We start from the raw sequence: 72089 nt of genomic DNA on the forward strand, positions 1-72089 counted from the left end.
AAACCTGTTTGGATTCCTTCCTTCCCCTTTCTCATTAGCAAACAATGTTCTCCAGTTTCTCTGATTTTTCAGGGTAGTTGAGAACCTGCAGTAAAGGTTTTGATTTTCTGTTGTTTTTAATTGCAAAGGTTGCAATCCCCAAGTCAGTTCTGCCCTCAGAGCCAAGCGGTTCATTCCGCCAGCACCGGGAAACACATTTGGTACGGAAACCATCTCTGGAAGTGCAAGTTTCACGTCCTTAGCCTCACCGACAAAGTGAAGTGTCAGCCATGTCCCATCAGAGGGGGCATGCAGGAGGGCTGGGACGCCCGTCTTAACTTCCTAAGCTTTGGAGCAACTATACTGATTGGACTTGGCATGCAAGTTGATCCTCAAACTATACAAAACAGGATAGGACACAGATTCCTCTATTTATAAGGTAGAAACTGAACAAGACAACAAAAAAGATTTAGAAATAACTTTCAACACTGCTTATAACAATAGTTCTGTATGCGAGTCACTTGATATCTTTTATAGTAATGCTGGTTTGGGGGCATAAACCTTGCAAAATGTATAAGTACAGAGGAACCTCACTTAATGCTGATGCCAGGGGAAAAGTAATAAAGATCTCCACTTCTGGCTTACCAAGGGGGCCTCAGAGTAGAGAGCCCTAGGGCTCCCTGAGGTCTTTTAAAAAGATCCCTGAAACCAAAACCATTTTCATCGTAATATTAAGACCTTCTCTGTCTTTTTTACTCTCATTCCCTCACCAGTGGACAGTGGACTTTCTCAGAGGCTACATGACATGTAACATCATAAGAGACTGGATATGAGAATCCAACTGTCTTCTCTTAAATTAAACGTTAAATAAGAGATTTCCAAACACTAAGTATGGGTATGTAGAGGTGTGTAGAACAATACCACTTGTCTCAATAAGTCTGTTTGTTTTGAAAAGTAGAGTTATTTTTCATAAAATGTATGATATTTATATTAATTGTAGAGAGTTTATTGTTATTTTAAGTAAATAAGAAAATAAATGTTTAAAACACTTTCCAGTTTAATTTCTAACATAGTAAATATCGACAGATATAAACCACATAAACAAAACCACTTTGGAATCCTTAATAATTTTTAAGAGTGTAGAAATTTGCAAACCACTGGCTTCCAGCTTATCACAGAAAGCTTTGCTGTCATCTCCCCTTGCTGCTATGACTGCTTTTCTCACTGTTGGGAATCCCACAAGGACCGCCAGTAATAGCTTGGCCAGAAATCTGTTGAATGGAGATTACATTTTATATTTTTTTCTAAGTCTCAGTGTCCTCCGGGATGTCTCTGGGTGTCTCCTGATGGCCAGGGCAACAAGTCCCTGTTGATATTGTCAGAGATGGAAGTTTCAGACAGGAACAGTTTTCCTGCTCCGGGTATTTGAGGATCCCCGTGGGATGTCTGCTTTACAGAAGTTAACAGCACGACCCAGGCAGATAAATAATATTACTTAAAAGCCATCTGGGTCGGCGTCTACTCTGGGGGCATTCTATACAGGCCAATGCAGGGCATGTAATAACTGCTCGAATGGAGTTCGGAAAGGAAGGAATAGTTCATTTGGTGGGACAATTTGGAATAGATTTCAGCAGACAATTAATGGGGATGGAGGACTTCTTAGCTGCCAGAAAATCCGGCACAAAGCCTTCGAACCCACTTCCTAGTGCGATGGCACGCTCCTTCCTAAGCTAGCACTGGGAAGGTAGGGCTGCCCCGCCCATCGTAGTGAGGAACTAGCCTGGTACGGAAATGCCACGACAGGGCTCGGTCCCGGGCTGTCAGTCTCCACTTTCTACGAGTTCCTGCGCGCTCCGATCCAGTTCTGCAGGTACACACCCGGCTCGCGGAATCTGCAGCTAAGCAGGGCGCGGGCGGGACGAGGAGATGGTAAAAATGTGCGCGACTGGGCGGGGGGCGGCGATCGGGACTCCCGGGCGGCCCCTGACCGGCTGGGCGACCTTGGGGGAGCGGACTCCGTCTGTGGAAGAAGGTGTGGAGCCGGCGTCCACTGCCGGCCCGTCTTCCTCCCTCTTTTCCTGCCGGCCTTTGCCATATAGGCCTAAGCTGCCTTCTCCCGAGTGAGCAGGTTTCCGTTTAGACGGCCAGGCCCAGGAGGAACCTGAGGCTAAGGACGCCCAGGGAAGGCTCCGCGCGACGCATGGTGGGCACCCGGGCGCCACCACGGGGAGCGGGGGCCGCGGGCTGAGGCTGGCCGGGCGGCGAGCTGCGTGGCAGAAGGGGATGGCCCTGTGCCCCCAAAGGAGGCGACCGGGCAGCCTGGAAGAGGGGACCCGCCCGATGCCCACACTGCGCCTCCGGCCCCTCCCGACCCCTCCCACTGATGCCTCTCCCCCCGGATTCTGGAGGTGGGCGCTCGGAGCAAGGGTGGGGCAAGGGAAGGAGTAGTCTTTGGGGGCGCGTCCGGATACATCTGGGGCCAAAGTTGGAGGTCTCCTCGTGGAGCAGGAAAGGTCAAAAGCCTAGCTGGGATCTCTGAGATTCAGAGGTCGCAGAACCCTGGCCTCGTGCCGGGGGAGGGCGCGCTCCGCCCGCTGCGCCCCTTTCCACGCCTCCCTCTTTCTTCCTCGCAGCCTGTAGGGGAATGCTGTTGTTGCTGCTCTGCGTCGCGTCCACCGCTCTTCCACGATTTATCAGAGCAGGTACGTTCGGTTGGTTCGGGTCTCCGGGGCCCCCCTCCCTCCCTGCCACCCTGCCGCTCTGGGCGAGCCCCTGTGCAGACCTCCTGGGGGATCACGTGAGACCGGAGCCTGGCCGGTGACACTTGCCCCAGAGGTCCAGGCAGAATCCCGCGGGAGACGCTCAGCCCCAAGCATCCCCTTTGAGCTTTGAAGTGACTTGAAGAGGGGGAGGAGATGGGCAAATCTGCAAGTCAAGGCTCGAGTTAAAATGCTCAAATAGATCTATAATACCGTCTACTTTATATGACAAACGGACATGTTAGACCCAAGGTAATAGCAAAGAAACCAGCCACGGAACAAATTACTTCCAAGAAACACTAAGCAATTTGTTAGAAACGAACTTTAAAGCGAGCGGAATTGTTTAACAATCCTTTTGGGGAAGAGATACTTATACCTTTTTTGGGGGACGGACTGAATTAACCGGCTAGCAGAGCAGAAGGAAAACAGGTCAAGTGGGGCTCAGAATAGGAACGTTTACTCTGAAGGAGGAAGATGAAGGAATTGAGGGTCTTAGAATAGAAGGGAAAGAGGGGACTCATTCCAAATGGGGAGATCACTTGTTGAGGGGGAGGACCGAGTAGATTCCCTCTTATGGACAGATGTGAAGGACTTCGGGTTATGCTTTCACATCGGCAGATTGTTTTTAGGAAACTCCCATACTGAGAAAACTCTCACATAAAATTTCAAATCAGCAAGAAAATTGAGGTGTTTGTGGAAACTAATAATAACCAACACTAGTGCTCTCGGTTGTGATTATTTTTTTCCTTTCTTTCCCTAGATGCTTGCGAGGACGTGAGTATGCAGGATACTGTGTCAGTGGGCCAGCCTACGGCTTTTCACTGCATATACCCTCTGCCAACATCTGGGAAGGTAGACGCAACATGGTATAAATATCCTAGAAAAATCCCAGTATCCAAAAACATACAGTCTCGAATCCACCAGGACCAAAACTGGATTTTTTTTCTCCCTGTGAAAGGGGAGGACTCTGGGATCTACCACTGTGATACAAAGTAAGTTCCTCATTCATGAGAACTGTCTCTCTCCCATATATATATATATATAAAATGTATAATATTTATATAATATATAATTCTTTTAGAAAAACTCTTGATAAACTCTTAATCAATGTAGAAAACAATGAGAAGAATATAGTTTTGTAATTGTTAGGAGGTGGCTTCAATGAACAGACTTTTAAGCAGAACAGGTTTGTAAATCAGTTGTTGGACCGTGAAATGCATCTTTTCCTATCGAAATGATGTCCAAGGCCAGACCAGCTTACAAAGCCTGTTTAATCCCAATATGATTGCTGCCTTCTTTCTTGGAATGCCAAAAGTTTTTGTGACAGGTGGTACATCCAGATAGGTATAAGCCTCCTTCAAGCACTTTTTGTAAGGGTTCTGCTATAGGAATTTAACAGTGACCAAGCATCAGGTATGTTCTGGACCCCATGCTAAGCCTTATGCTAGTAATGTGAGTAAGTGACACAGGTCTGGGGGGAGATAGTTGAGCCTGGTTGGCACCGTGGTGAGCCAGAAAGCATATATCACACCAAAGGCGGCAGTCTATGCAGCGGTTCAAGTCCATCTTCCAAAATTTCAAGGTAACCTGGAAATCGGAATGTGTGTGTATGGGTGTGTGTGTGGTTAACTTTCCAATAAGCTTTGTGCTTGTGTCCTAATTAAGACACATCTGTGGACCAAATTTTGGCTGAGGGCCCCAATTTTGTTATCCTCCTTTGCTAATGTACATGACCTTCATGAGTTATTTGACCTCCACGAGCCTTGGCTTTCTTATCTGTAAAGTGGAAGTAATGCCAGCCAGATAGGGTAGAAGTTAAAATGACCCCAGATCATGTGTGAAGTAGGTACTCCAGGAATGTAGCTGCATCCTCCCTCTCTTGCAGTTCCTTGGTATATACAGCACATCTTCTTTATCTGTTCCTCTGTTGATGGACATTTAGGTTGCTTTCATGTCTTGGCTTTTGTAAATAGTGCTGCAATGAACACTGGGGTGCATGTACCTTTTTGAATTATGGTTTTCTCCGGATATATGCCCAGGAGTGGGATTGCTGGATCACAGGCTGGATTTAAAATATTTAAATATGGGAGCTGTGAAATGGGGCAAAATAATCTTTCCTAGAATGTAGACATCAATACTGTCTGTCATGGAAGAAAGTAAACGTGAATTCTCACAAATCTTTAATATATAGATATGATACATGTTTAGTAAACTATATATTTTTACTTTGAAATAATTCAAATTCATATCACATTTGCAAGAATTGTATAAAGAGCTCCTGCCTACCCTTTATCTAGATTTCTATTATTTAACATTTTGCCACATTTTCCCCATCATCCCCTGTGTATGTTACACACGGTATTTTTTCTAAACCATTTTATTCCAAATCATCTCAGTTGTATGCATCAGGTCCCTTTACCCCTTAATATTTCAATGTGTCTTTCCTCTCAGCAAGAATATTCTCTTACATCATCACAGAATAGTTATGACATTCAGGAAATTTAACCATCACACAATACTTTATCTAGTAACCAATTTGTATTCTAATTTTATCAATCTTCTCAAGGATGACTTTTATAAATGTTTTTCTTCCTTTTCCTGTGGAAGATTGAATCCAAGATCATTGCAGTGCATTTGGTTGTCATGTACTTTTAATCTCTTTTCATCTGGAACAGATCTTCAGCCTGTCTTGTGTGTGTGACATTGACATTTTTAAGAAGTGCAGACAATTATTTTATATTGTATCTCTTAATTTGGGTTTGCCAGATATTTCTTCGTGAGTCGGTTCAGGCTGAGCCTTCTTGGCTGGAATGCTATGGAAGTGGTTTGCAATCTCTTCAGACATCACACTCAGAGACACCTAGCATCCGCGTGTCCCTGCTTGGTGATGTTCATTTTGATCATTTGGTTAAGATGTCCTCCCGTGTTTCCACCATCCAAATACATCTTTTTTCCTTTCGTAATGAATGACTTGTGAGATGTATGCTGTCTTGTTTGAGGCAGAGGGTTTTCACAGTGCTTGGAAGAGGATTTGGAAATATTTGGAGATAAACAGAGTTATTTGGTTTTGTGACTGTTTGAGTTTATGAGGTTTCAATCTGTTGTTTTCTTACAGTGATACAAACACCTGTCCCAGAATGCAAGTCAACCTCACTGTATTTGAAAAACATTGGTGTGGTACTTCTGGAAACAGTCAACCGCATGTGCCAGATGAGTACAAACAGATTTTATATGTTGGAAGAGATGACGTTCTTGTATGTCCTCTGAACTTCCCAAACAGTTTTGATTTGGATTCAGTAAAGTGGTACAAGGTAAAAAAAAAAAAATTTCCTATTGATATTTTCCTTCCTCTTCTTTAAAACCTACTTGTTTTTTTTAGCTTAAGCTGTACCTTTTGAAGCAGAACTGGTAAATAGAGAGATTTGTGTACGTAAGATTTGTTAGCTAATTGCTATGGATAATTTAACGCTGCTAATTACTTATTTTTTTAATTTGTAGTTATTAGAGCTTGGTCGTAGCTTATTATTAGAATCCACCCCTCCCCCAATTATTCTTACTTTTCAGACTATCCTTCATTATTCTTTTTAATTAAGATTGATTAAGTAGTTTCTCTGAATGGGTAGTACACACATAGGGTTCAAGAATCACGAAGTATCAGAAGGCATGCCCCGGAAAGTCCCCTTCCTACTGCTGATTCATATTTGCCCAGGCCCATCTCACCTTCCATGACATGTGGCTGCTGTAATTGGTTCCTTGCAGGCCTTGCATTATTCTTGTGTAATGCCATGCAAGCAAATAAAACTATACCTCCTAGTCCTTTCTTTTTTTATGGAAACAGGGCATCCTATACTCACCTTCCTGCACCTTGTGTTTTCACCTTCAAACCTTCTCTTTTCTTGATTGCACTGGCAGATAGTAATGGAAAAGGCATAATCCTTGGCACAGAGGTGCACAGGCGAGGTATTTAATATCTGAATTAGTTCTCCCCCAGCTCTGCTTGTTAGCGTTTGCCAGTACAACCATCTGGGTCATGAGTACTCTTTGTGGGAAGGTTTTTTATCTACTGTTTCAATTTCTTTAATGGTGATAGGATTATACAAATTTCTTATTTATTCTTGAATGGGTTTTTGTAGGATGGTTTTCTAGGAAATTGTTCATTTCATTAAACGTTTCAAATACTCTGGCATGAAATGGTTTATCATTTCTCTGCTTTTAATGTCTGCTTCTGTAGTAAGGTTCATCTTTTATGCCCATTACAATATGTTTCTCTCTGTCTCTGTCTCTGTCTCTCTCTCTCTCTCACACACACACACTCTCTCTTTCTCCTTCTCACTTGATTAGTCTTATAAAAGGTTTGCAGTCAGTTCTATTACTCCTTTCAAAGCACCAGTTTTTGCCTTTGTCAGTCCTCTCTGTTATGTATTTCACATTCATTTAGCTTGTTTCTGTTTTCCCCTCTCACAAGGAAAGTGGCAATGAATGCCCTTATCTTGTATTTTATTTTATTCTAATTTTTTTCTTTCCCATTATGGTTTATTACAGAATATTGAATATGGTTCCCTGTGCTCTACAGTAGGACTTTGTTTATCTCTTTTACATATGATCGTTTGTATCCGCTAGTCCCAAACTCCTAATTCATCCCTCCCCCCACCTCCCCACCCCTTTTTCCCCTTTGATAACCATAAGTTTGTTTTCTATGTCTGTAAGTCTCTTTCCGTTTTGTAAATAAGTTTGGTTGTATCATGTTTTAGATTCCACATATAAATGATAGCATACAATATTTGTCTTTCTCTGTCTGACTTACTTCACTCAGCATGAAAATCTCTAGGTCCATCCATTTGCTACAAATGACATTTTTTCATTTTTTAATGGCTGAGTAGTTCCATTGTATATATGTGCCACATCTTCTTCATTCATTCACCTGTCGATGGACATTCTTTCAGTGAAATCCTCATGTGGTGAATCAGATGGAAGGGCTTGAGTATGGTGCCACATCGATCACTAGGCTATTTCAGAAATTGAGTTAGGAAGCGGGGATCATCAAGAGAGCGTGTGAAGTAGAACGGATAGAATGAGGGGGAAGGGGAGGGTGAGCAGGGGGAGGGAACTCATTCCTGCTGCCCCCGATTGTCCCTGTCAAGTGGAAGGAGATGTGACGTGGAGAGTGTGAAAGAGCAGACAGGCACGCAGGTGGGAGAGACAGTTGAAGGAGATGCAAAGACTTTCTACGGTGAGGACCATGGATTTGTTTATGTTTGTGTGTTTAGCTCCTGTCGTGCTCATCTGGTTGTAGGGGTGTAGGAGAGGGATGGCAGGATGAACTCAGCATGGGGTTTCTCTGGATAAATACACTGGAAGGATGAAGGGTTTCCTTAATCCTTGACTTGAGGACTTAAAAGGAGATCATTCAAGTGATGGCCACGTGAGTCTAGGTGGGACAGGAAAGGAAATGATGCCTGAAGGATACTGGTGATTAGGAGAAATTAGAGAGGTCCAAGGACTGATCCAGGTTAAGATGGAAAAATGGGCTGGATAGCTAGAAAGTTCACCATATCACATGATGGATGTGGTGGGTACAGGCTCCCCATCCATGGGGAGGCTCTTTATATTATAGAGGTTGCAAGGCTGTTGATAAAAAAATAAGAACAAAGCACCCAGAACCACACCCTACGTTTTCCTAACCTATAGCTAAGGTTCTGGATGTGGTACAGTTTCTCCAGCTGGCTTCACTGAAAAGCTAAAGTGAGTGTGGTGATCTGCTTTTCTACTGGACGTGGGCTTTCTGCCACAGTGTTCCGGGGCCCAGTCTCCAGCTTCGTGGGAGCTGAGAAGCAGTAGGCGTGTCGTCTGACTTATTGTTGTTGTGGCTCCAGCAAACGTGCTGGGACTTCGCTTGCTGCAGTTGTGTAAGTGGCAACTCCCGGTCCCTGACTTGCAGGTGGTATATCTCAAAGTCTCGATTCCCACCATCAGGATGGTGGTGGAGGAAGCAGCTATCATGCGAACTTGTTCTGCACTGTGCGTCAGCACCTAATATTCTGTTTTAAATCCTTTTCTGCTTAAAAGAGCTAGAATTTTTTTTTTTTTTTTCGAAACAAATCCAGTCTGGGAGACATGGCCTCATAGAATTGTTTGGCAAAGTAATTGAAATAATCTATTCACTAAGCCCTTAGTTCAGTGTGGGTACATAGTAATTACTTAATAAATAAATACTAGATATTATTACTTAGTTAAAATAAAAGAAAGAAACAGGTGGAATAATAAGAAATTATCATCAGAATGGTATATTTTTTCTAAATTAACAATTTTTTATTGTGCTAAAATATGTATAACATAAAATTTAGCATTTCAGTGATTTTTCAGTGTACAGCTCTGTGGCATTAAGTACATTCACCTTGTTGTACAACCATCACCACCATCCATCTCCAGAACTTTTTTATCTTCCCAGATGGAAACTCTGTACCCACTGAACAATAATGCTTCATTTTCCTCCCCACCCCCAAGCCCCTGGCAGCCACCATTCTATTTTTTGTCTCTATGAATTTGACTATTCTAGGAATCTCATATAAGTGGAATCTTACGGTATTTACACTTTTGTGACTGGCTGATTCTACTTAGCATAATGGCTTCAAGGTTCATCCGTGTTGTAGCATGTGTCAGGATTTCTTTCCTTTTTAAGGCTGGATAATATTCCATTGTATGTATAGACCACATTTTGTTTATCCATTCATTTTTCAATGGACACAGATTGTTACCATCATTCGGCTCTTGTGAATAATGCTGCTTTAAACATGGATGTACAAATATCTCTTTGGCCCCTGCTTTCAGTTCTTTTGGATATATTATCAGAAGTGAAATTTCTGGATCATATGGTAATTCTATGTTTAAGTTTCTGAGGGATTGCCATAATGTTCCCTTTTCTCCTCTCTTCCTCCCTTCCTTCCTTCCTTCTTGTCATTCTAATGATAAGAAGTGAGTTTATGTGTTCAGCACTTATTCTGTACATGGTACAGTACTTTCCCAATAATGCTTTTAGTGGTGTGTGTTTGTGTGTGCAAGACAGACACATACACATAAGCTGTCTGGCTATAAAGCCACGGAAGGGACTGTGTATTATTTATTACTCTCCCCCTAAGGTCTATCGTAGTGTCTTCACTCTATTAAAAAAAGAATGAGGTCTTCCTGATTTCAGCTGAAGAGTTTGATTGAGGTTTCTTCCATTGATGTTTGAATGATGTCTCCAAGTGACTGTGTCGGTGTTCAGACAAATCACATTTCACTGTTCTCACCAGACTGGATGAGGCACCAAAGTGTGAGTGCAATGCAGTGAGATTTGTCTGTACAGTGACACATTGATTTGGAGAAAGTATGTGACCATATGGTAGTTGCTATGCTCAGTATGTCTAAGTTCCTGACATTTCCAGTTTCTATTCATTCCCAGCAGAGATAAGAATGGCATGAGGAGGGAGAACCACAGCAGTGTGTCCGAGTTCCTCCTCCTGGGGCTCCCCACCCTTCCAGAGCAGCAGGGCGTGTTCTTTGTCCTGTTCCTGGGCATGTACCTGACCACGGTTCTGAGGCCGTGCTCATCCTCTGCTCATCAGGCTGGACTCTTGCTTCCACACCCCCATGTACTTCTTCCTCAGGCACTTGGCCCTGACTGATGTCTCCTTTTCATCTGTCACTGTCCCAGAGATACTGATGAACATGCAGATTAATACAAATCTATCACATAGACAGGGTGCATTTCACAGGTGTATTCTTATATACTTTTTGGTTCTGTTGATAATCTCCTCCTCGCCATGATGGCATATGATTTATTTTTGTATACAGCATTAGGAAGTGTTCTAATATCTTTCTTTTACATGTAGTTGTCGAGTTTTCCCAGCATCACTTATTGAAGAGGCTGTCTTTACTCCATTGTATATTCTTGCCTCCTTTGACAAAGATAAGGTAACCATATGTGCATGGGTTTATATCTGGGTTTTCTATCCTGTTCCATTGATCTATATTTCTGTTTTTGTGCCAGTACCATACTGTCTTGATTACTGTAGCTTTGTAGTATAGTCTGAAGCCAGGAAGCCTGATTCCTCCAGCTCCATTTTTCTTTCTCAAGATTGCTTTGGCTGTTCGGGGTCTTTTGTGTTTCATTACAAATTGTGAAATTTTTTGTTCCAGTTCTGTGAAAAATGCCATTGGTAGTTTGATAGGGATTGCACTGAATCTGTAGATTGCTTTGGGTAGTAGAGTCATTTTCACAATGTTGACTCTTCCAATCCAAGGACATGGTATATCTCTCCATCTGTCTGTATCATCTTTAATTTCTTTCATCAGTGTCTTATAGTTTCTGCATACAGGTCTCTTGTCTCCTTAGGTAGGTTTATTCCTAGGTGTTTTATTCTTTTTGTTGCAATGGTAAGTGCGAGTGTTTCCTACATTTCTCTTTAAGATTTTTCATCATTAATGTATAGGAATGCCAGAGATTTCTGTGCATTAATTTTGTATCCTGCAACTTTACCAAATTCATTGATTAGCTCTAGTAGTTTTCCAGTAGCATCTTTAGGATTCTCTATGTATAGTATCATGTCATCTGCAAACAGTGACAGTTGTACTTCTTTTTTGATTTAGATTCCTTTTATTTCTTTTTCTTCTCTGATTGCTGTGGTTAAAACTTCCAAAACTCTGTTGAATAATAGTGGTGAGAGTCAGCAACCTTGTCTTATTCCTGACCTTAGAGGAAATGGTTTCAGTTTTTCACCATTGAGAACGATGTTGGCTGTGGGTTTGTCATATATGGCCTTTATTATACTGAGATATGTTCCCTCTATGCCTACTTTCTGGAGAGTTTTTATTATAAATGGGTGTTGAATTTTGTCAAAAGTTTTTCCTGCATCTACTGAGATGATCATATGATTTTTATCCTTCAATTTGTTAATGTGGTGTATCACATTGATTGATTTGCATATATAGAAGAATCTTTGTATTCCTGGGATAGAACCCATTTGATCATGGTGTATGACCCTTTTAATGTGCTAGTATTTTGTTGAGGATTTTTGCATCTATGTTCATCAGTGATAGTGGCCTGTGGTTTTCTTTTGTGTGTGTGTGACCTCTTTGTTTGGTTTTGGTATCAGGGTGATGGTGGCCTCATAGAATGAGTTTGGGTATGTTCCTTCCTCTGCTGTATTTTGGAAGAGTTTGAGAAGGATAGGTGTTAGCTCTTCTCTAAATGTTTGATAGAGTTCTCCTGTGAAGCCATCTGGTCCAGAGCTTTTGTTTGTTGGAAGATTTTTAATCACAGTTTTAATTTTAGTGCTGTGATTGGTCTGTTCATATTTTCTATTTCTTCCTGGTTCAGTCTCGGAAAGCTGTGCTTTTCTAAGAATTTGTCCATTTCTTCCCGGTTGTCCATTTTACTAGCATATAGTTGCTTGTAGTAATCTTTCAGGATCCTTTGTATTTCTGCAGTATCAGTTGTTACTTATCCTTTTTCATTTCTAATTCTATTGACTTGAGTCTTCTCCCTTTTTTTCTTGATGAGTCTGGCTAATGGTTTATCAATTTTGTTCATCTTCTCAAAGAACCAGATTTTAGTTTTATTGATCTTTGCAACTGTTTCCTTCATTTCTTTTTCATTTATTTCTGATCTGATCTTTATGATTTCTTTCCTTCTGCTAACCTTGGGTAGTTTTTGTTCTTCTTTCTCTGACTGCTTTAGGTGTAATGTTAGGTTGTTTATTTGAGATTTTTCTTGTTTCTTGAGGTAGGATTGTAGTGCTATAAACTTCCCTTTTGGAACTGCTTTTGCTGCATCCCATAGGTTTTCGGTCATCATGTTTTCATTGTCTTTTGTTTCTAGGTATTTTTTGATGTCCTCTTTGATTTCTTCAGTGATCTCTTAGTTATTTAGTAGTGTCTTGTTTAGCTTCCATGTGTTTGTATTTTTTACAGTTTTTTTCCTGTAATTTATATCTAGTCTCATAGCACTGTGGTCGGAAAAGATGCTTGATACGATTTCAATTTTCTTAAATTTACCACAGCTTGATTTGTGACCCAAGATATGATCTCTCCTGGAGAATGTTCCATGAGCACTGGAGAAGAAAGTGTATTCTGTTGTTTTTGGATGGAATGTCCTATAAATATCAATTAAGTCCATCTTGTTTAATGTGTCATTTAAAGCTGTGTTTCCTTATATATTTTCATTTTGCATGATGTGTCCATTGGTGTAAGTGAGGTGTTAAAGTCCCCTACTATTTTTGTGTTACTGTCGACTTCCCCTTTTATGGCTGTTAGCATTTGTCTTATGTATTGAGGTGCTTCTGTGTTGGGTGCATAAATATTTACAATTGTTGTATCTTCTTCTTGTATTGATCCCTTGATCATTATGTAGTGTCCTTATTTGTCTCTTGTAATAGTCTTTATTTTAATGTCTATTTTGTCTGATATGAGAATTGCTACTCCAGCTTTCTTTTGATTTCCATTTGCATGGAATATCTTTTTCCATCCCCTCACTTTCAGTCTGTATGTGTCCCTAGGTCTGAAGTGGGTCTCTTTTAGAGAGGATATATATGGGTCTTATTTTTGTATCTATTCAGACTGTATGTCTTTTGGTTGGAGCACCTAATCCATTTACACTTAAGGTAATTATTAGTGTGTGTGTTCTTATTACCATTTTCTTAATTGTTCTTGGTTTGTTTTTGTAGGTCTTTCCCTTCTCTTGTGTTTCCCGCCTAGAGAAGTTCCTTTAGCATTTGTTGTAAAGCTGGTTTGGTGGTGTTGAATTCTCTTCACTTTTGCTTGTCTGTAAAGGTTTTGTTTTCTCCATCAAATCTGATTGAGATTCTTGCTGGTTAGAGTAATCTTGGTTGTAAATTTTTCCCTTTCATCATTTTAAATATGTCTGCCACCCCCTTCTGGTTGCAGAGTTTCTGCTGAAAGATCAGCTATTAACCTTATGGGAATTCCCACCACAGCGGCTCAGGCCTGACACCAGGCCGGAGCAGCAGGACCCTGTCAGCCACACAGCTCAGAAGAAAAGTGAGACAAAAAGGAAGAAAATAATAAATAAGTAAAAAAATTATTTAAATAAAAAAACTAAAAAAAATAATAATAAAGGAGAGAGCCACCAAACCAATAAACAAGTCCACCAGTGATAACAAGGGCCAAAAACTAAACTAAGATAAACATAAAAATCAGAAACAAATCATTCACAGATAGTAAAACTCAAGTTTACAGTTGCTCCCAAAGTCCACTCCCTCAATTTTGGGATGACTCGTTGTCTATTCAGGTATTCCACAGAGGCAGGTACATCAAGTTGATTGTGGAGATTTAATCCGCTGCTCCTGTGGCTGGACAGAGAAATTTCCCTTTCTCTTCTTTGTTCGCACAGCTCCTAGGGTTCAGCTTTGATCTTGGCCCCATCTCTGCGTGTAGGTCACCTTCAGGCATCTGTTCCCGCCCAGACAGGACTGAGTTAAAGCAGCAGCTGATTAGGGAGCTCTTGCTCACATAGACCAGGGGGGAGGGAGGGGTAAGGTATATAATTGGAATGCGGGGCGAGCCTGCAGCGGCAGAGGCCAGCATAACACTGCAACAGCCTGAGTCACACCATGTGTTCTCCTGGGGTACTTGTCCCTGGATCACGGAACTCTGGCAGTGGCAGGCTACACAGGCTCCCTGGGGGGGGCAGTGGTGGTGTGGATAGTGACCTGTGCTTGCACACAGGATTGTTGGTGGCTGCAGCAGCAGCCTTAGCATCTCATGTCCATCTCTGGTGTCCATGCTGATAGCCGTGGCTTGTGCCCGTCTCTGGAGCTTGTTTAGGCAGTGCTCTGCCTTCTGTGGGCAGCGGAGAAGGAATCCCCTTTCCTCAAACACCCCAAAACAATGGTCTCTCACCTCTTAGGCAGTTCCAGACTTTTTCCTGACCTCCCTCCCGGCTAGCTGTGGTGCACTAGCTGCCTTTAGGCTGTATCCACGCAGCCAACCCCAGTCCTCTCCCTGGGATCTGACCTGCGAAGCTAGAGCCTCAGCTCCCAGCCCCCACCCACCCCGGCAGGTGGACAGACAAGGCTCTCAGGCTGGTGGGTGCTGGTTGGCACCAGTCCTCTGTGTAGGAATCTCTCTGCTTTGCCCTCTGCACCCCTATTGCTGTGCTCTCCTCCGTGGCTCCGAAGCTTTCCCCCTCCGCCACCCCCCGTCTCCACCAGTGAAGGGGCTTCCTAGTGTGTGGAAACTTTTCCTCCTTCACAGCTCCCTCTCCAAGGGGCAGGTCCCGTCCCTATTCTTTTGTCTCTGTTTTTTCTTTTCTCTTTTACCCTACCCAAGCATGTGGGGATTTTCTTGCCTTTTTGGAAGTCTGAGGTCTTCTGCCAGCGTTCAGTAGTTGTTCTGTAGGAGTTGTTCCACATGTAGGTGTATTTTTGATGTATTTGTGGGGAGGAAGGTGATTTCCATGTCTTACTCCTCCACCACCTGGAAGGTCCCCCCCAGAATGGTATATTTTTATTTTTAAGAATTTAGAGACAGAGTAGTTCTGGATAATGACAAAATCTGGCTTGTGGCAGGGAGAATTGAAGACTCATAGGAGTAGAGGTGGTCCTTGAGATTGGAGGTGTTCCAGAGGAGAAAGTTCAGGTGTTAGAACATCCATGCTCATAGACTCTGAAGTATCCACATTTGGAAAAACAGGAATGTCTCCTTTTTTTCTTCAATTCCAAATTACTCCTCGATACAATGGTTTCTGCCCTACCACCATACTGGATCTATAGTTGCTGAGTTACTACTGGCTTCCCAGCTGCTAAATCTAACATTCATTTCCAATCCTGATCCTGATTTTGATCTCTTGTGGTGTCCATTGCTGCTGGACGTGCCCATGAGCTGAGAGCTTCATCTTCTCTCCCTTCTGAAACTTATTCATTCTTTATCTCCCCACTCCCTGGCTTTTCCTTAGTAATCATTACTGTGTTCTCATTCTCTGGGTTTGGGTCTTAGATTTTAGGGGTTCCCAGTTTCAGCCATGGTCGTCTTCAGTTCTTGCTTTGATTGCATTCAGGTGGAAGGCTCATAGGACCATTGCACACAGATGGCTCCCAACTCTCCTTTCTCCCATCTCCAGATACTTCATCCAACAACCTAACATACATTCCATGTAGACATTCCCATCACACAACTCACCAGATTCACCATGTCTAGAGCCACTTTTTAATCTTAACCTCAAATCTGATCATTCTTCTGTATTTTCTTTGCATTCCATCTCCTATCTAAGGACACTTTTGCATCCCTAAGCTGGGACCATACCGGTCCTGTTCCCTCTCCATAGTCCAGATTTGTCACTAAGGCTGTGAATTAGAACTGCTTAAAATCACTGTTTTTTGTTCCCTTCTGGTTATCCCCAGTGTACTGCCTTAGTTCATGTTCTATTCAGCCTTAGTGTGTGGAAATAATTTCCTAAATTGTTCCCTAGTCGTTAGGATTGCCCCCATTTTAATCCTTTCCCACAGAGCAACCAGACAGATTGTGCTCCAAGGCAAATATGCACACCTTGGTCCCTTGCACAGACAGCTTCAGATGCTCCTCCCCTTTTCATGGTTTTCTATGATTGGGCTCCTGACTCCCTCACCAGTTTCATCTTCATCACTCTCCTATGACCACTACAGCTTAGCCAGGATGCTCTCATCTATTTTGTACCTGTGAACCATTGTACATGCTGGGTCAGAATTGTTCTTCTTGGTGCTAGAAAGACACAAATTTTCAAATGTAGACTGCTAATATTACTAATTAAAATCTTATTAGTGAGATATCACCACTCACTTTTAACTAAAAGTCAAAGCCTTCTGAGAATTAAAACTCTAAAATAATGCAGCGGATTACAATAGAGACAGTTCTCGTTACTGAAAAAGGACAGAATGGCTCTTCAGCTGTCCAGGGTAAACTTTAATATGATTAAATATTTGTATGTCTTGAATGAGTCAATCAGAAAGGGGACTGATCAAGATCAGAGCATAGAAACAGAGTCCCAGAGATTGCGCCCACGCAAGCCCCACCCAGGAACGAGGTTTCCATAATCCAAACACTCACACTTTTTGTTTGTCCCTATTCTAAAGAAGGCAACATCACTCATATTATCAGCATCTGACTCTTACTAGTAATTCCCATTCTACTCGGTAAGCAATTTTCTGATTATAATTTGGTTTCCCCTATAGAGTGTTTACAGAAAAAATAATATAAGACTTCTAGAAAGTTATTGTTCACATGATAAATAAATAAACAAATGTTCATTTTGGCATTATTGAGTTTCACCTTCCACGATGGAAGCATTCACACTGTTCCAATGGTGGAGAGTGAATTCTGACCATGGTTGACTCAGTGAGGAGAGAGCTCAAAACTGGAGCGATTACATCTTTATATAATGAGGGGTTGTATGTTTGTCTTCTCTATTATAAGGATTGTGAGCTCTGAGGGACATCATCTTATTCCTGCATGACCAGGGCCTCTCACAATGCTAGCAAAGAGCAAGAAAAATATTTGAGTGAATAAATGGACTCAATTATCCCAGATGTTATTTTGTAGATTGGCACTTCCTGAAGAAATGGGAAAAGGTTTGAGAAAGAGTTCAGGAGTGGGCCTCTGAGATGGAAAAAATGATTCACATGAGAATGTGAGCTTATGACAGGACAGATGAATGGTGAGGCTTGCCCTCTGGGTGGAAACTGAGGAGAACAATGAGAAAGGCCTTCCTGAGACTAACCAGCCTTCAAGTTGGTTTTGTGTGAGGCTGTTTCCTTGTTGATGCAGAGGAAGCCTGGGTGACTTAAGAAGTGACGTGATATCTGCTCCCCTTAACCTTGCCACGCACTTTGACTATTGCTCAGGCCACCAGATAGAAGGTTGGTGAAGAGTTATTTTGGACCTCGGCAAATCCAACCCCTGATAGGTGGAGAAGGTGTGATTGGACCTGTAACACAGAGGTCACAGTCCTTATTCACCTGGGCTTGCAGTCTTGCAAAGGAGCTTGGTGCCATTAGACGGTGGTCCATTGAGCGACGTGGAGGACCTTCCTGCCTGTTCACATCCTCCTACCAAACTCCTTTATGGACTAGGTCCAATCCTTCTCCATAAAGTCTTCCTTCCAGCCTTCATAGGCTTCTCTCCTCTCAACTCCCAGTAGACCTCATATTTATAGCTCTCACTGTAACCTGTAGAATATCCTTTATCAGTTTTCTGGGGAGATATGTATATATCTTATATAAATATACATATGTCTTTAATTAGATTGTAAATTACCTAAGGTCTAGAGATCACATAGGTTTCTTGTCTCCCCATGGTTCATAGAATGGTGCTAACTAGGAATGTAACTGATACCCCAAAATACTCTTTGAAATGAAAAATATATTTTTTAAATTTAGGACTGTAAAGAGATTGAAGGAGAACGATTTATTTCTCGGAGAAAAAGGCTTTTAGTGAAGAATGTCTCGACAGGGGATGGAGGGAACTATGCGTGTCAAGCCACACTCACATACGCAAAGAAGCGGCACACTGTTTTAAATAGCATTTCTGTGAACATCAGTAAGTGCAATCGTACCCACCACCTTGACTGCCCCTCGGCTTTGCATGAGAGGTTGGCTTTGGGCAGAAGGGGTTCCCGATCTTGATTTTCCTGAGGGTTAGCAGTCCCTCAAACATGTCATTATTAGAATCAGAAGGTAGGAGGCGTGGGGCAAAAGGGCATGGGCTGTTTAGTTTTCTCATCTGAAAAAAAGGAAGACTAAAATTCTTGGTTTATTCATGAAAATTAAATGAGATCATGTCTATGGAGTAGCACCCAGGGTGCCTGGCGAAGTATAGGTATTCAGTAAAGGGCGGACATGAATACCTCAATGATCTTATGCTCTAGTCTTACACTGGTGGCTGAGGGAATTCTTTATAAGATGGAATTTCAAAGGCAAAATGAAGAATACCTTAAGAGATCATTGAGTCCAATAATCTTTATTTTATGTCATTGCAATAAATGTTTATTTATTATCTGTTATATGCCCAAAATTGTTAAAACCTATAATTAAAAAATTTAAAAAATTCTTTCTTGTATTGAGAAGCTCTCAGCCTGGTTGTAGTGGTGCTAGAAATGTAAATGGATCATCTTAACATTATGTGGTAAGGAGAGTGTTATAAACAGTGTCCAGGGGAGCAGGAAAAAAATCAGAAGTAGCTGCATAGGTGGCAAGTAAATAAATGGTCTTGGAAGCTTTCCAAGAGGAAATGTCTTCTCAGCTGAATTTTGAAGGACAAGCAGGGTTTACAGAAGTAAAGAAGAGGGAAGAGGGGCAGAGAGAAATGTCTAAGGCAAAGCATGGAAGTGTCTACCATGATAGTTTATGTTGGATCTAAAAGTAATTTTGTTAGAGCATAAAAAACTGTGAGCTGAGGAGTGGTGGGAACTGCAGTCATGGAGTTAAACAGGGGAAAGGTCAAGGGGGCTGATTATACGCAGGTTTTACCATGAAGCGCTGAAGAGCCCTTGGATGAGTGTAAATGCAGAGCCACGAGGCTGCATTTGTGATGGATGAGATCAGTCCTAAGATGGTTTGAGCAGGAGTTGAAGGGGGTCTTGAGGCCTGGAGACCACTTAGGAGGCTGCTGCAACATCTGGATGTAACCATGTGAACTTCGCTGTAAGTGGTAGGAGATTCTTCTTCAGGCAGTAATTTAGTGACCCTTTACTGAGTGCCCATCAAGGTCAGGTCCTATGCTGGGCAGGGAGAACATGATGGTGAGGCAAACAGCCATGACCGCTGCTTGGATGGAGCTTTGAAGTCTGAGTAGAAAGGAAAATATGATATCATACAGACAAGGATCTGTTGAGAAGGAAGTGGGTCAGGGAAAGCTTCCCAATAATAGTGATGCTGATGGTCAGGAAGCATTAACTGCTTAAACGAGTGAGGTTTTTTCTAGACTGAGGGGGCAGCCAAAGTGAAGGCCCTACAACAAGTCAGACCATGGTATGTCTGAAGGATGGGAAGTAGGTAGGTTGGTGGGATGGTGCTGAATAAGGGAGATCACAGTAGGTAAAGAGGTTGGAGAAGCAGTCAGGGGCCAACCTTAGGTAGGAATGTTCAGTCCAGTGTGGGAAGCATGGATTTTCTCCTAAGAACAATGGGAAGCAGCCAGAGCAGTTGAGAGCAGGAGAGTAGCATGGTGTAACATGTTTCTGAGAGCTCACTGTGCACAGAACGATCCCTATAGATAAGAATGGCAGTTAGGAGGCAGGTGCAGAAATGCAGGTGAGACATCAGCTAGGCACAGGTGGATGGACTCCAGGCATTCTAGGAGGTAAAATCCACAGGTCTTGGTGTCAGATTGAATGTGGGGTGAGAGATATGGCAAGATCCAGGAAGCTAGGCCTTTTGGATGGTAATACGATTCAAGGAAAAAAGATAACTCTGGAGGAAAACTGGATTTAAGAGTGAGATCATGAGTTTGGTCATGCGTGAGCTGAGTACTTGGTGACTTGAGATGTCAAGTAGGTCATGGCCTATATGGGTCTGGAGCTTAGAGTTACACCTTTTTGCAAAGTCATTGAACTTCAGACGGTAATTGAAGAGGTGGATGTGAATGAGAGTGCCTAGGGAAAGAGTCGAGAGTAGAAAATAGGGTTTAGGTGTCAAGAAAGAGGCACAGACTGAGAAATGCTAAGAGGTAAAATGAGTTTGGCTGGGTGGTGATCATATGAAGAGGGTGGGAGGAAAGCTGTTACTTAGAATGACATCTAGATTTTCCATGTGTGTGATTGAGTGGGAGATGGTATATCGACTGGCTGGTGATGACTTCTGTTTGGGACATACAGTAAGTCCCCTGCATAAGAACAAGTTCCATCCCAAGAGCATGTCTGTAGGTCCAACAAAGTTAGCTTAGGTACCCAACTAACACAATCGGCTATATAGTACCGTACTGTAATAGGTTTATAATAATTTTCACAAAGATAATACATAAAAAAGAAACACACAAAATAAAGAAAACATTTTTAATCTTACAGTACAGTACCTTGAAAAGTACAGTAGTCCAGTACGAGAGCTGGCATCCAGGGGCTGGCATCGAGTGAGCAGGAAAGTACCAGCTACATCACCGCTGCTTTTACACTTGCTTCTGGACATCCTGGGCTTGAAATAAAGATACTCTACTTTATACAGTACTGTAGAGTAAAGTACACAAAAGCACAACCACTTGTAGAGGTTGCACACATGTGACAATGTATGCCAGACACATGAACTAACTTATGTGGACACGCAAACGCAAGTTAGCATCTTTGAAAGTTCACAACTTGAAGGTTTGTATGCAGAGGACTTACTGTACTGAATTTGAATAGTTTCTAGAATGTGCAAATATTATTGCCACCATAAAGGACATACGGTTTTGCATTTTTATAGCTTCCCTCTTATAACTTTTTCACCTCGCACCCCAAATGGAGAGGAGAAATGTGGGATCCAGAGGGTGATTGCTAAATATTGGTAGACAAATGGGGGAGGGAAGGTGTGGAGAAAGACAAAGGGGTGGGGAGTCAATACAAGGAAGGCAGTTATAAAGTGGGGGGGGAGGGATGAAAAAGCTGAAGAATAAGGAAGGTCTGCGAAGAATATGGAATAGCAGGGTTGGAGGATGGAGGAGTGGAACTGAGGACAGACCATTAGGGTCACTGTTTCTTTCTGTCTAGGACCCAGGCCAGAGCTTTGCTTATCACCACTGCTTAAGACGTGTACTGAATGACTAGGCAATGAGAAGTTATTACACAATCTCATCAGTTTATATTTATGTCGAATATATAATGATGATGTGAACTCTCTTGGTAGCCCAGCTTTTAGATTTTCCCCTTAGCAATTCAATTATTTCTGGTTGAAAAATATGCACTTATGGAGTGATACTTTGTCACATCATGGGTATTGTTTTTTCTTGACCAACGTTTATTGAAGGTCTGCTCAGTACCAGGTTTTCTTTATGTTATTACTGCATTCAAGTAGTTGGGAATGTCTCTAATACAATTTCATGTGGGTATGATTTCTTAGCAGAAAAAGTGGGAAATGGAAGAAGAATCCCTAAGATCATTTATCCAAAAAATAATTCAATTGAAGTAAAACTTGGTGAGTAAACTTATTGAAGCCACTGAAATCCTAAGGGCAGGAATCAGTAAGTCCACACATCCTTGTGAATGTTTTTGAATTTCAGGAATGAAGACAAATCCCACACAGGTGTATCCAGTTTCCAGCTTTTGATATACCTGAGTTCATCAGGAGAGGTATCAAAATAAAAAATCACAGAGCAGAAGGCTGGGGAGGTTGTGCTGTGAAAGGTCTGGCTGCAATCACTATGGGTCTGAAAGATTATTGTAAATCTGTTCACACAAAGACAAGTCCTTCCTGAAAGACATGATATGTAATATCAAACTACTATTAAGTAATGTTGATCAAGAGTCCTGGGTTATATTATCTCACACTAGGAAGGATATGAAAGGAGTAGGGGGAGTTATCATGTTATTTTCCTTATTTTCCATAGGAAGGGATCAATAAACACTGCCTCAGTTTGTGATCTAAGTGGAGAAAAAGGGACTCATAATTTTTTTAAATTTAAAGGTAATCACTAGTAAGGTAAAAATGTGTTGAGTACCTTCTAAAGAAAAAATAAATTAAACAAAGTTTTTATTAAAAGACAGATGCTCGGGACTTCCCTGGTGGTGCAGTGGTTAAGAATCCTCCTGCCAATGCAGGGGACACAGGTTCAATCCATGGTCTGGGAAGATCCCACATGCCATGGGGCAACTAAGCCCATGTGCCACATCTACTGAGCCTGAGCTCTAGAGCCTGTGAGCCACACCTGCTGAGCCCACGCTATACAACTACTGAAGCCCACCCGCCTAGAGCCCATGCTCCACAACAAGAGAAGTCACTGCAATGAGAAGCCCGTGCACCGCAACAAAAAGTAGCCCCCACTCGCCGCAACTAGAGAAAGCCCGCATGCAGCAACAAAGAGGCAATGCAACCAAAAAATAAAAAAATTAAAAAAAGAAAAGGCAGATGTTCAGGTTGAGTCAAATATTAAAATCCAATTATATGCTCTCCTCAAAATAGATCTAAAATACATGTCCTAGAAGATTAAAAATCAGTGCCTAAGCAAGATATGCATAAGATTTGCATACAATAGCAATACAAAGAAATCAGATTCACAATATTAATCTTTCAATCTGATAATATATCTTTCAATGCAAAAAATTAAATGACAAATTGAATCATTTTATACTAATAAAAATTATCCTTCCCCAAATAAAAATGTTTATGTGTCAAATAACCATGCATCAAAATAAAATATATAAAGCTAAACTCTCAGAAGTACAAGAACAATACAACAAGACAGTACAATAGTTTCAGATATAGTGGGAGGTTTTAACATACTCTGGCTTTGACAAATTTGCTAGTCAAATAAGGATCTAAAATACTCTAGTAATATATTAAGAATAATGTATTTAATGGATGGCACTCATAAACATCTATGAAAAACTCAGAGACCCAAAAGAAATTATACAGACCACGTGGTATAATCCCCATGTAGGTAATCTAGAAATTTACAGCTGAAGTCAAAACAATGATAAACCCAACAAAAAATAAATCCACTAATTAAAAAAAATAAGCAACAAAAAATTTAGCTTCTAAGTATTTACTTTCTTGGTTAGATTAAGCCAAAGCCATTGGTACAGAATATTTAGAAAATGATGGCAGAGAGAATATATCAAATTTCATGGAATGTGACCAATGGTGAGTTCTAAACAAGCATGTATCTTTAAATATCATTATGATTAATAATAAGTGTAGAAAACATTAAAATCCATCATCTAACCATTTAACTCTATAAAAAAGAGCAACTAAACAACTCCATGGAAGGAAATAAAAAAGATAGGCATAAAAAATTATAAAGTTATTATAAGGAAAACAACCAACAAATAGAATTGATAAATTCCAAAGTTGGTTCTGGGATAGAAGGGTTGGGGCGGGGGTGGGGTGGAATAGAAAAAGAAGATAGAGGAAGCTCCAGCAAATCTAATCCCCCCAATGCAGAGAAACTCAAACATTAAAGACAGAAATGAGAAAGCTTACAAAGCAACGCATGGAAAAGAGATGAAATCTACTCAATACTTAAGAGACTCTGGACCCACATTTTTCAAGGAGGGTTCTTTAGTTCTTCTGAATTTTCAAAGAAATAATAATGCCCATAATAAAAGATAGTTGTCTACATATCACTCACCATGTGAATACCCTAGTGGATTTCATAAACACCTAGAAAGGATAAACATACCTGTTATTAACTCTCTTAATTAATGTTGTTCCCCTCTCCTGTCTTTGAAAATTCTAGCCATTGTGTTTAGATAATTAGAAAGGAAATATAAGCCATGAGAGAGGAAGATAATCATATAACTATTAAATAAATTTAAAATCTTCCCACAAACAAAATTCCAGATTCAGTTGATTTTACTGGTGAATTCTACAAAACATTTAATAAAGAGATAACATCAATTTTCAACAAATTGTTTCAGAGAGCAGTAAAAGAGGAAATAGTCCTTATCTCATTTTATAAGGTCAGGAAAACCTTGACACCCAAACCCAACAAGGACATTATTAATTTTTTTTAAATTTATTTTTGGTTGTATTGGGTCTTCATTGCTGTGCACAGGCTTTCTCTAGTTGCAGCGAGCTGGGGCTACTCTTCACAGTGGTGCATGGGCTTCTCACTGCGGTGGCTTCTCTAGTTGTGGAGCATGAGCTCTAGGCATGCAGGGTTCAGTAGCTGTAGCGCACAGGCTCAGTAGTTGTGGCTTATGGGCTGTAGAACGCAGGCTCAGTAGTTGTGGTGCATGGGCTTAGTTTCTCTGTGGCATGTGGGATCTTCCTGGACCAGGGGTTGAACCTGTGTCCCCTGCATTGGCAGGTGGATTCTCAACCACTGCACTACCTGGGAAGTCCAGGACATTATTACAAAGGAAAATTTCAGGCCAACTCTCATTCATAAACACAGATGAAAAATGTAAAGCAAATTTATTTTAACAACATACATAAAGGACTAAATTGGGGTTATACAGAGCAATACGAAGTTGTTTCATATTAGATAATTCACTCTTTTATTTTGCATAAACAAACTAAAGGAGAAAAATAATACGCTTACCTTATAGATACAGAAAAGTCATTTAGAAAACTTGAACTAGGAATTCATTATTTTAAAAAAAACCAACTCTTTTATTAAGAATAGAAGGGAATGTCCTTAATCTGATTTTTAAAAATGTATTTTATTTTACCCTAAAATTTATTTTTATTTATTTATTTTTTAAACATCTTTATTGGGGTATAATTGCTTTACAATGGTGTGTTAGTTTCTGCTTTATAACAAAGTGAATCAGTTATACATATACATATGTTCCCATATGTCTTCCCTCTTGCGTCTCCCTCCCTCCCACTCTCCCCATCCCACCCCTCCAGGCTGTCACAAAGCACCGAGCTAATATCCCTGTGCCTTGCGCCTGCTTCCCCCTAGCTATCTACCTTACTACGTTTGTTAGTGTGTATATGTCCATGACTCTCTCTCGCCCTGTCAAAGCTCACCCTTCCCCCTCCCCATATCCTCAAGTCCGTTCTCCAGTAGGTCTGCGTCTTTATTCCTGTCTTACCCCTAGGTTCTTCATGACATTTTTTTCCCCTTAAATTCCATATACATGTGTTAGCATACGGTATTTGTCTTTTTCTTTCTGACTTACTTCACTCTGTATGACAGACTCTAGGTCTATCCACCTCATTACAAATAGCTCAATTTCATTTCTTTTTAAGGCTGAGTAATATTCCATTGTATATATGTGCCACATCTATACCCACTATGCAGCACACCACTGCCAGGCTCCTGTGATCCAGGGTCAACTTCCCCAGGAGAACACACGGCGCACCTCAGGCTGGTGCAACGTCACACTGCCCTCTGCCACTGCAGGCACTCCCAGCATCCCATTTGTGACTACCATACCCTACCCTCTCCCGGGCCTGAGTGAACAAGAGAGCCCTAATCAGCCACTGCTTTAATCCTGTCCTGTCTTGGCGGGGAACAGATGCCTGAAGGTGACTTACACGCAGAGGCGGGGCCAAAACCAAAGCTGAACCCCAGGAGCTGTGTGAACAAAGAAGAGAAAGGAAAGGAAATCTCACTGTGCAGCCTCAGAAGCAGTGGACTAAATCCCCACAATCAGCTTGGTAAACCCTGCATGTGTGGAACACCTGAATAGACAATGAGTGTTTCCAAAATTGAGGCGGGGGACATTGGGGGCAACTGTGGACTCAGGGTTTGCTTTCTGCATTTGATTTGTTTTTGGTTTTATGTTTACCTTAGTTTAGTTTTTAGTGTTTGTTTTCATCTGTGGGTTTGTTTATTGGTTTGGTTGCTCTTTTCCTTTTTTTTTTTTTCTCTTTTTCTGAGTGTCTGTGTGTATGTTTCTTTGTGTGATTTTGTCTGTTTAGTTTTGCTCTTACTGTTTGTCTTGGGGTTCTGTCTGTTTGGGTTTTTTTTTTTTTCTTTTTGTGAATGTGTGTGTGTGTGTGTGTGTGTGTATGTATGTTTCTGTGATTTTGCCTGTTTAGTTTTGCTTTTATCATTTGTTTTGGGGTTCTGTCTGTTCTTTTTTTTTTTTAACCTTCCTTTTATTCTGTGCTGTGAAGCTAGCAGGGTCTTGGCGCTCTGGCTGGGTGTTGGGCCTGGACCTCCAAGTTGGGAGAGCTGTGTCCAGGATGTTGGACAACCAGAGACCACCCGGCCCCATGTAATATTAATTGGTGAGAGCTCTCGTCTCAACACTAAAACCAAGCTCCATCCAATGGCCAGCAAGCCCCAGTGCTGGACATCCCATGCCAAACAACTAGCAAGACAGGAACATAACCCCACCCATTAGCAGACAGGCTGCCGAAAGTCATACTAAATTCACAGACCACCCAAAACACACCACTGGACACGGCCCTGCCCACCAGAAAGAGAAGATTCAGCCCACCCACTAGAACACAGACACAAATCCCCCCCACAAGGAAGCCTACACAAGCCACTGAACCAACCTAACCCACCAGAAACAAGAGGAGCTACGAACCTGCAGGCTGTGAAAAGGAGACCCCAAACACAGTAAGTTAAGCAAAGTGAGAAGACAGAGAAATATGCAGCAGATGAAGGAGCAAGGTAAAAACCCAAATATATGACCAAATATATGAAGAGGAAATAAGCAGTCTACTGGAAAAAGAATTCAGAGTAATGATGGTAAAGATGATCCAAAATCTCAGAAATAGAATGGAGAACATACAAGAAATGTTTAACAAGGAATTAGAAGAACTAAAGAGCAAACAAGTAATGATGAACAACAAAATAAATGAAATTAAAAATAGAAGGAATCAATAGAAGAATAACTAAGGCAAAAGAACGGATAAGTGACCTGGAAGACAGAATAGTGGCAATAACTTCTGCAGAGCTGAATAAAGAAAAAAGAATTGAGGACAGTCTCAGAGACCTCTGAGCCAACATTAAACACACCAACATTCGAATTATAAGGGTCCCAGAAGAAGAGAAAAAGAAAGGGTCTGAGAAAATATTTGAAGAGATTATTGAAAACTTCCCTAATATGGGAAAGAAATAGTCAATCAAGTCCAGGAAGCACAGAGAGTCCCATACAGGATAAACCCAAGGAGAAACATGCCAAGACACATATTAATCAAACTATCAAAAATTATATACAAAGAAAAAATATTAAAAGCAGCAAGGGAAAAGCAACAAATAACATACAAGGGAATCCCCATAAGGTTAATAGCTGATCTTTCAGCAGGACTCTGCAAGCCAGAAGGGGGTGGCAGGACACATTCAAAGTGATAAAATGGGAAAATCTACAACCAAGATTACCCAGCAAGGATCTTATTCAGATTCAATGGAGAAATTAAAACCTTTACAGACAAGCAAAAGTTAAGAGAACTCAGCACCACCAAACCAGCTTTACAACAAATGGTAAAGGAACTTCTCTAGGAGGGAAGCACAGAGAAGGAAAAGACCTACAAAAAGAAACCCAAAACAATTAAGAAAATCGTCATAGGAAAATACATATAAATACTTACCTTAAATGTAAATGGCTTATATGCTCCAACCAAAAGACACAGACTATCTGCATGGATACAAAAACAAGACCCTTATATATGCTGTCTACAAGAGACCAACTTCAGACCTAGGGACACATACAGACTGAAAGTGAGGGGATGGAAAAAGGTATTCCATGCAAATGGAAATCAAGAGAAGGATGAAGTAGCAATACTCATATAAGAAAAAATAGACTTTAAAATAAAGACTATTACAAGAGACAAAGAAGGACATTACATAATGATCAAGGGATCTATCCAAGAAAAATATATAACAATTGTAAATATTTATGCACCCAACATAGGAGCACCTCAATACATAAGACAAATGCTAACAGACATAAAAGGGGAAATCGACAGTAACACAATAATAGTAGGGGACTTTAACACCCCACTTACACCAATGGACAGATCATCCAAAATGAAAATAAATAAAGAAATACAACTTTAATGCACATTAGACCAGATGGACTTAATTGATATTTCTAGGACCTTCCATCCAAAAACAACAGAATACACTTTCTTCTCAATTGCTCATGGCACATTCTTCAGGATAGATCATATCTTAGGTCCCAAATCAAGCCTTGGTAAACTTAAGAAAATTGAAATACTATTAAGTATCTTTTCCGACCACAATGCTACGAGACTAGATCAATTACAGGAAAAAAACTCTAAAAAATACAAACACATGGAGGCTAAACAAGACACTACTAAATAACTAAGAGATCACTGAAGAAATCAAAGAGGACATCAAAAAATACCTAGAAAAAAATGACAGTGAAAACACGACGACAGAATACCTATGGGATGCAGCAAAAGCAGTTCTAAGAGGGAAGTTTATAGCAATACAATCCTACCTCAAGAAACAGGAAAAGATCTCAAATAAACAACCTAACATTACACCTAAAGCAATTAGAGAAAGAAGAACAAAAAAACCCCAACGTTAGCAGAATGAAAGAAATCATAAAGATCAGATCAGAAATAAATGAAAAGAAATGAAGAAAACAATAACAAACATCAATAAAACTAAAAGCTGGTTCTTTGAGAATATAAACAAAATTGATAAACCATTACCCAGACTCATCAAGAAAAAAGGGAGAAGATTGAAATCAATAGCATTAGAAATGAAAAAAAAGTAACATCTGACACTGAAGAAATACAAAGGATCATGCTACTACAAGCAACTATATGTTAATAAAAGGGACAACCTGGAAGAAGTGGACAAATTCTTAGAAAAGTACAACATTCCAAGACTGAACCAGGAAGAAATAGAAAAAATGAACAGACCAATCACAAGCACTGAAATTGAAACTGTGATTAAAAATCTTCCAACAAACAAAAGCCCGGACCAGATGGCTTCAAAGGTGAATTCTATCAAACATTTAGAGAAGAGCTAACACCCATTCTTCTCAAACTCTTCCAAAAAATTGCAGAGGAAGAAACACTCCCAAACTCATTCTACAAGGCCACCATCACACTGATAACAAAACCAGACAAAGATGTCACAAAAAAGAAAACTACAGGCCAATATCACTGATGAACATAGATGCAAAAATCCTCAATAAAATACAAGCAAACAGAATCCAACAGCACATTAAAAGGATCATACACCATGGCCAAGTGTGGTTTATCCCAGAAATGCAAGGATTTGCAATATATGCAAATCAATCAATGTGATACACCATATTAACAAATTGAAGGATAAAAACCATGTGATAATCTCAACAGCTGCAGAAAAAGCTTATGACAAAATTCAACACCCATTTATGATAAAATCTCTCCAGTAAGTGGACATAGAGGGAACCTACCTCAACATAATAAAGGCCATATATGACAAACCCACAGCCAACATTGTTCTCAATGGTGAAAAACTGAAACCATTTCCTCCAAGATCAGGAACGAGACAAGGATGTCCACTCTCACCACTATTATTCAACATAGTTTTGGAAGTTTTAGCCACAGCAATCAGAGAAGAAAAAGAAATAAAAGGAATACAGATTGGAAAAGAAGAATTAAAGCTGTCACTGTTTGCAGATGACATGATACTATACATAGAGAATCCTAAAGATGCTACCAGAAAACTACTAGAGCTAATCAGTGAATTTGGTAAATTTGCAGTATAAAAAATTAATGCACAGAAATCTCTTGCATTCCTATACACTAAAAATGAAAAATCTTAAAGAGAAATTAAGGAAACACTCCCAATCACCACTTCAACCAAAAGCATAAAATACCCAGGAATAAACCTACCTAAGGAGACAAAAGGTTTGTATGCAGAAAACTAAAACACTGATGAAAAAAATTAAAGACAATACAAACAGGTGGAGAGATATACCGTGTTCTTGGATTGGAAGAATTAATATTTGGAAAATGACTGTATTACCCTAAGCAATCTACAGATTTAGTGTAATCCCTCTCAAACTACCAATGGCATTTTTCACGGAAATAGAAAAAAATTTTTTTTCACAGTTTGTATGAAAACAAAGAGACCCCAAGTAGCCAAAGCAATCTGGAGAAAGAAAAATGGAGTGGGAGGAATCAGGCTCCCTGACTTCAGACTATACTACAAAGCTACAGTAATCAAGACAGTATGGTACTGACACAAAAACAGAAAGATAGATCAATGGAACAGGATAGAAAGCCCAGAGATAAACCCACACACATATGGTCACCTTATCTTTGATAAAGGAGGGAAGAGTATACAATGGAGAAAATACAGCCTCTTCAGTAAGTGGTGCTGGGAAAACTGGATGGCTACATGTAAAAGAATGAAATTAGAATACTTCCTAACACCATACACAAAAATAAACTCAAAATGGATTAAAGACCTAAATGTAAGGCCAGGTACTATAAAACTCTTAGAGGAAAACATGGGCAGAACATTCTATGATGTAAATCACAGCAAGATCCTTTTTGACCTTCCCCCTAGAGTAATGGAAATTTAAAAAAATAATAATAATAAATGGGACCTAATGAAACTTAAAAGGTTTGCACAGCAAAGGGAACCATAAACAAGATGAAATGACAACCCTCAAAATGGGAGAAAATATTTGCAAACAAAGCAATTGACAAAGGATTAATCTCCAAAATATACAAGGAGCTCATGCAGCTCAATATCAAAAAATCAAACAACCCAATACAAGAATGGACAGAAGACCTAAACAGACATTTCTCCAAAGAAGATATGCAGATTGTCAACAATCACATGAAAGGATGCTCAACATCACTAATCATCAGAGAAAGGCAAATCAAAACCACAATGAGGTATCACCTCACACCGGTCAGAATGGCCATCAACAAAAATTCTACAAACAATAAATGCTGGAGAGGGTGTGGAGAAAAGGGAAACCTCCTGCACTGTTGGTGGGAATGTAAATTGATACAGCCACTATGGAGAACAGTATGGAGGTTCCTTAGAAAACTAAAAATAGAATTACCATATGATCCAGCAATCCCACTACTGGGCATATACCCTGAGAAAACCATAATTCAAAACGATACATGCACCAAATGTTCGCTGCATTTACAATAGCCAGGACATGGAAGCCACCTAAGTGTCCATCGACAGATGAATGGATAAAGAAGATGTGGCACATATATACAATAAAATATTACTCAGGCATAAAAAGAAATGAAATTGAGTTATTTGTAGTGAGGTAGATGGACCTAGAGTCTGTCACACAGAGTGAAGTAAGTCAGATAAAGAAAAACAAATACGGTGTGCTAACACATATATACGGAATCCAAAACAAAAACGGTTCTGATGAACCTAGGGTCAGGACAGGAATAAAGATGCCGACATAGAGAATGGACTTGAGGACACAGGGAGGGGGAAGGGTTAGCTGGGAAGAAGTGAGAGTGGCATGGACATATATAAACTACAAAATGTAAACTAGATAGCTAGTGGGAAGCAGCGGCATAGCACAGGGAGATCAGCTCGGTGCTTTGTGACCACCTAGAGGGGTGGGATAGGGAGGGTGGGAGGGAGGGAGATGCAAGAGGGAGGAGATATGGGGATATATGTATATGTATAGCTGATTCACTTTGTTATAAAGCAGAAACTAACAGAACAGTGTAAAGCAATTATACTCCAATAAAGATGTAAAAAAAAAAAAAAAGAACTAGTATGGTCCATTGTCTGTATGGACTATGGTGACAGCATGGGTGTCATGCAACAGCATGGGTGAGCATCACCAACTAAACATCGATCATTGGATGCCAGGGTTCAGGCATGAGTAGGAAGTGATAAAATATAAAACAAGGACAACAAGTGGGCGGCTTCTGGCGTTTTGGCAATATAGTATTTTCTTGATGAGGTGAAGGTGATATGGGTATTTGATTTTTAATAATTCAGTAACTTTACACTTATACTCTATACTTTTTACCATAACTGTGTTATATTTTACAAATTAAAAAAAATACCACCTAGAGTAAAGAAACTTAAAGTAGACTGTTAGAAGTACAGTAATTTTTTTACATGTAGTAAATAGATCGAATTTATTAGGCTTTGGGGGCAAAATAAGATGAAATGTAAATTTATTTAATATGATTTTTGAATGCGTGTGGAGGCAGGATAAAGAGAAGAGGGAAAGGGTAGGGGCCACAAATGCTAAAGTAGAAATATCACTGGATTCGGAATTAGGAAACCAGAGTCACATCTCGTTCCTTCCTCTAAGGTGTGACCTTGGGCAAAGCACTTGATCTGTCTGGACCTCAGTGTTCTCATCTATAAGATGGGGATAATAGCTCTGCCCCTTTTCTGCCTTGTTGGAGTGTCTGAAAGATAAGAAGACTGAATGAGGATACGTGTGTGAAATACTTTGTAAACTTTGCTAAGTTTACTGAGAGTAGAAGCACTATGTGTGCCCCTGATATTGTGGGGAAATTGGTCTCAAGCTGGTGACGTTTGACAGCTTATTCCTGTCTCTGTACAATAGGCATCCCGGAAGATCATGTGTCCTTGTCATCTCCATCCAGGGAGAGAATAATGTACAGTAGATGAACATTGACCTCAGGGGGACATTTTTGATAATTGAAATATATTCAGGGCTCAGAAGCAAGGTGCCTTTGTTAAGCAGGTCACTTTGGTAGTGTTTTCATTGTGTGTTTATGAATTTGCTTGCACAGGCTCCACCCTCATCGTGGACTGCAATATAACAGACACATGGGGTAACACAAACCTGCGCTGCTGGAGGGTCAATAATACATTGGTCGATGTTTACTACAAGGAATCTAAACGAATTCAAGAAGGAATCGAGTAAGTGTTTTGCTTTTCTGGCTTCCCTAAAACCTAGCAAGAATTTCTCCATCTAAATGATTTTGATGCTGGTACTGCTTTATTTGAGGTGGCTTTCACTGTCTCTCCCCTCACTCCTTTTGGTTGTAGCTTTCAAAGCCCTTTTCAGTACTGTGGGGTCAAGCCTCTGGTTCAGAGAAGATGCTCATGTTATTAATCCTGCTTGGATCATAGAGAGAGGAGGCAAAACAACAAAGTATGGCTTCAAGCAGCAAGATCGGTTTCTCTCCGCTACTCCTTTCAATGAGTCTCATCCCTATTTAGGAAGGCCATGGGCCTTCAAGCCTTAAATAGCAAAATGGCCACAACCCAGGGATTCTTGGGAGAGACGATGCATGACCGTTAGCTAACGGAGTGGCGTAAACCCAGTTTATGGTGGTTTAAGTGGAGTGGTATGAAACGAGACTGATGAAGCCAAAAGGCAGAAGAACTTGTGTTGGGCTTTGCAGTGGATGTAGGTTAGGATGAGTGGAGAGGGATAGGGGAAGGCCCCTTTGGGCTGAGGATGGTGTCTCTCATTAAAAGGACTGCACTTCTGCATCGCCGTCCAGAAGAAAATGCAGATTTGGTGCTACACAATCCATCACCTCATTGAGCCAGCAGGGTATATTTAGGGTGCAATGATGGCCCCAAGTGTTCTCCAGGAAAGAACTTTATTCTCCAGACAAAAGGTTATAAAATATGTTGGTTAAATACAACTCATGTACGTATTAATGACTGGCTCTTCTTTCATAGAAACCACACTGTTTCTCAAGGACAAGTGTTTTACACAGTGAACATAACCTTCTTAGAAGTGAAAATGGAAGATTATGGCCACCCTTTCACATGCCATGCTGGAGTGTCTGCAGCTTATGTTATACTAAAACTCCCAGGTAATACTCTAGTGGGATGCACTCTGCTCAGAGCGTTACAGGTGATGGCAAGGAAACACGAATGAAAGAGGAGTGACTTTAAATGTTTGGTGTGAGGCAGCAGAGTGGTATTAAATAGGGAAACTCAATATGAAATCTAGATAAAAGCTGATACCCTGTCTGATCATGTTCTTGGGGTCAGGCTGTGGCTTCACTACAGTGTCATTAGAAAGCTCCCTATTAATATGCATTGAGACTTTATGCATCGGACCTCTAGAAAACAGAAGTCTTCCTTTGTTAAACCTGCTTGCTCAACGTTTATAATCATGTACTCGTGATTTTCAGCTTTTAGGTTGTTTATTATAAACCATGTGATGTAAAAATAAAGTGCTAATGTATATTTTTATCATGTAACTTTGTAAAATTATCTGTAGAGGCTGAATTCTGATATTGGAGCAGGAAGGCTTCCAATTCCACGTGCGTACACAGATTGTACACTTAACACTGTACAGAGTGTGTTGATTATCCATTGGAGGTGATGGAACCAGAGAGTAAATAGTGAAGGATGAGATCATAATCTCGAGAAAAACTTTCAATTCTTAAATGTATCGGGAAAGGTCATAGGAAGTCATTTGGGATCACTTTCCCCCAATCAGTCATGTGCATCCCATCTCCCTCTATGGCGCATCTGGGTGATTCTTGAGATTCTATCCTCAGAGCCGCTCTTTTCTATACACTCCTCTCTGATACTATCCCTTTTCCTCATGGTTTCAACTGTCATCCCTGTGTGTGTGAAAACGAATTCCACATCTCCAATGACATTTTCCCTTCCCATGTGGCACCTCTGCATTTCCAACTGCTTACTGGACAGATTTTGAACTTTCTGTAAAGAGAGTTACATAGTAGGTTTTCTTTGATGTGTTGCTTCTCTTAGGTTTATGGGGTTCACTGAGGCAACGGCGATGTAGCGTGTAGCAGAAGTTCATTCATTTTCAGTGCTGAATCCTGTTCCATTGAATAACTAGGTTATAGTGTATCCATTATACTGTAACTATGTGGTCATTTGAGTTGTTTCCAGTTTGGGACTGTTAACAAATCATGATGCTATGGAAATTCTTGTGTGTTGGTCCTGGTGCTGATGTAGAAGCATTCCTTTGTGATACATCATTAGGAGTAAAATCGCTGGAGAGAGTGCCTCAGGGTCCACACCAGAGAAAAGAGGGGAACCTGATTGTGGGAAGCCTTGAGAATTGCACAAGACCTGAAGTGGTTATAACTGAAATCTGCCCCAACCTAGACTGAGGAAGACCAGTGTCAATTTCTATGTCAATACTGCCTTATAGGTAATAACCACGTGGAAGCGCTGTGTTCAGAAGGATTCTGAGGCAAAGTCCAGGCTCAGAGCGACTAATGATGTTATCAGTTAACACCGGCTGATCGTCCAGGAGAGGGGACATGTCCTTAATCTCCTCTGTTTTAGGTTAGTTAGGAAACCTACGCTTACAAAATTCATCTTTGTTCCAATCAACACTTATTTCATATCTCACATGCCATGTATGTTTGGATATGTGCACTCTGTTTTGTTTTCCCTAAATTCTTAGGAACAAACCCTCTTAAATCCAAGCCTCTTGGGCTTCCGTGGTGGCGCAGTGGTTGAGAGTCTGCCTGCCGATGCAGGGGACGCGGGTTTGTGCCCCGGTCCGGGAAGATCCCACATGCCTCAGAGCGGCTGGGCCCGTGAGCCGTGGCCGCTGAGCCTGCGCGTCCGGAGCCTGTGCTCCGCAACGGGAGAGGCCACCACAGTGAGAGGCCCGCGTACCGCAAAAAAAAAAAAAATCCAAGCCTCTTGTTGGTTTCCTTGGGACCTGAAGTAAGGTTACAACTTCTCCATTGGACTTCCTGATTTTTGTTGAAGACATCTTCAGATGTGAATCATATTTGGATTATCGGAAGCAGGCTCTTCTCTAGAGAGTTGTTTGGGTTGGGTGTGCTCTTCTATGAATTTCCTTTAATCACTTGTTCTCAGCTACCATCTCAGTTTAAGGCTGGTGGTAGCCATGTGGACCCAAAAGGTAAATACCCCCTTAAATAGGGCCTTCAATAGGACACCTGATGTCTCAACAGAGAGTTTTCCACTTATTTCAGTTTCAAAGCCAATACTTCCTTTGAACTTATTCATTAACTTCCTGTTTGGAATTTCATTGTCTTTTAGCTCAATTATAGAGCAGAGGGTATCCACACTCCTGAATGCAGTGAATGGTGAACCCAAGAATTTCAGGCCAACACTTCTGTTTACTTACCAGAGGCTTTTTGAATCTCATAAATATTGTGGCCATGGTCTTTTTATCATGACCATTTGTAATGCCAAGATCCCTGATGTGTACAGTAAATGTCCCCAGACACAGGTCTTCCTGAGGGGAGAGGTAGCACTGTTGCTCCAAGAGCTGGTAAAAAGCATAGAAGCGGGAGGTGGCAGTGGGGAGGAGGTGATTCCATCCAACAGATAGAAGCTAGAGGTTCAAACACACGGTCAGGACCAACTGGGCACCCGCGTGCAGAGCAGATCCACTTGGCTATGCTGGGACTTAATCAACGGATTAATTTTGGAGACACAGAGTGTGCTTTTAGTTATTGTGCTTTATTATGCCATGTATTTGAAGACGTACAAGCGCGCATAGAGATTTCTTTGCAAAATGTTTGCAACGTGGTGTGGCCCAGGGCAGGTTGTGATCAGCTCTTTAGTAAGCTCCCCTCCCCCCCTCCCGCCCACCCTCCTACACACACGCACTTTCCAGTGCGGACCGGAGGACCAGGGAGGGGGCCAATGAAGGAAGTGGTGGATGTGCGGTGGATTCTAAGAATGGGGAGGATTTCTCTTCCACTTTCCCGTTTCCTCTTTTCTAGTTCTCTCCTTCCTAGAGCCTCCTTCTTTGACAGCAGCGCTCTGGGCTGTGGTGAGGCAGAAAGCTGTGCTGTTCCTCTCTTCAGATATGTAGGAGCATGCTTTGAGGGGACTTGGGGTCGCAGAGAAACTGGTTCTTCTCCTTGGTCATCTCTTGCCCACTGCTTTTGCTTTAATTGCTTGGCAATGTGCTCACAAAAGAGAGCAGGGTGTAAATGCCCTTCCTGAGACCATGTCTTGCAGACAGGGGCCCAGCCTGGCCTCTGCTGGCCCAGAGGGGATGAGGTGGGAGTCTGGCTCTCGGCCAGTCTTATGAAGCCACGGAGATGGCTTCCAAGGGAGGCAACTGAAGGTTCTTTATTTATGACAGGGGTCCTGCGGCTCAAGTTTGAGTAACTGGGAAGGCGGTTATAACAGTAATATAATCAAGAACATGCAACAGAACCACCTGGGGAACTTTCCCAGTAAAGGTTCTCAGGCTCCACCTATGGAGAGTCTAGTGTTGAGTAAGGAGGACCTGGCCATGTGTGCTTTGATAGGTGAGCAGTCTTCCTGCGGTCAGAGCCATGCCACATCCACCGTCTGGAGCTAGGGGTCTGCAGAATTTCCCTCTCCAGATTCCCAAGAGCACATTTTCTTCCCCAAATTCAAAGTCAAGACCAAATTATTCTACTCCCCATACCTATTACTTAACTGTAAAGGAATAATTAAGTGTTCCCCTCTCTGCCATCTAATACCCATTTGGCGTATGTAATGGGACTTGTGTAAGTTAAGTGTATAATTGACTCTTTGTAGTATTATTATTTTATTATTTATTGGTTTTTTTTTTTTTTTTTTTGCTGTCATTTGTAGTTCCAGATTATCGAGCTTACTTGATAGGAGGGCTTCTTGTTTTGACCAGCGCGGCGGTGTCTGCCTTGTGTATCTACAATGTTTTTAAGATCGACGTTGTACTTTGGTATCGAAGTGCCTTCCATTCTGCAGGGCCCATAGAAGGTGAGTAGCCATTGAAACATGCATTGTCCTGGAATCTGCTCGTCCGCATAACCGTTGTAAATATACTTGACCATCTTTACTAGCTTGCCTTTCGTGTTGTCGGCAACTTTAGATGAGAGCGTCTCCCTGGGGCTTCTCGTACTTTAGAGAAAGGAGCTGCCCATAGCCGCCAGCACTGTACAATCGCATAAGGCTTGCAAGCTAGGAGTCACCTGGCAGATCATCTTCTGGCTCCCAGTGCAACTGTTTTAGGAAGGTTCTCACGTCCACTGGTGTAGGCAAAAGACAAAAATTTCTCTTGGAGCAGCGTGAGCTCTGTCCACGGTACATCTTCAACACAGCACACGTGCATGCAGAATTTACGTCACAGAGAGCAAGGAGTTGCCTGTGTTTGCAGCTCCTTCTGGGCCTGGGCTGGGGGCCCAAAACGATTTGTCTCCAACTTTCAGGTTTGGAGGGAGACAGACCTGGGTTTGAATTTGAGTTCTCCACTTACTCCCTGTGTGATTTAGGTATTTAATTCTCTTCTCTTTCTCAGGTATAGGTGGAAAGAAGGGAGGGAGGGAGGAAGGGGAGAGGAGGGGAGCGGAGGGGAGGGGAGGGGAGGGGACCATGATCAGAGCCTGCCTCACAGAGTCCTGTAGGAATAGCAGAGTTGAAGCTCAGGAAAGCACTGAGGGTCCTGGGGTGCAGGGGGCTCCCATGTCTGAAGGTCCAAGCAAGCTGCCCCTGCTGCTCTGCCTGGGGGTTCATTTTGGCATGGGGAGCCGCGTCCTACCAGCGCTAGTCACCAGAGAAGTGCCCGTGTGATCCCAAATCTGAGGATCCGGCATTTCCCATCACTGTGCTGCTTTTTTTTGTTTTTTTTTTTTGGTGCGCGGGACTCTCACTGCTGTGGCCTCTCCCGTTATGGAGCACAGGCTCCAGACGCACAGGCTCAGCGGCCGTGGCTCACGGGCCCAGCCGCTCCGCGGCACGTGGGATCTTCCCGGACCGGGGCACGAACCCGTATCCCCTGCATCGGCAGGCGGACTCTCAACCACTGTGCCACCAGGGAAGCCCCATCACTGTGCTTTTAACTCTGTGCTATTTTCTTTGTATCTCAGAATAGATGTGATCAATCAAGGCCTCACAAAAAAGTAATGCATCTGCTTTAACGTGTCCTAACTGGATAAAAAAGTCACACATGGCTGAGAGAGGTCTGTGCGGCTTTCCTGCACAGAGATACACAAACGTGTCCCTTTCAAGTCCATAGACTTGCAGTGTTGCTGGGAACTCAAGGAGGTGGGGTGGGTCCCAGCACGTTTTAGGAATCCCTATTACACAGAAGGGTGGTAGTCATACTAAGTGCCTGCTTGGCATATAAAACCACGTGTCTGTCCACATGTTTGATAAACGGTAAGTATCCTAACTTGGACTTTAAGTTAAATTTCAGAATTCAAAATTGGCAGCCCTGGAGCAACCTGGAAAAAAACAGATTCTGTTTTTGTTTTTTTTTTTCTTTGATGGCACAATTCACTTGTGGAAATCGGCGTTGCATGTCCAATGCCGCCTGAAGCTCTTTTAGCGTTGCAGGCGCTGAGCTGGGCCGTGGCCCCTGTAGAACCTACTCTGCGTAAGCCCACCTCTGCCTGTGGTCCTCCCGCATCTGTTTGAGAAGACACCTCAGGGCAGCAGTGCTGCTTGTCTTTTCTGACACAGAGATGCTTTGTTTGTTGACTGACAGGGGACTGGGTGGGTTCAGTGTTGTCCCCGGAACTCCCTCCCTGACCTACCGGGATCCCCGGAGCGTGAATGCTGAGCGTGTGGTGAAACCACCACGAGTGAGGTCAAGTGTAGCAGGAAGAGAAAAAAGGAATTGTGCCTCACCCTGAGCAGGGGAAGCTGGACAGTTGATTGACTCAGGGAGCCCCACCCTCTGCTCAGACCGGGCTGCTGCCCAGATTTGGTACCGGCCGGCTGAGGATTTGGAGATGGGAACCTACAGTCAGCCAGCGGTCTTCTTCCTTTTAAGTCAGAAAAGTACACGCACCCTTGGTGATTAAATTTCCTCCAGCTCAGGCTCTGAGAACTGCACTGTGAGTCCTCTTTGAGTGTGACTTCAACAGTGAGTTAGTGATGAGACCTTGAGATGAGTCCCAGATGCTGTTTCCAGTTTTGTGTCCCTTGAGGATATTTTCTGGTTAGTTGAGAACATGTGGAGTAATGGACAACAAATACAAGTGAGGGAGAGAGAGAACATGTGTCCTTCTCGTGATAAGTTGTTTATTCCAACCAGATTAGTCAAGCCGCAGCTGTGATTAATCGTGAGGTGTGTATAACTCACAGTTTTATTGAGTCATGGACAGGCCTGGCTAAGTCCACGAGCTCTGTGTATTGTCTGTTAACTCACAGGAGGGAGTTTAAAAATTCTTATCCCATGTGTGCATGTGTGTACACAAATATAAGGATTTGTTTACAAATCTACGTGAGCGATGTGTCTATCCCTCACCTTATTCCAAGTAGGTTTGTGGGGAATGCACCTGTAGAACAGATGATTAAAAACGAAAACGAGGGCTCCCCTGGTGGCTCAGTGGCTGGGAATCCTCCTGCCAATGCAGGGGACACGGGCTCGAGCCCTGGTCCGGGAAGATCCCACATGCCGCATAGCAACTGAGCCCGCGAGCCACAACTACTGAGCCCGCGTGCCACAGCTACTGAAGCCCGCGTGCCTAGAGCCCATGCTCGGCAACAAGAGAAGCCACCGCAATGAGAAGCCCGCGCAACACAGCGAAGAGTAGCCCCCCGCTCGCCGCAACTAGAGAAAAGCCTGCGCGCAGCAACAAAGACCCAACGCAGCCAAAAATAAAATAAATTAAAAACAAAACAAAACAGGTGCAGTGAACAAAGGGTAGAATGATAACATAAGCAGGGCAGGGGACAGTTAATGACCCACCTTGGATGGTTTTTAAAGATGCTCTTGCTTTAAAAGTGAAGGCAAAGCCATGACAAGGTTCGTGGCACTGTTTTACACAAACTTTTCATTCGCTCATGAGAGCACATGGCTTTTTCTGGGCCGATTCCTCAGGAAAATTGTTTTGTAGTGAGATCTTGTCTTTAAAGCATGTGATGTAATGAACTTTGCTTGCAACAAAATTCCCATGGTAAATGTAAAAGCATGTTTAATGTGCCTTTTCTCCCAGTGTCTTCAGGCTAGGGCAAAAATGCCAAAAACTCATGCAATTCAGTTAGCGCACTTACCTGAAGGTCAAATTGATTCCATCTGCTTTTTCCACGGGACCAGTTTGATCAGGTTTAAAATTTAGCAGCATCGTATTGAGAGAAGTAGGGAATCAAATAATCTTTAGGCAACTTTCATAAACATTAAGTTGTACAAACAAATGACTGTATTTTTGCCAACAGCCAATGAGGGTGTACACAGATGCTTTAACATCAAAAGTAGGGATGAATCTCCTTAGAAAATGAAAGGAACTTCACCAGAACCTGGGTGCCCTGTTTCCCCACCATTACACAGAGAGAGCAGGGCCCACTTTCCTTAGGAAACTCACTAGTAGGTCTGTGTCTCTGTAATTTTCTTGATGATGTAGACAGTTGCGGGGAGTGGTCCACCTCATTGTTATTTGTTGCTATTCATTGTTATTTCCCCAATTCCGGCCCAGTTACTGTGGCTGGGAATCAAATTACCTCAAAGCTTTACGGCATAAAACCACCACTTATTTTGCTTATGGATTCTGTGGGTCAGGAGTGTGGACGGGCAAAGCGGAAGTGGCCTGTCTCAGCCCCATGGTGCCTGGGGCTTCAGCTGAAGGACAAGCAGCTGATGTGGGATGTTGACTGGTGGCCTGGGCTCCTCTCCAAATAATCTCTCAAGGGGGGCTACTACACTGGGCTTCCTCACAGCATGCGATGGCTTCCAAGGGCTAGTGTTTCAAGAACAGCAGAGCTAGGTAGAAGCCATTATTTTTTTAATGACTCAGACCCTGAATTTCGAGTATCAGTTCTACTTTGTTCACTTGTCAAGGCAGCTGCAGAGTCTTACCCAATTCTAAGGAAGGCGAAATAGATTCTGCCTCTTTGTGGGGTGTGGCAAAGTACAGAGAGAACATATGGGACTGGAAATACTGCTGGGGCTATTTTTGGAAAATACCATCTGACGCAGTTGCACAGGATGAATCAGGGATGAGCTTTGTGAAGCTTCCTTCTCTTAATTTAATCAATCAAGCCTGTGTAATGAAGCCTCCATAAAATCTGGAAGGACAGGCTCTGGAGAACTTCTGGGCTGGTGAGCAGGTAGAGTTTGGGGACAGTGGTGCCCCCCAGAGAGGGCATGGATGCTCTGCACCCCTTCTCCATCCGTTGCCCTGTACATCTCCTGATCTGGCTGTTGATTTCATACCCTTTAAAATCCTTATATAATAAGTCAGTGGTCTAGTAAGTAACGTGTTTCTCTGAGTCTGTTCTAGCAAATTCATCGAACCCAAGGAGGGGGTCGTGGAAATCTGGTCTATAGCCAGTTGGTCTGGAGTACAGGTAACACCCTGGACTCGCTACTGGTATCCTGAATTAGCGTTACCAAACTCAGGTTTGGCTGTTCATCGCTTGAAAGCCAATACTCGAGAGACAAGGGTTGGTTGGAAAAGGAAATGTTGCTTTATTCAGGAGGCTGGCAACCAGGGGAGAAGGTGGACTGGCGTCCCAGAACCAACTCCAAAGATTCTGCGCGGCCGTGAAGGTGTTAAAGGGAAAAGGGGAAACAATCTCAGTTAATCACTGAGAAAGGGGGTCAGATTCTTCACCATCTCCCGCTGCTTGCAGGCTTGTTGACTCCGCATGACCTTTCTTTAGAGGCTATCTTGTGCACATGGTCTGCTTGTGAGATTACCGAAGGGGAAGCTGGGGAAGAGATGTAGTCATCTGTTAATTATTTATTCTTCATTTCTACTTCTAAGAAAAGAATCAACAGGTTAGGCGAAGCCTTGTGTGATCAAAAGATTCGAAAGGTGTGCTTTGGCCAGAGGTTAGTTAAGCATGGAGGCACCTGGTGTAAAGGTTAAGTTAAAATATAGCTTTGCTAGAGTGACAGGACAAAAGGGCCTCCTGCAAAGAGCTGCTTCCTGCAAGGAGCTGCTTACATTGGGGTGGCGGGGGGGGGAGAGTCGTTGGAACCTCCAGTTTGGAGCGCCTTGGTCAGAAGCACAGGTAACAACTGGGCGTCTGAAGTGGAATGTGATCTTGTGGGACTGAGCCCTTTCCCTGTGCAATCTGATTCTATCTCTGGGTAGAAAGTGTCAGAATGGAGTTGAATTCTTAGACACCCTGCTTGCATCCAAGAATTGCTTGTTGGTGTGGGGAAACCTCCACACACACACACACGTATTGCAGTTGGGTCTGGGAACCCTCTTCAGGGACCCAATCATAAAGGGGCCCTCACACTTTCCTGAGTTTTACTTCCAGGAGCCTGACCAAGCTCTGATGGTAAATATCAGAGAAAAATTCCTTTATGTGCTTCCAGCAGGGAGAGGGGGAAAAAGAACCATTTTGAAAGACACCAGAGCATTCTGTTCTTAACAAGGACTGCCCTTGGGATACACTAGTTAATGAGAGGTTAACCTGCTGGCGTTTTATCAGGGGTCTGACTGGCCTGAGCAAAGGGAAATAACAAGCTCCAGCCCTCTCTAGCCATCCTGCCCAACCTAAGGGCAGAGAAAACACTGAGAAACGTTTGTGAATGTCATAGTCCAGAGGCATAGGCTCACTAAAAGACTGAGATCTAATCATAGGACTAGAGAATACTTCCCCTCTTTCCATTCCTCACCACATGTTGCTAAAGACCTACTTAGAGCAATTCCTTTTACCTGGTAGATCACATCCAGCTATCAAGAAAAACTATAAGGCCTATTAGAGGACAAAAAAACCCCCCACAATTTGAAGAGACAGAGCAAGCATTAGAACTAGATATGGTGGGGATGTTGGAATTATCATACTGTGAATTTAAAACAACTATGATTACTATGCTTAGGGCTCTATAGGATAAAGTAGACAGCATGCAAGAACAGATGGGCAATGTAAACAGATGGGAATAGTAAGAAATAACCAAAAAGAACTGCTAGCAGAAAACAAACAAAAATGAAGAATGCTTCTGATGGGCTTATTACTAGACCAGACACCGCTAAGAAAAGAATCTCTGGGCTTGAGGATACCTCAGTAGAAACCTCCAAAACTGAAAAGCAAAGAGAACAAAGACCGGAAAAAAATTTAAAAAACAGAACAAAATATCCAATGACTGTGAGACAACTACAAAGAGTGTAACATACATGTAATGGGAATACCAGTAGGAGAAGAAAGAGAGGAACAGAAATATTTCAAACACTAATTACTGAGAATTTCTCCAAATTAATGTCAGATACCAAACAACAGATCCAGGAAGCTCAGAGCACTCCAATTAGGATAAATACCAAAGACAAACAAACAAAACTACACCTAGGCATATCATTTTCAAACTACAGAATAAAAAATTCTGAATGAAGCCAGGGGAAAGCGACACCTTACCTCTAGAGAAACAAAGATGAATTACATTCAACTTATCCTCAAACAACAATGCATGAAAGAAGAGATTGGAGTGAAAATTTAAAGTGTTGAAAGAATGAGATGCAGTGCTTGGCAATGAGTCAGCCAAGTGGGCACCTGGAAGTCATTGAACCCAAGGAAAAAGACATCATGATAGCAACTCAGATTTTCACTTTGTTCACATAATTTGGTACCAATAATTTCACGAGCTTGTCCCATTTCCTTTTCAGATGGGAAGCTGTATGATGCATATGTCTTGTACCCCAAGCCTCAAAGAGAAAGCCACAGCCATGATGTGGACACTCTGGTGTTGAAGATCCTCCCCAAGGTGCTGGAGAGGCAGTGTGGATACAAGTTATTTATATTTGGCAGGGATGACTTTCCTGGACAAGGTATGTTTTAAATGAGGTATAAAAATAAGAAATGAATAAAATAGAAAGGAACTGAAATTCCCTGGTGGTCCGGTGGTTAGGACTCCGCGCTTCCACTGCAGAGGGTGCAGGTTTGATCCCTGGTCGGGGAACTAAGATCCCACATGCTGCAATGCAGCCAAAAAAAAAAGGAAAGGAACCTCTCTCTTTTTGACTTTACAAACAGAAGGAGCTACGCTTGCCTTTCCCACAGAACCACAGGGAGCCTTTCACTCCCCTGCCCACAGCACCAGAGCTGAGGAGGGAGGACCAGGCTCTCTTCTCTCATTAGGCCCATCCCTACAACAGGATAACGGGGATTCCTGGTTGAAACCATGTGACTTTCACTTTGGGTAAGGATATGGTTGACCCATTTGTATGAACCGCTGGATGATGACATACACAGCCTTGGCCAAGAGACGGAAAAGGGACAACTGGTCATTGGCTGTCACATCCTTGAGACTAACCACTGAGTATTTTCTGTCAAATTGAATTTGTAAAAGAGCTCATGTTTAAGGCTGGTTTTATAAACTTCAACTCTCTCCAGCCCTGCCCTACCTAAATAAAATAGAAGTTATTTATTTCCCCCTTTTACGAGGAGAGTAGCTTTGGGAAATGCAGTTAACATCACTGAACCTCAGTTGTCTCGTCTGTCAAATGGGGTTGAGATTGCTTCCCTGACTCAGTTGAGAGAATTAAATGAGGTAAAACCTGAGTAGAGACCAGTATGGAGCTTAGCGCATATTAGATACTCAATAGATGAAAACGTCTGTCTTATCCTATACCTTCTCTTTCTTAGAAGGCGATACAGTAAACAGCTGATATTTGAAATATCACCAGGAAACCAAGATTACTACCTAGTGGCCTGTTCTGGGTCATTTTAAAAGGTTTCTAAGAACTTTGGATTTGTAGGCTGCTCCTATCCATAGCTTATCACATCTTTTCAAGTTATGAAATCATCCTCCATGAGGAAATGAAAGTGTGATCCAGTGCTTGTTATAAACCTGCAGAAGAGCTCTCATTTCATAAGCATATCAATATTTATTCATTCATTCACTTCTTCAACAAATATTTATTGAGCACCTGCTATGTGCCAGGTAATGTTGTAGGCACTAGAAATATTAAAATAAACCAAAGAGAAGAAGGAAGTGCTCTTGGGGAGGTTACAGTCTATTCTTACATCCTAAGCATAAGGAGGATATAAAACTTGGCCTTTGTTTTGAAAAAAGACCAAGTTTTATCCATAGTTGGATATTTCAAGAACTTTCCCCTCCCCTTCCCAAGAAATCATTGGGATATGTTATTTGGTTTCAAGTTAGTCTTTTAAGTCCTGGTCATTTAAATAGCTATGAAGCACAAGAGGAAAACACAAATAAAGATTAGTACAACATTTGAGCTAACTACATGTGTCCTATCCTTTAAAAGTCTGCTACTTTTTAAAAAGTATTTATCCTCCAATACATACCAGACCTTTAGCTACGTTTGGAGATACAAAGTTAGACATGATAAGATCCTTGTTCTGAGTAGTGCAGGGTCTGTGGCTCTTTTCTTCATGAGATGCTCCGCATCTTCTTTCTTTATTTCCAGCTGTGGTCAATGTCACTGATGAAAATATTAAGCTATGCAGAAGACTGATCATCGTCATAGTTCCCGAAGCGCTGAGCCTTGACCTATTAAGGAACATGTCAGAAGAACAAATTGCAGTCTACAATGTTCTCATCCAGGATGGGATAAAGGTCATTCTGATTGAACTGGAGAAGGTCAAGGACTATACAACCTTGCCAGAGTCCATTCAGTACATCAAACAGAAGCATGGGGCCGTCCAGTGGAGTGGGGACTTCACAGAGCAGTCACAGTGTGCAAACACCAAGTTCTGGAAAAAAGTGAGGTATCACATGCCACCCAAAAGGTGGACACCTTCTCCTCCTGTCCAGCTGCTAAAGAACACGCCCTTCGACCTCATGGACAGCAAGTGGGAGGCCAACGTGGGGTTCATCACCCCGTGATGGAGAGTTGGTTGCCATGTGGTGGCTCACATTTAAATTAGGATGCATTGCATTTGGGCCATTGGCTTGAAGCTTACGGTTGTGTACTTGTGGAAAGGACTGTGTTTATTTGCTCATTTTGCTCAGAGCTACTTCTTTAGGGAAAGACATTACCTCTCCCGAAGCCCTCGTTAACTGACTGGCGCTGAACACTCATGAACACCGATGAGCACGGAGCATTAGCGTTTGAGCCCCTGGGGATGGGACGTGGAGGGTTGCAGAGTGGCAGTTCAGATGTCAGGTGGTTTGGCATGTGGTGTGGCCCTGGTGGGGCTGGGTAGCCAGGATACAGGAGGGCAGTGTGGGCTTGGGTAGGGCTGGCAAAGGTAATGGCCCTCACTCTTCATGCCTGACCGGTTGTGCAAGGCCCTTGTCCTCAGGGAATATTTGCTGTGTCTCTGAGCCCCTCACTCCTCAAATGCAAATAAATACCTGTGACCCCACAGTCTGAGCACCTTGGCACTGGAAGCAACTTTGGGGTCCCCTGTGGGGACCAACTCTGGTGCCACCGAGATTGCCCGTTAATCACCCTGCTGGTGGGCCCCATGCTTTGAAAGACTTTACCTGTCAGACCAAAATAAGTAATCACTCACTTATTTTTCCAGCTGGCCTACGTCAGCCAGAATTCTGAGCCACATATGATAGATGCAGTTACCACACCAAGAGGATGTACTTCTAATCCAAGCAAACAAAAGCCGTCTTTCAGTTAGCCAGCACACGCTCATCACAGGTCAGTTTATGATTTAACAAGTCACAAAGATTTCTGACACTAAAATTGAGCTGTAAACTCTTATCATTACTTTCAAAGACCCAAACGGTTGGAGCTTAGATATAGTCCAACTCTCTTATTCTGTGGTTGACAACAACAGCATTCAAAGGTGGCTGCTATGGTGAGAACGTTCCTGTCCACAAAATTCATATGTTGGAATCCTAACACCCAATGTCATGCTTTAGGAGGTGAGGCCTTGGGAGGTGATTAGGTCTTGAGGGAGGAGCCCTCATGGATGGGATTGGTGTTCTTTTTTTTTGACATCTTTATGGGAGTATAATTGCTTTACAATGTTGTGTTAGTTTCTGCTGTATAACAAAGTGAATCAGCTATACACGTATACATATATCTCCTCCCTCTTGAGTCTCCCGGAGCACTTTTAAAAGCCGGGTGAGGGAGGGGTGTTGCAGGGTCTGTGATCAGCTTGTGCATTATTCTCTGATTAGCTGATGGTAAGGTAGCAGGGTGGTGTCACGGGGGTTAACATTATCAGTCTTGGGACTTCCCTGGTGGTCCAGTGGTTAAGCCTCCGTGCTCCCAATGCAGGGGGGCCAGGTTCGATCCCTGATCGGGGAACTAGATCCGCATGCCGCAACTAAGACCCTGAACGTCCAAATAAATAAATATTTAAAAACAAAACAGAACAAAACATTATCAGTCCTTAGGCTCCAGGAGGCCTGGGGCTATGTGCTCACGGTCATCAGTTCACATCTTCCATTTGTTGGAGAGGGGGAGGTTTTTTACATCTGTAACAACAACTGAGGAAACGTGCATCAGATACTGTTACCTGGGTACTTCAGAGAGGAGCTACGGCAGAGGATATGATGGCGGGGGAGGTCTGTCCCGGGAAGGCCCCATGGGGTCCTGCTCGGTTACAGTGAGAGGTGAATAGGTGAGAGTGAAGGTGAAATACATGTGCTGCGCCCCTCATTACCTTTTGGTTCACCTTCCTGTAATGACCGAGCTGGCCACAAAACCCACTTCCTTTGGTCTCCCACCTCAAATGCCGTAAGTCTGCCCATGAGAAAGGGCAGGGTAAAGGCTGAGTCACATCATTTAAAGGGTCCAGGGAGGGCTGGTCTTTTCCCAAAAGACTGAGGTGCAGATACACATGTGTAAGTGCTTGGCACGCTCTGTGGTTCCACGAGGCACTGTCTGACTAACGTGGGGAGTGGGCAGCGGAGCCCCTGTCCCTTCGTGCCTCCTGCCATCCCCCGTGCCCCCCCGCACAGTGACTCACAAGGCTTCCTGCTGTGTCCCAGGCCCCTGACCTTTCCTCAGCTCTCCATCCTGCTTCGTATTTATAAACTTTCCTTCAGCACTCATTTGTGTGGTTGATTTATCCAGGGCTGTGTCTGGAAAGTTAAGAAAGTGGATAATTCCTCCCTGGTTTCCTTTTTAGAGACTATTCTATAGACGACAAAGCCACAACATCTGGAATAAGTGACGGGCTGGGTCGGGTGGTGACCCGGGCTCTCAGAGCGGCAGGACATTGGGCCTGAACTGCTGGAAGCCACAGATCTCAACAGGAATTCTTCTGGGGCCCTTCAAGGAGGGAAACTCTGAGTGCGTCCATCCCTTCTCTCTTGCCAAACCCAGGCAGCTTCTAAGGGATGCTGACGTTGTCGTAGTGAAACTGAACCCTCGTCCTGTCCTCTTCCCCCTCTGAGAGGAAGGGGAAAGCAGACCTTGTAGCCCTGGGTCTTGTCCTGATTCACCTCTCCCCAAAGGCTCTTTTATTGGTATTACTATTTTTTAGCTCAAATCCACAAAATCGAGAACGCCAACACAATGCCTGCCTGTGAGTGGTAAAGGGAAGTGTGGAACCCATAATCTGCATGTTTGCCAGCACAAAACCAATCCACTTAGGTAGGCTTTGCAGTAATGTGTCTATTTTTTCCTAGATAATCTGTTGGTTTGGGTCAACCATTGACTCAAACACAGACAAAACACAAAAATTAGCTCTTTTCTACTTTGGCAGGGTGTAAACAAGCTGCTTTAATATGACAGGCAGCTGTTTTGTTTTTCCTGCCTTTCTTGACTGCTGTGGAAGGGTTTGCATTCTAAGTGGTCTTTGTCAGAGGCTCTCTTATTAATGACAGTGGCCACTGCTCACCTTTGATGCTCTGGCCTAACCATTCTTAGGAGCAGAGCTGACACTTATCTGCAAGGACCAAAAAGCTTTTAGCGAAGGAGAAGGGAGAGCAAGAGAAAAGGGAATCCACCGGGAGACACCATCAGACGATTGGACCACAAGGTGGGGGTTTTCTTGTCTTCATCAGGAGGCTGCCCAGCCCCCATCTCCCACCCCCCTCGGAAGACATGTAAGTGCATCTTTTCGGACTTCAGGCCCAAAATGGGGCCAAGGGGGGTAGGAGTGCACTCACACCAACCGAAAACAGGCGGCACTAAAGCGTTTTGCTGGATGGGTCATGCAGGAAGCCTGTGCGTGTGCCCCTTCCCCTCTGTGTCCACAGTGAACTAGTAAGCTATAACTGTTGCAAATGTCAGCAGACCAGGAAGAAAATTTCATTGTCAGTTTTGAAATATACGTAATAGTTGTATTTGTTGAGCACTCATGAAAGTGATCAAAATTCTATTTTATCCATTGAGACAATTAAAACCGATTTCTATTACATCTAAGTAACCAGCTGGTCACCATTTAAGTATTTATACCTTGGTGCTGGTGTCAACTGAAAAACTGGCAAAACCCAAAGTGTGGTTACAGTTATAGAAAAATGTGAGGACAATGTGCAAAAGAAAAAATGTTCCCCCTTACTCAGTGGATGTATTATTTCTTAACCTGCATCACTGGGATCTACTGTTTTATTGATTTATTCACGTTGTCCCTGAACTTACCTGGAAAACCCTGGGGATGGAAGATTCATATGGTGATGGTGCTGTGGTTCCCGCGGGCCCTCTGACCCCCATTTCCCCCCATTTCCCTCTGTTTTTACTCGCCCTCCCCCCAAACACCACCATCTCTGCCATCACTCCCCTTAGCATCTTTCTGGAAAATAAAAACAGTAATAAGGACCGAGGCTTCGGCAGGGGCTGGATGATTTTTCAAAATATCTATCAAACATGGCCAGCTCCCCAGACCAAGCCACGTGCAAGACAGACCAGGGCTGCAGAGCCTGGATTCCCAGGATTTGGCTGAAGGACTCGCATCATCTACCAGCAGCTTTCACATTTTTTAAACTGAGAACTACAGAATTAGATATATTTCACATTGCAACCCAGTAAACACACGCACGCACACAAAAGAATGAAAAAATTTTCTGTTCTATTATTGGTTCTATTCTGTTCTGTTTAGTTTTGCTCAATTTTTTCGAAATGTGGAGCCCAGTCCCTCGATTGTTTAATGACCCACTTACGTGTTTCCAAAGCAATTAGACAAACACAGATCCAGCTTCCCAGCCTGCGGGTCACCACGCAGGAATGATAGTCCGCTTTCTTCAATCGACAGGCTTTATCAAGTAGCGATTTCGGCTCCTCTTTGATTGGCTAACTTCTGGGTCAATTCGTTTTATTTGTTGTTTTGTGACCGCAGGGCAGAAGTCTTCCCAACAGCCAAGCGAACAGAACTTCCTGCCTGTGTAACAGGATGACATCAAGAGGAAAAGAAAGTCGCCCCGTGGGTGAAGAACCTTGTGAAAGAGAAAAGCATTTCCTCTCTTGAGACCCAGGGAAAGCGAGGTTCACCCCCCCGACTTGGAGACATCAGACGACACGCGGGTCCTCCCCACGGCGCCACTGCGCCCTCTGCTGGTGGCCGAGACGCTGCTCTCCATCCCTCGGCGCGGAACCCCCTGGGCCAGGGGCTGCATCGCTGGGCAGAGAACGCATCCTCTTCTCCGCTGGCGCTCGCGCGCAGCCTGTCGGGGTCTCCACCTTAAGGCCAAGAGTCTCCTTCTTCTTCTTAGGCTGTGGCAAACGTTGAGAGAGTGTCATTTTCTAAATCTGTCACTGTGTTCCTAATCCTTGGGCTTCCGAGACTGCAGCCATCTGTCCACAAGTTGTGATGGGGAACAAGAGGTCCTGATTATATGCCCACAAGGCAGGGATCTAAGGTGGTGGCTCCAGAAAGGTAGCCCTGCCATCAGACTGCCTGGATTCCAGTCACAGCTCCACCACCTAATAACTGAGTGCATTTGCTAAACTGGTGACGTCTTAGCTTCTCAGGCAAGTCACACACATTGTGCCTCAGTTTCTTCCTCTGTAAAGAGGGGATAATAAAAGTACCTACCTTGTAGGATAACCAGCAAGTAAAATGCTTCTTGGTGCCTAGCGATACCTCAGTGAACACTGGCTTTTATTATTATTATATTGTAATAATTAATATTATTTATACTCTGTTCGTTTGCACTTACTGTTTTTGTTACTACAGTAATGATGACGAAGATGAAGGGTAACATTTATGGAGCGCTCACAGCATTTCAGACACTCTTCTGTATGCTTTATACTTATTGATTCATCGTCAGCTCTGTGAGGTGGCCCCCTAAGGACCTTCCTCACTTTGCAGGTGTTCGAGGGGCTTGGGAGGCAGATAACCTGGGCTCAAGGTAGCTAATCTCTCTGTTCCGTTAGCCCAGTGTTCCATCCCTAGAATCCAGATGAGAATAGTACCTCCTTGATAAGAGGATGGTACGTATTAAATGCAATATGTGGAAAGCACTTTAAGCCTTAGACAAAACGGCTGGTTGGTGTTACTGTGAACATGGTGAACCCAAGATTACCTTATATCACTGAGTACACATCTAGAGTAGTTCCACCTTAAGAAAAACCTGATTCTACCAAAAAATATATAAGCTCATGAATTCAGAGAGTGATTATATTTTTGCTTTTTTAGTGAAAGTATAGATTACAGGGCTCATTTGATGAGTGATTCTCAAAGTTTATATGAACCAAATTAAAAAAACACGAAACCACAAAACACTGAAAAAATATAGATGTATATTTATGGGATCCAAAGGAAAGGAAGGACATATTTTACTACATAATCACAAGTAAAGTAGAAAAGTGTAGAATAACCTGAAAAAGAATGTGAGCAAGCATATGAAAGATAAACGTTGCCATTCTTAATGCCCCCTAGAAAAAAGGCCAAAGGATGTGAAAAGGAAATTCACAAAATAAGGGCTAATTCATGCAAATGAATGAGTGAATGAGAAAGTGGAAAACATCGCAAATCACCCGTTGCTACTGGTTTAGGACAGTTGCAATGTGCCAGACTCTATGCTAACCTCTTTAATATACTCTCTCCCTTATTACTCTCAATGATCCTATATTTTCTCCACTTTAAAAATGAATTAATTAAGGATGGAAGAGATCACCCAGGGGTAATGCAGTTGTAAGAAATGCCCTAGGAAAAGTATCACTGAGTGTTTCATGACACTGTAACATTACCATTAAATTTTTTGGTGTGATAACAGTAACATTGTTAAGTTTCCAAAACAATATATATAGTGAAGCATTTATGGATGAAATACTAAGATGTCTGAGATTTGCCTCAAAATAATTCAGTGTAGGGAGAGGAGGAGCCCTTTAGAGAATGGAGGAAACAAGATGGCCATGAATGAGGCTCATGGGGGCCCATCATATTATTTTCTCTATTTTTGGATACGTATGAAATCTTCTCCAAAGTAAGCTTGAACATTAAAGTAGTTAAAAAGATTTTTGAAAAAACAACTAACTCTCAGACACTTGGGCAAATTTGCCTATGAAAAAAGAAACACATTTTTCTTTTCTAGCTAGGGGAAAAGGCATTTGGTTGTCTTTTGTTTTCAAAATATAATCAGCTTCTTCTTTTCCTGATTATTTGGTCATTGGAAAAATTCATAAAGACATGAAATTATTTTTAAAACAATATTTATTTGCATTTTGGTGTATATATGGCTATTTACATGGATTTGATCTTGCAATACATATCTAATTGTTCCCCAATAAAATATGAATATATCAGCATAATAACATATCATGGACATAATTACAAGCCAGTAACATAAAACTACATCCTTTTTTGTTGAAATATAATTGACATATAACATTATGCTAGTTTCAGGAGTATGACATAATGATATAATATTTGTATATATTGTGAAATGATCATCACAATAAGTCTGGTTAACATCCCTCGACATACATAGTTACCATTTTTTTTCTTGTCACGAGAACTTTTAAGATCTACTTTCTTAGCGACTTTCAAATATACAACACAGGGTTATTAACTATGGTCCCCACACACCATTTTTAATGGTTGCATAGCATTCCCCTGGATAGATGTATTATAATTTTTAAACTAATCCTTGATTTCAGGATGTTTAGGTTGTTTCCAATTGGTTACTTTTGCAAATGTGGTGCATTCGTCTGATGACTTGCCTCGAATAGATGGCTAGAAATAGAATTTCTAGGTTAAGACATCTGAAACATCCTTCCAAATTCCCCTCCAGAAAGTTTGTGGTTGTGACTCATACCACACGTTGGTTGAAGATGACAGAGAGTTAAGTATTTCTTCTAAGGTGTCCCAGTGAAGAATTTCAGGCTCGTGTTTGAGTTCCTATTTTGGTCATAACAATGGGAAATTTCTTGTTTCATATGTTTTTGCATGTTTCAAAAGAGGTGATCAACAAGATACATGGGGTGGGATGTTTGGGGTCTTGAAGGATGCAGTCACACACTTCTCGGTGCTGGGGTGCAGCTGTGCAATTCCCAGGCCCGTCTCCCTGGAGCCGGCACCTGTGGGATCCAGTGTGCTATGCTGCTGGTGGCCCTGGAGGGTGTGGTCTCAAGCAGGACTTTGACGTGGAGGCGGGGCCACTCCTGCAGGTTTGGGTTCTGTTGCTGCCCCATCCAATCGGCTGCATCCTAAACCTTGAGGAGCCATAGTATTGGGTTGAGGAGAGGCCCGGGGCTCCAAACGAAGGGGAGTGGCATCTAGGCTGCCGCTACCGCTACCCACCCTGGTAGCGTAAGTTACTGCCACAACAGCAAGTCACAACCCAACTGTGTTTTCTCCTTTCCCACCCCACCCCAGGTGAGAGAGGCCAATGTCTTTGGGGTCTTTGGTTTTAGGGCCCCGTGGGGAAGAGGACGGAGTTCGGTCAGATAGGCTGCAGTGGTGAGCTGCCCCCCTATGAGGCAGAACCCCTAAAACTAACAGGAGGCTTGTTATTTCAGGATGTCCCTGCCCTGCTTTGACGTCACCCTCTCCGAGTTCATTTCACACACCATAGTTGATAGGGCACAGACATTCTTGAGAAGAGATGCTCGGGCCCTTGAGAAGGCTATAGGTCTTGTGTGTAAGTATTAATATCTGCTTGTTGGAATAAATCAACAAAACCAAATCCTTTATTGGGGGAGGGGTGGATGCACAATCGCAGGATATGGACTCCTAGCCTTTGTGCTTGAAAAACCATTCCCTTCTCAGTTTTCCCCCTTTTCGGTTTCAAGTAACATCAGTCAGCTTGGAAAATCCCCACAAATGACTAACTGAACGAGAGGCAGGCTCTGTCCGTCTCATTCAGGGTAAAAATAAAGCATCCACATCCCTTGACTCTGACAGCGGCCATGAGCGCCCCCGGGGACACAGCCATTGCCTCTGGGGGAGTCAAGGGCCTCCAGCACAGCATGGTGCCGGCAGATCGGCGGATGAATGAGCAATGGGAACGTGGGACGCAGGAATATTTACTTTTGGCCTGATGTTCTTTGTATCTATGATCTGAGACTGTGCCAGATTTCCGTTGCACTGCTGCAGTGCTGGTCTCCCTTAGGAAATTTTGCCCAATGTGGCTCCCGGGGAAGCCGGGAACAGGTGAGCAGCCCAACACTGGGTGGGAGCCCCTCCCAGGGCTGTGCTTGCCCCGCCTCTCAGGGTGTGGCCAGGGAACCCGGAAGATGTGCTTTGCCTGTGTTCCTAGAAGCCCCATCTTTCACACACACACACACACACACACCTGCTCCAGCCTTCACCTTCCACACCAACGGCGAGAGTCCAGTCTGTAGACACTCAAGAGACCAGGAAAGAGCCCTGGGAGGTCGTTTGTCAGAGCTACTGTGCTCCAACACGTGTCCCAAACAGGACTTTTGTGGTTTTATTGTCATCTTCTACCATGTGTTCATTCAGCAAATGGGCCTCCTACGTAGATACAAAGATGAACAGAACAGCCCGGTCTGTGCCCCGATGGTCTGTGCAAGCTAGTGGACAGGTGAGGTAGCAACAAGAAGGGGAGAGGAGGGACTTCCCTGGTGGTCCAGTGGGTAAGACTCCGCCCTTCCAATGCAGGGGTCTGGGAACTAGATCCCTTCCCGCATGCATGCCACAACTAAGAAGGCCGTATGTCACAGCTAAAGATCCCGCATGCCATAAATAAATAAATAATAAATAAATATTTTTTTAAAAGGAGGGGAGATGGGCAGAGGGTGCAGGGGGGTGCAGAGCAGAGGGAGAGAAGAAAAAATCATGGGGGAGAAAGTTAACTGATTGGAGATCGTATATCTTATCTGTATCTCTGGCTATCTGTATCATCTGTAATATTTTAAATGCAACAAAGGTCACAAGGGGACATGGCTGGCCTGGATGTTACCTTGCTAAATGAAGAGGCTGCGGGGACCCAGCTGTTTTCCATTGAGCACCCCCGTCCCCCATGGTCCGGCTCCCCACGGCCATCAGGCGTCCGCGTGGGAAAGAGCTGCGGCTAGAAGCCACTGGGATCCTTGAACAGGGCTGTGGCGTCTGCCAAGCTGGTTGGTTTAAATTAAACCTAAGACTAAACCCTCCACCAGACATGTCCGTTTCGGAGAATGGAGAATAAATCATTTAAAGTGGTTTTCCCTTAGTACTCGGGGAAATTGTCCCGAGGTTGGGGAGGGTGGCGGTAGCTGCGGGAGGGGGGAAGATTCAGCCTTGCTGATGACAGAGAATCTGGAGAAGAATGGCTTGTCCTCAGGGCTGCTGTCCCCTCCTCTGCCCCAGGGCAACCCCCAGCCCCCCAGCCCCGCCCCCAATCACGGCTGGCGGGTCGCTGTGGCGCAGCCCCTCTTGGGAACGCCACCGACTCCCCTGGGAGGTGGCTACCTGTGTGCCCCCAAGGCCAAGAACGGACTGTAAAACCCCCTGCAGACAGCTGCAGGAATGTCCCAGACCCTTAAAGCTGGTGCGGAAGCAGACGGCCCACGTGGCGCCCGCGATTGCTCCAAGTGTCCTGCAGGGGGCGCCCTGGCACTTTTTTCTTCAATTTCTAAGGGTTCCTGTAAAGAACTGTAACGTTGATTTGACACAAAGCAATAAAAATCTGTGCTAATAAAATACGGGGAGAGAGCAGACTGGCTAGCCGATTCTACATTCCTCCTCCTTGCCTCAGAAACACAAGAAACGTCCGCTAGAGACACAACTCACAGCCTTAGCTTCTGGTACGGTTGGATGGGTAAGTGTTTCGCTGGTGATTCTTCTAGAGATGGCCCATCAAGGATGGAAAGTGCAACATGAAATCTCACTCCATCATCCCAACCACTCCCTAAGACTGGCAGGAGGTGGAAGACCCCAGGTAACTGAGCTACGTGACTGTGGTACTAATGTGGTCGCCCCGCACCCGCCAACGCTGAGCCCCCTTCCCCATCAGCTCCCTTAATGAGCACTTGGCAGGATTTGATAGCTTCGTAGTCACTTTTGGTGCTTTGAAGTGTCATTTGGGGTCTAGGGGATGCAGCTCTAGTCCAGATTACGTCATCATTTGAGTCAGAGCCTTTCTGCTCCTCTCTGCCGCTAGGGGGAGATGGGAGCTGAGCCTCTAGTGGTCGGATTGACGGTGGGTGTAGGTCATACCCCCCTCCTCTTGCTCTCTCTCTCTTACCTTAGTTGGAGCAGTGAGATGGAAAAGATAGAAGCCTGTATCCTTGACTGTACAAGGTGGCAACCCCCTCCCTGGGGCATCTCAGTGGCTGTCCTAGCTCGTTGCCCACGGGACTGAGGTGGATGGATGGTGAACTTCATGTCTTACCTACAAGGAGCTCACACCTGGCTGTCCTTCCAGGCCGGCATGCAGTGCGGGCCCTCACACCACATACCTTGGTGTTTGGGCTCCCGGCTCAGCTTCCTGCCATGGTCCCGCATGCGCGGGATCCATCTTTCCAACTGCTTGGAAGCCAGAACCCCTGGTGCTGTGGGCACAGGTGGGAGTGGGCATCCCTGGCCTGCTCCACCTGGCAGTGCCCACCAAGCCAGCTCTTCTCAAGTCAACTTTTATCTAGCTCAGAAGCACAGGGGCCCTTCAGTCAATCTACCAGCGAAGCGGACACACAGCAGGAATTGAGATCCCGTCCCTCTTTCTTGCTGGCACTCTTAAGATTTAGGAACAATTCTCTTGGGCTTCCCCCACCAGGAGAGTAGAGAAGAAATAGTCTCTTTGCGTGAACCAAATACTCATAGCAGAGGTGGCCCATGACTGCTCTCCGGACGTGGGGCGGTTGTTCCTCGGGGTGGGGTGTGTGCGCTGCTGAGCAGGACTTGGGCCAGCTCCTCTGCAGCATCCCTCCCTCTCAGTGGGCCTGCGGCCGAGCTGTCTGCTCTTAGATTATGGGGAATTAAGCACATTCTCTCCTCAGTCTTGAAAATCAGGGACAAGAGAAAAAAAAATCTGCTTGGGTTCCTTTTTCACAGATTTTTAGATGAGGAAGACGGAAGGTTTTAGGTGACGAGGTCGACACTCCATGAGCGGAGTTAGGTCCCTTAATTCAGGGCTCTTCCCAGAATCACCCCATGAGGCACGATGCTAGAGGCATCCCCTCGCCTCTGTTCACCCAACTCTGACCCTACACACCTGTGAATCAGTGTCAGGGAAAGAAAGGAGATGGAAAGGCTGGAGGAAAGGGCCGTGAGAGGCATTTGGGGTCATCCTGACATGGACTGGAACAGGCTTTAATGGGAGAGAGCTCTTAAGAGAAACAGTGAATCAGCTATATGTATACATATATCCCCTCTCTTTTGGATTTCCTCATTTAGGTCACCACAGAGCATAGAGTAGAGTTTCCTGTGCTCTACAGTAGGTTCTCATTAGTAGTCTATTTTATACATATTAGTGTATACATGTCCATCCCAATCTCCCAATTTATCCCACCCCCACGTCCCCCGTTAGTGTCCATATGTTTGTTCTCTACGTCTGTGTCTCTATTTCTGCTTTGCAAATAAGTTCATCTGTACCATTTTTCTAGATTCCACATATATGCATTTATATATGATATTTGTTTTTCTCTGACTTACTTCACTCTGTATGACAGTCTCTAGGTCCATCCACCTCTCCACAAAAGACCCAATTTCATTCCTTTTTTATGGCTGAGTAGTATTCCTTTGTACCACATCCTCTTTATCCATTCATCTGTCGATGGGCATTTAGGTTGCTTCCGTGTCCTGGCTATTGTAAATAGTGCTGCAATGAACATTGGGGTGCATGTGTCTTTTTGAACTATGGTTTTCTCAGGGTATACAGCCAGTAGTCGATTGCTGGGTCATATGGTAATTCTGTTTTTAGATTTTTAAGGAACCTCCGTATGGTTTTCCATAGTGGCTGTAAAGCAACTATACCCCAATTTTAAAAAAAAGTCATAGGTCACCAAAATATTTAGAGTAAGAAAACTATGCTAATTTTAAAAATAACATACATAAACTTCGCCCAAATCCAAAAGAAAATAAGTACAGATATTGGTTAAATAACTCTTGGTTTCAAAGATATATTAAGATATGTTTTAATAGAATTCCCTTAAACAGTATATTCAAAAATATAAACATATGATGAAATATCATGTTTGTCAAGTGTTAATTGTAAGTTTGAAAATTGTTCAACTCAGTAGCAAAAGTTCTCAATGAAATTGTTTATGGTTTTAATGATTCTATATATTACAAGTGAATTTTCTTTTACTCTTATTTGAAAGAATAAAATGTGATATCTCATTAAAAAAATAGTCTCTTAATTTCCAAGAAAAAAAAAAAAAGTGAAAAGGTTGTGAATGACAAGAACCCGACTTTCAAGTTACAGAAACACAGAACCTCAGATCTGTCTTCTGGGTCGTCACTTAGCAGCTTTGTGACCTTGGACAAGTCATTTATCAGAACTGAGCACTGGTCCCCAAAGTCCTATCCAAAGCGGACGCTTTGCTGGCTATTGCCAAACGCTCTCCACAGTGACTTAACCAATTTGCAGTGCCATCAGCAGTGGAGGAGAGCTTGTAGCTGTCCAAGGTGTAGCCTGAAGAAATTCACATATGTGCAGAAGGACACATGTGTAAGAGTACTTACTGATGCATTGTTTGTAAGAGAGAAAATTTGGAAGCAAATTAAATATACCCATGGATAGGAAAACATCTAAGCTGTGGTATATCTCCCAGATCGACTATTATTCACAGTTTAAAGAGAATGAATTTGAGCCACGTATATTAACATGGGTCAATTTCAAAGCAATGTTGATGGAAAGTTTCAGAAGAATACACACAATATTTAAACTAGTTACATATGAAAATACAGTAACATACAACACAGTACTATATATTACTTATGGATATGCCTAGATGTTATGAAATTGTGAACACAGTGACGACCCTGGTGGAAGGAGACAGTGACATGGGCTGGGTGGGCCACATGGGGGTGCCTGGTTGTATCAATAAGTGTTTCATTTCCTTAAAAAGAAGAAAAGGAGAAGGGGGAGAACTGAAACAAATGTTACAAACTGTAATTTGGGGAAGCTGAGAGATAGATGCATATATGTTAATTATATCATTCTCTGTATTTTTTTTACATGCACGAAGCATGCCATTATTAAACCAAACTCAAATGGGTACAGAGTTTCAGCTGGGGAAGATGAACCAGTTCTGGTGGTGATGGTTGCACAACAGTAGGAATGGACTTGGTGCCACAGAGCTGTACTCTTAAACATGGTAAAATTTACGTCATGTGTATTGTACCATAATTTTTAAAACCTGAAATTGATCTGTCTCCGTGTGGCCCTTGCACGCCTATACTATGTCCTTGAAACAAAACAGTCATCTTAGTTGTGAGATTATCATCCTCTTATTCACCTCTAAATCGAATGCAGGATCCTTTGATTGTCACATGTCATTCTGGGCTCAAGCTCTTGGGAGCAACAGTGACCCTCAGCAACAGTCACTGAACACCGAGTATCTTTGATTCTACGTCACAGACCAAAGCTCTTTATTGACTTGAATGGTCCTTCAGGCCTAATATTTAATCCTGTGTCTCAATTAGATTTGGCTTTCTGCATAGCTGGTTGGCCACCTGGTCAAATTTTAGGGACTCTAGAACTCTATGCTCCTCCAGAAAATCTCCATCAGTCTACTAGTACCCTCGTCTCTGGAATTAAATGAATAAAACAGTTAAGTGTGTGTAGTACCAGAAAGAGTAGTTTCTTAAAATGAAGATGTCTCCATTCACACACATGCAGGGGGAAACTTTTTTGATTGTGTCACAGCGTGATGGGTAGCTGAGGAGTGGAGGGATGAAACAGAAGCTTTGTTATAGGAAAGGACTGAAGACCTGACAGTGCGGACTGCTGTGGGGAGAGGGTATACATGTGCACCACACTGGGGTGCAGTGTTTGTTCTTTGTAACCAGGAGGAAGGACAAAGTCGAATGAATGCGGGTGTTTGTAAAAACACGTAAACATGTCACAGGACACTACACCTGGTAACTTCAAATGGTACTTCTGATGACTACAGGGGTTAACGTTTTGTTGAGCATCTACTATGCGCTGGGCACTTACCTTACAGATGCTCACAACACTCAGGTACATTTTGCAGATGCAAAAGTCAAGCTTTGGAATTTCAATACCTTTCCCAAATACCTAATAGTATTTGAACCCAGGGTTAGCTGACTTTAAAATTCAATATGCCATGATGTCTCTAAATGACCGTTTTCCTCCTGTTTATTCCTTGTTCCTAGACAGGACCTGGGTTTGTGGTGGACCACACTTCTGGTCTAACCCATACATTTTCTCACCCTTCTTTTGATTCCATTGAGAAACTCCTTCTTTTATGCATATGAACCCTGTGGTCTATGACCCAGGCTTTGTCAATCCTAATACAGCATTGTCTGCACAGAATTTGAAGATAGCCTTGTGACCCAGGATGGGTGAGCCAGAATCCTCCAAGATTCTTTTCAGCTGGACTAAGTGGGGAAAATTGTCTGCTTCTCTCTGTGTCTCTTTTTTCTTTCTCTCTTGGAAGTAGATTGCCAGTAGCAATTTTTCTTTCCATAAACATAGAAATTGTTAGACTTAAGAAAGAATCATGCCAAAAATAAAAAGCTACAGAGATAAGCAGAATCAGAGAAGAAGAAAGTGTGCTAGAAAGAGCAAGCCAGACTCATGACGTTGTTGGAGACCCTGAATCCTGCCGTGCCTGAATTCCCTTAGAATACTCAAGTTCAGGAATTCGATCTTCCTCATTTCTACTTAAATTGGATTTCTGCTTCTTGCAATTGAAAGAATTCTGACAAATATAAACCTCATCAACACTTTAGTCTTTTCCTTCAGATTTTCTTTCTTATTGATATACAATCCAATTGTATATCAATGCATAAACAATGCAATTTTTTCTTCAGAATAATGTTGCTTATTTCCCCCCTTAACAAAGGAGATAAAAGAACCATATTAGGTTTGGAGCTCCTTGGATGAGAGTGTTTTGGTTTAAATTGTAAAATGGCTCAATGGCTCAGAAGCAATTTTTAATGTATCTGTTTGGTATAACCTAGCCACATAAATGTTTTTGATAGCCAGTAAAATGAAATGAAAGCTGAACCAACAATGGCAGGCTTCCCTACCCTTCTTCACTATGTCCGCCCACCACAAGTCTTAGGAATAAATGAGTGAATGGGGGCTGATCCCTGCTACTAATATGCAACTTGGAGCAGACAGGTTAGTTATTAGTGGGTCTCTTCTGGGCAGCTAGCATCTTCTTCTCCTCCTCCTTCTCCTTCTCCTCCTTCTCCTTCTCCTTCTCCTTCTCCTCCTTCTCCTTCTCCTTCTCCTTCTCCTCCTTCTCCTTCTCCTTCTCCTTCTCCTCCTTCTCCTTCTCCTTCTCCTTCTCCTCCTTCTCCTTCTCCTTCTCCTTCTCCTCCTTCTCCTTCTCCTTCTCCTTCTCCTCCTTCTCCTTCTCCTTCTCCTTCTCCTCCTTCTCCGTCTCCTTCTCCTCCTCCTCCTCCTCCTCCTTCTTCTTCTTCTTCTCCTTCTTCTTTTCTCTCTCTCTCTCTCTGTTGTTGCTGCCTAACACGTACAGGATAAATTGCAGAAATACAAAACAAATTCTGCTGATAATATGCAGTTGTTTCTTCTGGCCAGGAAGCCCTGGTTTACTTACCACCTCACCACTACTACCATGTGTGAATTCACACATGAAAAGACAAGTTTGTTTACTCCTATTTGTTCCTGAACAAAAGAGTTTATTTATTTTTTACTCCCTTCGCTGGGCTCCCTAATAAGATGCCTTCCTTAAAAAAAAGGAAAACAAACAAACAAAAAAAACCCAACAAGCAAATATTGCAGAGGAGAAAGAAGAATCGTAAGGTACCTGTTGAGGGGGCAGTTCCAAAGGAAACCGTTGAAGATCAGAAAGGTCAGAAAGAGATTTGGATCATTGATGTTAGGATAAACATAACAGGCAGTGGCCAGAGAGTGTTTTGAACAATAAAACATGAAAAGTTAGTGAAGGCCCCAATGGAAACCTGTTCTGCCTTAGAGATCTCAACAGAGAGCTACTTATAAAGACTTAAAAAACTCTGTATTTTAAGTTTCTCTATGCCTATTTTCAAACAGACTGCTGAAATCTGACTGAAGAACAAAACTATAAACATCCCTCGTAATGCTACAGATTTGTGTTTTCAAAGATATTTTGATTGAGAGCAATAAGCTGGTTTTAAGTCTGAGGGTTGGAGAGGAGCAAACTATGACACCTCAAAATCTGCCTGTTTGGCTTAAGGAGTATTTTGAGCTGATTATTTTTAAGAAATGGCAGATACAGGAGAAGCTTGGAACAGAGTAGAAATTACCCTTTTCTAAGAGATATTTACACTTATAAAGGAAGTCTCCATTTGTAAGTCTCCGCTCAGTACCGGGAAGAGGATGACTAAATCACAGGAAACTCATCCAGGGAGAAGGCACCCTTCTGAAATCTGCATAACAACCTTACCCTTGTTTATTGTACTTTTTCTGATAATTTCCCATAACTGGTCCCCGCCCCCAACATCTTTCTTTTGTCTTTAACTGGAGATGATATTTAAGGTGGTGGCTTGGGCCATTTCAGGGAGTTTTACTAAGTTTTCCTGGGTTTCGCCCATATAGCAGAAGGTGTACCTGTTGTTAAATGTTTGTTTGTTTTTCTCTTGTGAATCTGTCTTTTATTGCAAGGAGACCTCAGTTACAGAATCTAGAAGGGTAGAGGGAAAATTATTTTTCTTCCCCTACAAGATTAAAACATGAATGTGACACAGATCTTGAAAATAATCTGATTAGGAAATAAATTGAAGTGTTCTCAGCATAAGATAAAATATATCTCCCTCTTGCAGTGAAACACCATCTTCAATTTAAGTCTGTTCTTCTTTCATCAATGTTCTTACCTACACATGATTTTAATGTGATGTAGGAAGAGCAGGGAGGATGGGGCACAGCAGGTCAGAGAAAACTTTTGGGAAAATGTGATCCCCAATCCAACTGGAGCCAGAGCATGAAGCTGGAAGGAGGGTGGGGCTGAACGTGGGTGAGCAGAGGGCGTGTTGGAAAGGGGTGAGTGGGAGCCTGGAGCAGGGCACAGACTGAGAGAGGGTTAGGATTTCGTATGTGGATTACATTTTAAAAGACTTTTCTGATTATAAATACTCGAGTAAAATTTTGAAAATGCAAAAAAGCACAAGGAAAAACATTCACAATCTTAGCTTACAGACATAAACACTGTTCATATTTTTATACTTTGTTTTCACACCTAGAAATGCGAGCTATCCCTTACTATTATACTTATTACTATACTTTCTTTCAGCATTTCCTTTGTTTATTCATTCGTTTCCCAAGTTCCAACACATTTCTAAAGGTATTTTGATGTGAACTGCTTTGGATTTATGCATTAATTTACATTATGCCTCTTTAAAAATTTGTAATATCTCTCAACTCAATATTTCTTTAAGGTCCCTTCATATAATTTAATAATTTTTCCATATAGGTCTTTGCCCAAGCTTCTTATAGAGTTCCTTCTCAGGAATCATCTTGTTTTTGTTGTTATTGGGACTGTTACTAGTATCTTTTTTCCCTGGTTTTCTTCTAACCGTTAATTCTTGACTAATGGGGTACTGCTGATTTTTGTGTTTTTATTTTATAACTGGCCAATTGCCACTAGTTTTAATATTTGGGGGCAGATTCAATTATTTTTCCTACATAGACGATCATAACCAAAAACAGTAATAGACTTGTCTTTTTCTTTCCATTATTTATGGTACGCGTTTCTTTTTCTTGTCTAGTTGTTAGAATGTCTAGAATTTTATTAATAGAAATGAGAATAGATATGTCTGTATGTCTTAACTTTAGCTATGATGTTGGCTGTTGTTGTGAAGATTTTTAAATTATTTCAGATTCAAATTGTTTTAAGTTTGATAATCTTTCAGGACTAATTTACTAAAAGTTTATATTGGAATGTGCTTGGATTTTATCATGAGCCTTTGGCATATATTAAGATGATTATATGCTTTTTCTCCTTTGACTTTTTGATGTGATTAAACATATTAATACATATCCTTGTATTAAACCATTTTTGTATTCCTGAATACCCATTGTTCTCTTATTTGTTAATACATTACATTTATCAAATTTTACTTGGAATTTTCATTTATATTTACAAATGAGATTGATCTTTACTTTTTAAAACTCGGTCCTGTAGAAATTTTGCTGGCTTTATAAAATGAATATGAAGATTTCCGTCTTTTATTGGCTCTGGAAGTGTTAACATAGACTGGTAACTCTTTCTTCCCTATAAGTTTGAAGACTTTGCCCATGAAACTATCTGAGTACAGTATCACTTTGGTGGCGATCCTTACATTGTATTTGTTATTTCTGTCACATTTATTGATTAATTTGGTTTTAAAAGTTTTCTTTAATCAATTTTGCTACTTTACGATTATCTCGAAATTGTGGAGACGTCAAAAAATTTAAATTAATTACCATAAAGAGTTATAAGTAATCCTCCTAAAAGCACTCATGTCCTAAATGTATACACTGTTGTTCTTTGTTTCATCTCTAACTTTGTTTCCTTTTGCTTTCACTTTTCCCTCCTGCCTTTTAACCAGGCAGAGATGTCTATTTCACCTTCTACCCTCCATACCACTTGGATTTATCAATGCAAACATTTTCTCCTAGTCAATTAATTTCTTTTTATTTTTATCTTTAAGTCTTTCTACCCCTTTTTTAACTTTATTTGTGATTGTTGATTTTTGTAACTTCCCAAGATAAATACTTAATAACTTAATTCAAGTACTTTATTTTTAAGATATAAAGAATTGTCCCCTCAGTACAGCTTTAGCTGTATCCCAGAAGTTTGATATGTGACATTCTTCTGGCTAATATTTAAGTTTTGATTTTTAAGTTTTTTTCTTTCCAGTTTTATTGAGATATAATTGACATACAACACTGTAAGTTTAAGGTGCGCAAAATAATGATTTGACTTACATAAATCACGAAATGATTACCACAATAAGTTTTGATTTTTTAAGTCTCAATTTCCATTTTCACCAATTTTAGTGACTTTCTTTTTTTCTAGTGGTTCTTTGTTTGCCTGTAACATTGTTAATTATTTCTAGTCTTATTGCATCATGGCCAGGAAATTTATTCTTTACCATTTACAATAGAGTAAGCCCCCTACATATGAACCTTCAAGATGCAAACTTTCGAAGATGCGAACATGTGTTAGCATGTCCAATCATGTAAATTAGTTCACGTGTCTGGCGTACATTGTCACGTGCGTGCATCCTCTACAAGTGGATGTGCTTTTGTGTACTTTACTGTACATACTGTATAGCGTACAGTAGTACAGTACCTTTATTTCAAGCCCAGGATGTCCGGAGGCAAGCATAAAAGCAGCGGGGATGTAGCTGGTACTGCTAAGAAGTGTTCTACTATACTTTTCAAAGTACTTGTACTGTAAGATTAAATATGTTTATCTTTTGTCTTTGTTTTTCATGTATTATTAGTGTGAAAAGTATTATAAACCGATTACAGCACAGTACTATATAACCAATTGTGTTGGTTGGGTACCGAGGCCAACTTTGCTGGACCTAATGAACAAATTAAACTTATGAACGCACTATCAGAACGGAACTTGTTTGTATGTAGGGGACTTACTGTAGAGTGTTAAATCATGTCTTGCACACCTTGTTGTAATCCCATTGGCATTAGAAGGAAGATGATAATCTTCCTGTTACGACTTTGATTCCAAGTTTGCACATTCTCAAATCATTTTACTCACAATTTGCTAATTACTATGTCCAGCCAAGCATAACTTGGACATGGTTCAAAGTGCATAAAACAGATAACTAATGAGAGCCTACCGTATAGCACAGGGAACTCTACTCAATGCTCTGTGGTGGCCTAAATGGGAAGGAAATCCAAAAATGAGGGGATATATGTATACGTACAGCTGATTCACTTCACTGTACAGCAGAAACTAACACAACGTTGTAAAGCAACTATACCCCAATTAAAAAAAAAAAAAAAGTGCCGTAAGCATATCTGTTGCCAGAGGGCATATGTGAAAGGTACCTTCACCTCTAACCTGTCACTTCCTGTCCCTCACAGCTCAGGGGCATGCGATGGTGGAGGTCTGGGCTACAGAAAGCTGCATTCTGAGCTCTATCGTAAGTACAGGGTGGTCAGGATGATGGGGGTGGGGATCCATCTAGCGAAGTGCTGCTCTTGAAGGGCACATCTGGAATATCACAGACGAGGCTGCGTTCACTTTCCTGGCAAGTACAGTGAGCTGAGGCAGGTGTCCTTCTAGGGCATTCTACACTGTGGACCAGAACCCCCATCTGTGCTGGTCTCTTTGGCCATAATTCATTCTCCTATGTGGGGTCATCCTTTCCCCCGCAAGAAAGCCACTGCTCTTTTCCTCTTTTTCCTGCATCTACCCCTGTAAGGGAAGACCTTGCCAGTGATTCAAAGGTGATGTGACTTTCTAAATGAGGATGGCCTCGCAGGGGATCCCAAGAGATTTCTTATCCTCACTTATATTCTGACATAGTGGAAACTTCTCTCGTTTAAGAGGATCAGTCCCTACATATATATTCAAGTTTAATTTCTGGCTGGGTGTCCCTCTGGTAGAGCCACTCATTACATAAGAAAAAAGAAATATTCCCCGAATCTCTATTTTCTTTCTTTTATGTAGAGACCATTAACAAAATTTCATATGCATACCTTTAAGCTTCTAACTGGACCATAACTGGTTGCTTTGCTATTACTCTATTCTTCTTCTTTCTTTATTAATTAATTTTTATTGAAGTACAGTTGCTTTACAATGTTGTGTTAGCTTCTACTGCACAGCAAAATGAATCAGCCATACGTATATATCCCCTCCCTTTTGGATTTCCTTCCCATTTAGGACACCACAGTGCATTAAGTAGAGTTCCCTGTGCTGTACAGTATATCTCCATAAGTTGTCTATTTTATACATAGTATCAGTAGTGTATATGTGTCAATCCCAATCCCCCAGTTCCTACTCTATTCTTCTTTAATATTTGTCTTTGCCTTCTTAATTATCCCTGAACATTCTTTTCCTAAAACGTACAATTCTTGCTCAAAGCTAATATCCATTACCTGTGAAAAAGCGACAAAATGAGTGAGAAGAGTGTCACTTGCATTTAGAAAAGCCAACTCCCATGCTCTTTCTAATATGACCCAATTGCACCTGATTTTGTTCAAAATGCCACAGTTTATCATTCGTTCTAGTTGTTATAGCAACAGAAAGAGCATGGATGACCTGAGTTCAGATCCCAACCCAGGGTCACAGTATCTGGGTGACTTTAAGAATACTTCTTAGCCTTTGCTTTCCGATCTGCAAGATGTAATAACATGTGGACATGTTTAGGGATAAAAATGAGAACCTGTAACATTGTTGGCTCTCAAACTGTAGCTGCTGTTATTATTACCAGCCAGCCCAGCCTCCTCACCATGCTGCAGACAAGACTCTCCTTTCTCCAGTCTGTGCCATTGCTCCGTCCCCATCTCTGATGCTTCTCTGTGCACACTCTCCCCCAGAGCAGAGCTCTCCACTAGAACACGGTTCTCAACCAGGGGAGGGGGGATTGTGCCCCAGAGGACATCTGGCAATGTCCGGAGACATTTTTCTTTGTTATAACCGGGGGGGATTTCGGCAGCTAGTGGCATCAGGTGAGTAGAGGTCAGGGATGTTGCCGAACACACTACAATGTACGGGACAGCGCTCCCGATGAAGATTACCAGGAATTACCAGCCCAAACGGCAATCGTGCTGAGGTTGAGAAACCCTCAGAATCACGTGGGGAGTTCCCTCCAGGTGTGGTCACTGAAGGATTCTGATATGCCATATGGAAGTAGGGCAGAATAAGCCAGAAGGTTTAGCATCATTGACCCATAACAAGATGAGATCATCTCCTGAATGAAGCTGCCCTGGTTTCTCCAGCCTCTATTGACTGCTCTTTCCTTTGGTCTGATGGTACCAACCAGCAGAATAGCTTCTAAGAATGTCACTGGGCTTTGATTGTCTCCTGTGGGGAGGTTCAGTGAAAGCAGAAGCTTGACTGGGGCGTGAGATGCTCCATGAAAGTGAATTTACCTCTCTTTTCTGTATTCTAAGCCCTTCGGGAACCTGAGGCCAAGTCTGGGGCCACTCTTGGCAATGCAGGGGGTGCTTATTTACAGAGTCGCTCATTGGTTGACTAATACTGAAGAAATAGCTCTTCATTTCACCAGTGGGAGTGGTAAGATGGATTTAGTGACAGGCAATTCAGACTTTCAAAACCACAGCAGTGTATCTCCTGAAAGTAGCAAATAACAAAGCAAAAAAAAGTTCTTGCCTTTCTGAGAACATTTCCTTTCTCAGAAAAAAGGTGTTACAATCACTCTTTCTTGTAAAGCGGTAACTGAAAGCAACGCTTTGTCGTAATCGCTGATTCAGCTGGTCTCTAGAAGACGTTGTGTCTTAGGCACAATTCCTCAGCCTTTCCACCCCCTCCCCATCTCCTTCACTCCTCCCCGCCACACACACACACACACACACACACACACACACACACAATTATTCTTCCCTTTGTGCTGAACAAACACAGTATTTTGCTGTATCTTCAGGATTGATATTTGTTTAAAAATGTATTTTTGCGTCTTTTATACCCCACTCATGTCAAGTTCACCTATAGGCATCCATGCTCTTTTCCCCCTCTTTGTTATAAGGATACACTTTAAAAAGTGCAAGTTTTTTTTCTCAAACTCCTGAGAATTTATTTGGGTAGAATGATCCCTTGTCCCTTCATGTACTACCTTTCTTGTGTCATCATTGATGAAGGATTTTTCTTCTATTGCTTACAAAAATTAAACTATAAAATTTGGAAGTTAGGTAAATCTAAAATCTTTTGTAAAATCACATCAGGTTAAGTATAAATGCTGGATAAAAATGAGAAGCATTCAGATCATAATTTTCAAAAAAAGTGCAAGTTTTAAGATGAACAAATGGTTATGAATTGATATGATAAGAGTGGTTCTTCCATGGAGTAGAAGAAAGATCAGCATTCCTTTCATTCTGTGTTCTTAAATAGTCTGCAGACTTAGAATGAAATTTCAAATATAAACACCTAGGGACTTACCAGTTCTCTTAACAATAATTACCTATAAATGACTACTTCTTAATTTTCCACCTAAATGCATCATTTTTTTCTCCTTTATATTTTGGAGACATTTTCATTTGTCTTCCTTTCCTGGGTCAATTTGTTACGTACCTTTCCTCGTCCTTAGTTTCCCCAAACCTAGAATGTGGAATATGGACAATATTAGTGGTTCTCAAACCTGGCTGCATAGAAGAATCACCTGGAGAGCTTAGAAAAATACATAATGCCCTGCCCCCAGCCCCAGTTGATTCCAGTGGCAGCAGGTGTGAGACCTTTGGGCGGATCTCTTAGATGATTTCCAGCTTTAAAATTCTGTGATCTGACGGAATCAGATCCGTTTTGGTGAGGGCGGTGAAATTGGCAAGTCACTGATCTCAAATGGGATGGGTACGTTGCTATGGTGATTCTCAGGGCCAGTTTAGTTACAGATAGCTAACCTTTGACCCAGCAGTTCTGCTTCTAGGCCTTTATCCTTAAGAGAAAATTCATTTTGTACCAAATATTTAGTTACAAAGATATTGACTTCAGTATTACATAAAATAGAGAAAAATAAAAGTTAACCTAATTAGGGTGTGTTTAAATAAATTACAGTACAGCCATCCAGTGAAACGCTATGCAGACAGTAAAAACAATAATTCTATAGAAAAATATTTTATATCATCAGAAAATGCTCACGAAACTAAGTGAAAAAGTAGGTAATATAATAATCTCATTTTGGGGTTAAATCATATATATGTAAATATCTGTATAATGACATTTGTAAGGTTACAGAACAAAATGATGACAATGGCTATCTCTAGGTATAGGGATTAGAAGTAATTTTGACTTCTTTTTACTTACCTATATTTTTCTAATTTACATATGGTCATTGTATATTATTTCTATAATTTAAAATGTTAGTTTCAAACAATTATTTAATCTGGCTTCTTCAAGATTTACATGTATCCTCCTTAAGGTCTGCTCTATGCCTTTGCTTTCCAAATTGCAAACCGATAGCGCTACAAATCCAGATTTGCTAGGAATACTGAGCTCAAACCAGCAGCAGGAATGGGCTCCACTCTGCGTCTTGCTGTCAGATCACCCAGCAATGGAGGAGATAGATTCCTAGTCAAAATCACAGTGCAAACAGGAGTGACGTAAGTGCTCAAGAAACGTGCAAACGTTTACACAGTGGAGCTAAAGAGGAAGTTCTGAGCTGGGAGGATGCACAGAATCTTCCCAGGCCAAGGGGCATTGGAGAACGAGGTTTTCACGAGGTGGACCCTGCTGCAGAGACGATGGAAACATACGCACGAGGTTGTTTGAGTACATGGCAAATTTGGAAAAAATAGAAGATTTGGGTCTGACTGTCAAGTAGGGAGAGGAATATGTAAGTGTTGAAGGGGGAAGTCCCAATCCTTACTCTACCTTTGGGCAAATTAGGGAAAGGAGGTTCCTCTTCTGACCGGACTCAGACTCA

The 72089-nt window shown here is 42.3% G+C and overlaps 1 protein-coding gene and 1 long non-coding RNA gene across 5 annotated transcripts; one reads left to right on the forward strand and one right to left on the reverse strand.

Annotated features, from left to right (window-relative positions):
* Positions 1 to 1746: 1746 nt before the first annotated feature.
* Positions 1747 to 49915, forward strand: IL1RL2 (interleukin 1 receptor like 2). Of its 4 annotated transcripts, XR_003003155.1 has the most exons (12): positions 1747 to 1849; positions 2613 to 2681; positions 3499 to 3730; positions 5854 to 6049; positions 18146 to 18305; positions 21794 to 21868; positions 33035 to 33164; positions 33939 to 34075; positions 37809 to 37952; positions 44750 to 44911; positions 46517 to 47704; positions 49889 to 49915. XR_003003155.1 is itself a non-coding variant. In XM_024744047.1 (11 exons), the coding sequence occupies exons 1-11, from the start codon at positions 1771 to 1773 to the stop codon at positions 46933 to 46935; spliced, it is 1803 nt and encodes a 600-aa protein (XP_024599815.1). In that variant the 5' UTR covers positions 1747 to 1770; the 3' UTR covers positions 46936 to 48048. The 4 variants fall into 4 exon arrangements, 3 of the variants coding, with proteins under 3 accessions (XP_024599815.1, XP_024599816.1, XP_024599817.1); XM_024744047.1 differs by lacking the exon at positions 49889 to 49915 and having other exon boundaries at positions 46517 to 48048; XM_024744048.1 differs by lacking the exon at positions 49889 to 49915 and having other exon boundaries at positions 21797 to 21868; positions 46517 to 48048.
* On the reverse strand, positions 42592 to 51333 carry LOC112399070 (uncharacterized). The gene is made up of 3 exons (XR_003003156.1): positions 51121 to 51333; positions 46395 to 46599; positions 42592 to 42845 (listed from the first exon to the last, which is right to left on the reverse strand). It is a non-coding gene; the product is annotated as an uncharacterized LOC112399070 (long non-coding RNA).
* Positions 51334 to 72089: the final 20756 nt, after the last annotated feature.

Source organism: Neophocaena asiaeorientalis, unplaced genomic scaffold (genome assembly GCF_003031525.2).
Source record: "Neophocaena asiaeorientalis asiaeorientalis breed wild unplaced genomic scaffold, Neophocaena_asiaeorientalis_V1.1 scaffold114, whole genome shotgun sequence".
In the NCBI taxonomy this organism is placed as follows: domain Eukaryota; kingdom Metazoa; phylum Chordata; class Mammalia; order Artiodactyla; family Phocoenidae; genus Neophocaena; species Neophocaena asiaeorientalis.

Bases quoted from the DNA above. Each gene is read 5' to 3' on its own strand.
- IL1RL2 (XM_024744047.1), top strand. From the start codon at position 1,771: ATGCCACGACAGGGCTCGGTCCCGGGCTGTCAGTCTCCACTTTCTACG. The intron at 37,953-44,749 runs GTGAGTAGCCAT...TTTCCTTTTCAG, and splicing joins TTCTGCAGGGCCCATAGAAG to ATGGGAAGCTGTATGATGCA. The intron at 44,912-46,516 runs GTATGTTTTAAA...CTTTATTTCCAG, and splicing joins GGATGACTTTCCTGGACAAG to CTGTGGTCAATGTCACTGAT.